Raw genomic sequence first — 68,368 nt, forward strand, 5'->3', positions numbered from 1 at the left:
CCTGTCCGTCCCTGTCCAGTCCAGTTCAGTAACAGGCTCTCGGGTGCAGCCCGGCACACTGGTTCTTACAACAGAACAACCTGTGGAATACTGACACACACACTGCCTCATTTAAAAGTCAGAGCTTTGTCCGGTGGGCAGGACAAACTGTATTTATTCCCCATTCGCAGACGAAGACACTGAGGCTCAGAGAGGTGAGACCTCTTGCGCAAGATCACTCAGCCCGTCAGTGGCGGAGGTAGGATTTGAACCAGTCCCTTAAAAAGTTACATTTTGGGGTCTTTGCTCAGGCTGCCCCTCAGCCCAGATGACCTTCTGTAGTCAGGCCTGTGGCTCTTTCTCATCCTTTCCTGTCCAGGTCAAATACTCTGTACACAGCAATAATGATAAGAGCTTACATTCATTAAGTACTTGCGCCACTCCAGATGGGGTGCTTGAGGCTTTCCTTTCCCCATAATCTTATAAGGTAAGTATTACTCTGTTACAGAGGGAGAAACTGAGGCTCCGAGAGGTTAAGTAAGCTGCCCGAGGTCACTCAGTAGGTGCAGCAGGAGTCGAACTCATAAAGCACTCTGCTTCCAGAGCAGGCCTTTCTTGCCCTCTGGATGTGGCTCCTGAGCCCAAGGATGGGCACAAACTCCTTCTCCCTAGTGAGTCTGAAGTCTGGGCTTCTGCCCCTGCCTGGCTCCCTTGGAGCTATTTGCTCCTCTCCTTCCAGTAGTCTGAGAGCTCCCTACAGGCAGGAACCTGAGTCCTTCACCTCTGTAGCCCTGCACAGAGAGGTGCGCCGTGTGCCAGATTAATTCATTTGTTCCCCATGAGGCAGCCAGGCTGATGTCCCCCTAGATGAAGACATGAGAACTGGGAGGTTAAGTGACTCTCTCAAGGCCACCCATTTGTACATGTAGGAGACTGGACAAGACCAGGGATCTTCTGGGCGCAGGCTGGCACAGGACTCTCCCTCCTCCTCATCTGGTCCTCCACTCTGTTCCCTGCCTCTGTGGGGAGAGAAGGCAGCACAGCCTTAGCTGGGAGTGGGCGTGGGGGCCTCTACCAGGGCCAGCTGGGCCCGGTGCCAGGGAAAGGATGGCGAGTGGGCTGGGAGTAGACCGAAGGGGGAAAGAAGGAACAGAGTATTTTTGCATTTTGACATTAAAAAGTGAAGATTAGATTGTCAACGACTGGCCAGCGTCATCTGTTTTGGTTCGGAATTGGCAGCGTAGGGCACCGAGCTTCTGGAGGAGGGAGGGGAAGGAGGCTGCGGGCTGGTGGGGCGAGGCGGCGCCTCTGCGGAGGGAAGGGCTCTGTCCTTTAAGAGCTCCGCCCAAAGGGGCGCTGCCACGCCTAAGGAGGCGGGTGGCCGGGCTTCTCATTCATTGTCTTGACAAGAGCATCCTCAGCGGGCAGTCTCTGGTTCCTTCAGCGCCTTCCTCCACCTCCGCTTCCTCCTCCATTTAGGGGGCCTCAGCAGCAGGTAAGCCTGGGGTCCCGGGAAAAGGGACTAGGCATTGCTGTCCTGGGCCACCTGTGGGGCAGGCGCGAGCTTGGGAGGAGCCGGCTGTGGGGGTGGACAGGCTGTCAGAGGGCGCCAGTGCTGAGGTGAGGACAGAGCCCGCAAGCCCCTGCGTGGAGGGGACTCGCCTGGGCGTGGGTGAACGTGGGAGGGTCCATCAGTGTGTCCGAGAGCTCCGAGAAGAGGCGAGGGTGAAGGGCCAGGGCAGCCAAGATGTGTGTGCGGGGTGAGGATACGTGCGGGGCCGTGACTCTCCCCAGAACGGGAGTCTTTGGGGGTGGGGGTGGGGGTGGGGGCAGGGTGCGGTGGGCCGAGCAGCTGCCCTAAGCTTGGAGACAGGGAGGGGTTGAGAGCAAAACAAGAAAAGACCAAGTTCCCCTTTTCGTGGTTTCCGGGGCCTGGTACCTGCGGTGGGGGAGGAGGCAGGGTGGGGTGATGGCTTCCTGTCCTCCAACCTCCAGTTTGGGGCTCTCTGCTTCCCAAACCCAGGCTTTGCACCTGGGACTGACCCCCGGCCCCCAGACTGCTTCTCCGCATACACCCGAGCAGGCTCCTCACTGTGAGCCTCCTGGAGAGACTCATAGGGTGGGTGGGGGGAGGGTTGGAGCCCCCAGTGAGAAGGACCAGACCCTAAGGTGGGGCAAATGGGTGAAGCTGAGAAGGTAGAATAGAGGCCCTGGGGAGGGTGTCCCTCCAGCAGGCACCCCGATCCTGGCACCTGAGGAGCCAGAGGCCGCCCCTCTGCTTCGCTTGTTGTCTGCCAAGCCAGTGGGCGAAAACCATCCTAGCTGGACCTCAGAGAAGTCAGCCCAGACTCTCCCTTCCTGTGCAGAGCTCCAGTGGGGGTGGCAATGGCACTTAGGGCACCTGCTTAAGTGGAGGTGAGGGCAGAGGAGCACAGAGGAGGAGAAACCCGGACCTAGGCCATCTGCCCGCTTGTGGGGCCCAGAGACCTACTGAGGAAGCCATCCCGACACCCAATGGTGTGCCTCCTGGGCAGGCCCACGTGCTGTTTCCCTTTGTGTGCCTGGCACTGTGGCAGAGGCGAGGAGGCCAGCCCTGCCCGACTTTAGGAAATTACCCTGTAGGTGTGCGGGGCGTGAGGTCTGGACACTGAGGCTGAGAGAAGCCCCTCCACAGTGTGAGCCACCGGAGAGAGGCTCTGTGTGTCAGCCAGCTGGTTGACGACAGATCGCGCTAGGTGCCGCCCTGCACCAGGCTCTGCTACAGAGAGGCCTGGAGAACAGAAGCAAGGGCTGAGGGGTGTGGAGAAGGTGGGACTCACAGGTGAGCTGGGAGTGAAGAGGGAGTGGAAGGCGAGAGGAGTGTGAGGGGAGCAGGTTGTTAGCTACAGGGGAGAGTGAGCAATGGGGAGCCCTGGATGCTGCTGCTGGGGAAGTTAGCCGAGACCTTAAATGCCAGGCTGAGGGGTGTCCTGAGGGTGACAAGGTCAGAGTTGACCTGAAGGGAGAAAAGCTCTCAACCCCTGTGCCCCTCTACCCCCACCCCAGCATGAGCCGGCAGGTGGTGCGCTCCAGCAAGTTCCGGCACGTGTTTGGACAGCCGGCCAAGGCCGACCAGTGTTATGAGGATGTACGCGTCTCACAGACCACCTGGGACAGTGGCTTCTGTGCCGTCAACCCCAAGTTTGTGGCCCTGATCTGTGAGGCCAGTGGTGGAGGGGCCTTCCTGGTGCTGCCCCTGAGCAAGGTGAGCCTCTGGAGCCCTGGGGGCAGCAGTCTTCCACCTAAGGTAGCCTCTGGCCTCCCAATGGCCTCCAGGGGGCCTGATGAGGTGACCGTCACCAAGCCTTCCAGGGCCAGGGTGTTGTCATCTCTAAAATTGAGCCTTATATGGAAACTCAATCTCTGAGGGGAGCTGACACGAGAAGGATCACACAGTGAGTCCTGAGACCCTCCTGAGCATCTCTCAAGTGTCAGCCTGGGGCCTTCCCCTCTCAGGAGCACAGAGAAGGATGGGCTGGGGTCTGCACAGGCCCAGCAGTGCTCTCAGAATGGGAGGTACTCCGGGTCTGGGCCTGTCAGAGCCCTTGGGAACCCAGCAAGTTGGGGCCCCCATCTCACAGGCAGGGGTGATGGAAGAGGGCCTTCTCCTCTGCCCAGCCCTGCCCTCCTGCTCCTGTTCCCCGCCACTGCCATCTGCTGACCCCTACTCCCAGCATACTACTGTGCTCTTGGGGGGTGAGGCAGGAAGGGAAGATGGGCCCTAAGTTGTTACCTTAAAAGGGCCGATGGAAGCAAAGAGAAGAGGAAGTGGTTGTCAGGGTGAGAGCTGGGCCTGCTCTTCACACAGGAAGCCCTTCTGCAGTAGCTGTCCCAGGAAGTGGCCATTTCCAAACCTCTGCTCTGGTCTGGGGGCCAATTATGACAGACTTCCTGGTGCCTCTCCTTTTGAAAGGACCCATGCCCAGGTCCGCCCAGGTCCCCACCATTCACACACACTTGCTTGGGGAACACTTCCCCCAACACTACTGACCCCCTTTCCCTACCACCTGCCCTGGCCCTTGTCCTGTGTGCCATGGAAGCCTCACTCATGGAAGGTGGGTGGGGCTGGGGGCCCTCAGGGCAAAAATGAAAACCTGAGACAGAGATGGCAGGTACTTGGCCAAGATCTGACAGTGAGGCAGGATCAGGACCTGGGGTGAGGCTGGCCCCATGCCCCTGATCTTTGCTTCTTGTGGCCGGTCCCTCTGAGTAATTCTGACAACTCTGGCCTGGGGCAAACAGATGCCCAAACCCTCCCACCCTAGGCCCTGCTTGGCCTCCCAGCCTCCCTCTCTGTGCCTCTCTAAAGGGGTGTAGGGAGGTGGGATTGCATTTGGAGAGCACAAGCACCTCCCTCAGAGGCCCTCCTGTGCCCTCTAGACTGGACGTGTGGACAAGAATGTGCCCACAGTCTGCGGCCACACAGCCCCCGTGCTGGACATCGCCTGGTGCCCGCACAATGATAATGTCATCGCCAGTGGCTCTGAGGATTGCACAGTCATGGTGAGTGGTGGTGGGGACACAGGAGCAAGGAGGGGGCTCCGGGATGGGATCTGACATGTGTAACACCCAAGACTCACTTGCCCCTTCTCTGCAGGTATGGGAGATCCCTGATGGGGGCCTGACGCTGCCCCTGCGGGAGCCTGTTGTCACCCTGGAGGGCCACACCAAGCGTGTGGGCATCGTGGCCTGGCACCCCACAGCCCAGAACGTGCTGCTTAGTGCAGGTGCCTGGAGGGAGAAGAGGGGTGGGCTGTGGGCTGGTCGCCTGGCAGCAAGGGGGCAGGCTCATGGCTTCTGACACTGAGGGCATTGCCCAGGTTGTGACAACGTGATCCTGGTGTGGGACGTGGGCACTGGGGCGGCCGTGCTGACGCTGGGCACGGATGTGCACCCGGACACAATCTACAGCGTGGACTGGAGCCGAGACGGCGGCCTCATCTGCACCTCCTGCCGTGACAAGCGCGTGCGCATCATCGAGCCCCGCAAAGGCACTGTTGTGGCTGTGAGTTGCCAGGAGCCATAACCCTTGACCCAGAGACCTTCATCCCTCCTGCCCACCACCAACCGTGCCCCTAGTTGCTACCCTCTCCTGACCCTGACTGGGGTCCGACCACCTCCCTTTCCTTCCAGGAGAAGGACCGTCCTCACGAGGGGACCCGGCCTGTGCGCGCTGTGTTTGTGTCTGACGGAAAGATCCTGACCACAGGCTTCAGCCGAATGAGTGAGCGCCAGGTGGCACTATGGGACACGGTGAGTGCAGACAATCAGGGCTGGAGGCTCAGTTCCTGCCCTGCCACCTAAATGGCTGTATGCCCATGGGCCCATTTACCGACCCCTGGTTGGTCTGTATGGGGTTGCCCCTGCCCAGTGAAGAGCATCACCCTGAGGCCTGATGCAGCCCAGCCCACTGTTACCTCCCACCTGTCTCTGCAGAAGCACCTGGAGGAGCCACTGTCGCTGCAGGAGCTGGACACAAGCAGTGGTGTCCTGCTGCCCTTCTTTGACCCCGACACCAACATTGTCTACCTCTGTGGCAAGGTGGCCCAGTTGGGCGGGGGGTCAGGGAAGCAAGGTGGGCGGAGGCGCTTGGAAAGGACCACAGCTGCAGGCATCTGTCGGTATTGATCTTCCCTTGCACCCACTGCCTGCAGGGCGACAGCTCCATCCGGTACTTTGAGATCACTTCCGAGGCCCCGTTCCTGCACTATCTCTCCATGTTCAGTTCCAAGGAGTCCCAGCGTGGCATGGGCTACATGCCCAAACGTGGCCTGGAGGTGAACAAGTGTGAGATCGCCAGGTGACTGATCCCCGCCCTGAGCACGCTCTTAAGGCAGTGCCGACCTCATGCTGACTTTCAGTCCCAGCCCAACTACGCTGTGGACGCTGCTCACTTTCCTGTTTCCACAGATTCTACAAGCTGCACGAGCGGAGGTGTGAGCCCATTGCCATGACAGTGCCTAGAAAGGTGATGCTTCCCTGTCCCTCCTTGGGCTGTGGGCTGGGCACTGACCTTGCAGAGCTGCAGGGTGGTGGCGTGGCCTACGCATGCTCTTAACCAGCCTTGGCCTTGCCCACAGTCGGACCTGTTCCAGGAGGACCTGTACCCGCCCACTGCAGGGCCTGACGCTGCCCTCACGGCTGAGGAGTGGCTGGGGGGTCGGGATGCTGGGCCCCTCCTCATTTCCCTCAAGGATGGCTACGTGCCCCCAAAGAGCCGAGAGCTGAGGGTCAACCGGGGCCTGGACACTGGGCGCAGGAGGACAGCACCAGAGACCAGTGGCACTCCTAGCTCGGTGAGAGGCAGATGGGAGGCTGGAAATTAGGGTGGGAAGACAGAGCAGAGCAGGGGCTGCTATGGATGTCGTCACTGATGTGGTGAGAGAGGCTGGCCTTTGAGGTAGCCCAAACTTACAGGGGTCTGCGAGTGGGTAATCCCGAGGCCTCAGAAAACAGGCTTCAGGCTTATAGGCCTGCAGCTCTCTGGGTCACAACTGGCTGAGACAGAAGGGCCCAGGCCCTATGATTCTCGGGAGAAGACTTGGTGGATGCCAGGGTTAAGGGGAGCCCAGGATGGGGCTGGGCCTAATGCAGCCCTGGGTCCTCCAGGATGTCGTATCTCGGCTGGAGGAGGAGATGAGGAAGCTCCAGGCCACAGTGCAGGAGCTACAGAAGCGCTTGGATAGGCTGGAGGAGACAGTCCAAGCCAAGTAGAAGACTCCAGGGCCTTCAGCTGGGGCCCATGGCATCACCTGCTTCCCCTTCCATTCATACTTCCACTCCTCAGGCCACAACGGCAGATACAATAATAAAATGGCTTTATTTTCTGGTACCTCTCAGACTCTGATGACTGGCCACATGAATGCTGAGTCTGCTGAACTGACATGCCCTTGAGTTCCCCCTCAGTGTAACTGACTCATGGCGGGGACTGAGCGATGCCTCCAAACGCCCGAGACCACAGGAACAGGTGTTGGTGGCTGGCAGCCACCCCATTCTGGTGTGGTTTGGGGGCCTGCTGTTTTCCAGTGAGCAGGTCTGACTCTTTAAGGCCCCAGCCTGGAGCCTGGGGAACTCCCATGTCTACCCCAAATCCACCTTTTCTAGCCAACCACATCAGGGTACGTGCAACTGTGCTGACATTGCCTGTGGGGAAATGAGACATCTTTCAAACTGTACGTTTCAGGGGTCCTTTTTAAGGAGAAAGCTTACAAGCAAAGCAACAGCCCACCCCTAGTTTACAGGTGAGGAAACTGAGGCACCGAAGAGTTGAGGGGCTTGCTGAAGGGCAGGTCCCGTGTCACGACTTAAGTCTCCCCTTCCAGTTTAGAGCCTCCTTGGGCAGTGCTGCTGTCTCTCGAGCCCTCACTGTGGGTTCTGCCTGAGCCTGGCGTCTGTGAGAGAGGGACCAGAATAGACCTGCCAGGCCTTATCAAGCGGGGATTTGGAAGTGGGTTTCTGATACCCAACTTAGTGGGGGACCCTGAGCTGGGACACAGGGCTATCACGACTGGGTGTCCTGGCCACAGAAGGGTTTGGTTCACACAGGGACAGCAAGGACTTAATGCCCTGTCTGCTGATCCCTCTCCCTTCTTCAGCGTGCCAGAGAAAACCACCTGGGCAGAGAGCTGAGGCAGCTGTAAGACTGTCTCTGCCCGCTCATTTTGGTCTCACCCTCTACGCAAGCCACGTTACCCTGGGCAAGTCACTTCTTTCCAGGCTTCCGTTGCCCACCTATAAAATGGGGAAAGGACCACCACAACTCTGAGAACGCAGTGAGTGGATCCAATTAGGGGTGTGAGGAGAGAATCAGAAAATCTGTGGAGCCTGGGCCTGCTAAAGAGGTGAGGTCCCTGCTTGGACCCTCTCCTGTAGAATGCGGATGGGCCTGTCTGAATAGACTCAGCTGCTAGCTCTCCTCCTGGACCAGAACAGCGGGGAGAAAAGTTCAGGGAAGGATCCCTGGAACCTAGAAGGGTTAACCTGTCATCACCATGACTACCAGCTTTACCAACCCATTCTCCTTATGACAGAAACAAGAGGGAGGTGGGGATGGAGATAACTTAGGGGCCAAAAAACTGGCCTTGAAAACACAGGAGAACAGGATGGGTAGGATGGCTGAAACCTGTAATTCGTACTCCCAGAGAGCCCTGGCCCAAAACGCGTCTCAGGGACTTTATCTGTACAAGGCTTTACCAATCCTGGTACTTGTGCATAAGCTGCAGGTTGGCCTTACTTTCCTGTTCTACCCCTATTCCTATCCTCTGCCCACACCCCCATTCCTGAAAACCTCATGGTCTTCCCATGGGCCTCTGTGGCCATGTCAAGCCCAGGGCTAAAAAAGGCCATTGGACCTTCTCCGGTGGGCCAAAAAGCACCAGCATTCCTGCTGTTGGAGACCCACTGCTGGGGTACCATGTACCTGAGGGGACCTGAAGGGGAAATGCAGAATCCTCTATTATGCTTCTGACATTGGGGTGATGTTGGTGAGAGGGACAGGTTTGTTAAATTGGCCAGCACCCTGAAACCCTGAGCACTTTCCCGTCTGCACACCCTGAAGGCTAGCAGAGGGCAGTAACACCCAGCAAAGCTCCATAAATGGGCGGGTTCGTTGGGTAGTGGTGGTACGCCTAGGGGTTTACCAAGAATTACAGAAGGTACCTGTGAGGCCTGTCCTAGAAGAGATTTTAAGAACTGAACTTTCACTTTACAAGTGGGGACACACAGGCCTATGTGTGGAGAGGGACTTGCCCAAGGGAAAACAATGGAGAGTGGCAGGAAGAAGCCAGGCCCCAGACCCCCTCAGCATCCCTCCCACACACAACACACTAACACAGAAGCTGGCCCTGATTCATAATTTAATGGATGTGCAGGTCCTGGTCCCTTATTTCTGCCGCTCACGGGCCCACTGCTCTGGGGTCAGAGTTTTCTGTTCAAAGGCATGGATATGCGGAAGCTCTTCTGCTAGGCACGCGTTCACCAGCCTGGGGGAGAGATGGGGTTAGGAAATGGCAGGCGCCTGAAGTCACAGTCCCCGAAGCTAGGTTGACCCGGGAGACCGGAGGTGTCCCTAGGTTGTAGTCCCCAGGACCTGGGAACAAGAGAGGTGGAGGACCCTAAGTCTCACTACTCGATGCGGGGATGAGAAGGCGGGATCCTTGGGGTCGTAAGTCCACGGTGCTGGGCCGCATTGGCTGGGGTGAGGGCACTGGGTAGCGGGGATTGGCCGGGGTTGTGGTCCCGGAGCTGGGGCCGCGCTAAGCGAAGTGTTCCCCGGGCCTCACCGGTGTCTTTGAAGCAGCGGCTTCCCCTCAAACTTGGCCGACACCACCAGGACTCGGAAGCTGGACGCGCAACGGTTGGGAGTCGTGTCCTCCACTTCCTATGAGGCAGAATGGTGTGGATGATGACAAACCACCCACCTAGAAGCCCTTTTCCACTCCCCGGTGAATCCAGGCCATTCAACTCACCACGTGATCTGCCTCCAGGTTCCGCTGAAGCTTCTCCCGGAGGTACTCGGCACTGAATTCCATGGTGGAAGCCCAAAGAGGGCTGCAGCCCAAAGGGGGCGGTGACCCAGCGAGGGCAAAACCCCAGCACTGACGCAGATCACGCTATTTTCACCCTTACTGGAGTCTCTTCCGCTGAGGCCTCTACTTCCGCCCTTACTAAGGAGTCCGTAAACTCAGCCTTTCCGCCCTCACGCACACCCAGCTTTCCAACCTTCCTAGGTTTCCGCGCTTACTGCCAGTCAGCCAATCAGAGTCTGAACACGGACCGACTCCGCCCCAGCCGAAGCTAATTGGTGTCCACTGCCTGCACAGAAATCTGGGTTCTGTGGGCGGCTTTGGGCTCCCTAACTCCAGCCAGGAAAGGGTGCACGAACCCGCCTTGCTGCAGCCTCTAGGATACCTCGGAATCGCCCCCAAGCGCCTTTTCCTAGATAGCACATTGCGGCCCTGGCAACCCAAGCCACTCCGAGGTCAGAGGCCACAGCAATCAACCCACAAGTCTTGATGGGCCCCGCGGGAGGTGCGACGAGGCCCGGGCGCTTCTTCGGCGTCTACCTGCTCTATTGCCTGAACCCTCGGCACCGGGGCCGCGTGTACGTGGGGTTCACTGTCAACCCTGCTCGTAGGGTGCAGCAGCACAACGGGGGCCGCAAAAAAGGCGGGGCTTGGCGGACCAGCGGGCGCGGGCCCTGGTAAGAAGGGGCGGGCCACTTTGGAGGAGGGCGTCAAGGAGGAGGTGGGGCCCGCAGGGTGTAGGCCAGTGGCAGTGGGCAGGGGCGGAGAGACGGGCCTGGTGGGGCTAGAGATGTAGATGGACCTGTCTCGGGGGAGGAGCCTGTGAGAGGTGGAGCACCGTGACACAAGGCTATGGGACCCAGAGGCGGGGCTGGGTAGGAAGGGGATTAGTGATTTAGGTTAGTTTTCGCAATAGGGGGTTGGTGAACTGGCTTGGAGGGAAGATAGAGACCCTAGAAGGGAGAGAACTGAGGAGGGCAGTTAAGTCCTGTTGACCGGAGGCGGATCCCGAAGCTGGCAGGAGCGAGGGTCGGACCTCTAAGAAGTGGGCAGCGCCTCATGGGCGAGGCTTGATCCTGTGAGGATTCCTCTCTGGTAGGACTGACGGAGAACCGTGATGAGGGGATTAGGCAGGACACAGAATGGGGCAGGGGGCTCACAGGCCGCGCCCTCATTCTCTTCCCCAGGGAGATGGTGCTCATTGTGCACGGCTTCCCTTCCTCCGTGGCCGCCCTTCGGGTAAGGCAGGAGACTGGGCTGGCGGGAAGATGGGTGGGACTTGGGTTCCTCCCTGGACCGTCCTTACGCCTTCACTTCTGCCCGCAGTTTGAGTGGGCCTGGCAGCATCCGCATGCCTCGCGGCGCCTGGCACACGTGGCTCCACGCCTGCGCAGTGAGGGAGCCTTCGCTTTCCACCTGCGCGTGCTGGCGCACATGCTGCGCGCGCCGCCCTGGGCGCGCCTCCCACTCACCCTGCGCTGGCTGCGCGCTGACTTCCGCCAGGACCTCTGCCCACCACCGCCACCGCACGTGCCGCTGGCCTTCGGGCCTCTGTCACCCCGAGTTTTGGCCTCCAAGCTCCGGACCAATCTCTTTGCTGACACTGAGCCCCAGCCAGACCAGGTTACTGAGGCCCCCTGCAGTCTTTGCGCGTGTGCGCTCCAGGTGAGAGGCCCCACATGGTCTCCAGGTTGTGGCAGGTCTGCACTTAAGATGACTTAGGATCAAGCTGTTTATTGAGGGATCACGAGCCCACTGACACCCTTTTTGGCAGCTCTGCTTCCATCTGAAAAATGGGGAAGATAGTACTTGTGGTCATTCCTCGACATTAGTACTCTCCAACTTGGGGCCTTTGCCCTTTCCTTTTCACTGGGAAGTTCTTCTGTAGACCTTCAGTCTTGATAAAATGCCACTTCTTCTCCGTGAAGTGTTCCTTGGCTTTCTATCTAAAATTGCAACATTCTTGGTACTTCCCTGCTATCTTTTTCTCTTCTTTTAAAGCCTTACCACTTCTTGTCCGACATATCATGTACAGTTGGCTCTTGAACAACATGGAGGTTAGGGGCGCTGACCCCGAGCAGTCGAGAAGCCACGTGTAACTTTTTACTCCCCCCAAACAGCCCTCCCTCGGTATCCATAGAGGATTGGTTCCAGTACCCCTCCACCCCCTCGGATTTTCCAGTCCCTTATACAAAATGCTATAGAACAGTGCATACAGGTGGCCCTCTGCATCTGTGGGTTCCCAGCTCTGGCTCAAAAATACCATTTTCAATCTGTGGTTGGTTGAATCAGCAGATGCAGAACCCCGGTGGGATACGGAGGGTCCACTGTATATTTATTGGAAAAAAGATCGTGTGTAAGTGGACCCCTGCAGTTCAAACCTGTGTTCTTCAAGGGTCAACTGTATTTTATTTTATTATGGGTTTCTCCCACCCCCCATACTAACCTCCACAAGAGCAGTTCTTATTCAGTACTGTAGAGTAGGGTCTAGTACACAGCAGGTGGCAGATAAATATTTAGTATGTTAACTGAGATGTAGGCCTGAGTTCCACTCATAGTAAATGTAGGTAAACTGAGTACAGTCGCAAGCTGCTTAACTAGGGGAATATACCCTGAGAAATGCGTCCTTGGGTGATTCTGTGGTGCGAACGTCATAGAGGGCACTTATGCACACCTGGATGGTACAGTCCATTACACATAGGCTCTACAACATACCTCCGTCATATGTGCGCTTCCTCGCCGACCAAAATGTTATGCGGTGCGTGACTGTACTTGCCATTCAGAGATTTAGTGACCTGCTTGCGATCACTTAGCCTGTAAGGAACTCTAATCTAGGTCTGGCTGCAGGGGCCATGCTGTTTTAGAATCACTGCCAATACTCAAGAGAAAACTGGCCAGCTTAGTCCCTATAGGTATTTTAACCCCTCTGTGCCTGTTTCCTCATCTCTAATACGCAAATAAGAGTAACACGTGCCTCACAGGGTTGTTTTATGCAAAGCCCTTGAAAAAGTGGTCCATGGAAATTCTTTGTTATTGCTACATCACTACTCCCCCATTTTCTTTACTTGCCTGCTGCCTCTGACAGGATGAAGAAGGCCCCCTGTGTTGCCCTCACCCTGGCTGTTCCCTAAGGGCCCACATGATCTGCCTGGCACAGGAGTTCTTGCAGGAGGAGCCAGGGCAGCTTCTGCCCCTAGAGGGCCAGTGCCCTGGGTGAGTCCAGCATCCCTACCCCAGCCTGGTGTACCTCTGGGAAGACAGTGCCCAGTTGTCTACGTCTAAGCCCAGGGTATCTGAGTCCTCGTCTTGGCACCCAGGGCCTAGCCTGGAGGCGGCTTGTGACCCTGACTCCATATCTCCTGCCAACTGTACCCCTTGGTAGCTGTAAGAATTCACTGCTGTGGGGAGACCTGGTCTGGCTGTGCCGAATGGGCACCGAGGAGGAAGAGGAGGACTTGGAATTAGAAGAGGTAAGAGGTGGTTTTGGAGCCTACCCATCCCCTAGACTGCCTTTGACCATCCTTCTTGTCTCCACAGGAACACTGGACAGACATGCTGGAGATCTGATCCTCAGCATCCCCACCCCTCCACCCATTCCTTTTCTGTGTCACTTCCTTTGGGTCTGGGCAGTTTTTACTTGAGTACAATAAAAAGTCTGAATTAAGCCCTGGCTGGTGTGGCTCAGTGGAGTGAGTGCTGGCCTGTGAACCAAAGGGTCGCCGGTTCGATTCCCAGTCAGGGCACATGCCTGGGTTGCAGGCAAGGTCCCCAGTAGGGGGGTGCGAGAGGCAACCACATATTGATGTTCCTTTCCCCTTCCCCTCTCTCTAAAAATAAACGTATAAAAATCTTTATTAAAAAATTAAAAAAAACACAAACACTGAGTTAAGGGTACCTTCTGGTGTGTACCAGGATGTGTGTGTGGAGCTAGCAGGCAGAGGCCTGTGGAAAACAGGGGAGGGGGAGGGGTCATCCCACAGCATGGACCAGCCTTTCCTCTGCTGGAGATCTCTCTGCCTCAGTGTTCCCCAGCCTTCCTCTGAGGTTACAGTTCTTGACGGTTTAGGTGACTCTCAGCCTTGACTCAGAGCTCACCCACCTCCAGTGCCCAGCTTGACTTTGGACCTTAATCTAAATATAAGGGTAAAGGCCAAGGCTCCTTCAAATCCAGGGAAAGAAAAGCAAGCATTTTCTGGGGGCCTGTTCTTCCACCATCTGAGTAAGGCCACATGGGAACCATGGAACTGGGCTCACTTCCAGGGTTATGAGACTGCAGCGTTCTTGGTCTTTCCCATTCTCTGCTGCCTCAAGAAGAGCCTGCTGAGCAATGCCCAGCACCCAACCCTGTCCCGGCCCGCCCACATCACTAGGGAATGTCTGGGCAGCCTGGGGACTGTGGGTTGCCCAGGACCTGAACATTTGGTGTCTTCAGACTGGCCTGTCACCACCTTTCCCTTCCACTCACTCTTGTGTCCTCTTTAGACCAGAGTTATTAGAAAAAGCTGACAAAACAGTAAGACAGCTGTCTGGTCAGGAGCCAGGATTATAGCTCAACTCCCTCCGCCCCCCACCCGCCCAATCAAACCAAACCAAACCAAACCTATTAAGCTCTATTGTCTAGATTCAGTCTTTTATTTTCTACACACTAAACCCACAGGTTGGGTTTTCAGCCCAGTCTAATGCTGGCTCCCGCTGGGGTGCTAAGGAGGGTAGCAGAAAGGAGCCCTCCCAACCCAACTCCACCCTTTCCTTCTTGGAGGATAGCCAAGTTGGGGTGAGGCTCCAGATCCCTCCCACTTTGGATATAAAACTTTCAGTTCTGAGTTCTATACTGCACTCGCACTAAGCCACAGCAGGAGACAGTCACAAGGCCAAGGTCCAGAGAGGTCAGGTGAGTGCTAGGATGGGGGTGGAGTGGGCCAGACCTCCCTTACCCTGCACTGAGCTCCTATGGCTTGTTCTCTCTGTTCCTGGCTCTAACAACTCTGCCCTTTCCCCATGGAAATCTCAGCTCAGTCTACTACCAGCTCCAGCTTGGCCTTGAGCCCCCTCCCCTCTCCCGCTGCGTCATCAGTTTTGTTCATTCGCTCGCTAGGCTCTGGCCCCCAAACCAGCTCAGTTGCTCAATTGGCTGTGTTTATTTCTGAGTTAAGATGGAGTGAAGCTGAGCAAGTGGGGCCACAGGCCCAGCTGGCTTTTGGGAGGTTTCTTTATGTGAGGGGTCTAGGGAGCTCAAAGAGAGAAGGACTGGGAAGAGCCCATGGGGGTCAGGCCCAGAGTCCCAGCAGGAAGTAGTGAAAGAAAGAACACTTGGCAGGCCCTAGAGCAGGAGTTTTCTCAAGTAAACATTGGTATCTCCTGGAGCTTCCAAAAACAGGTATTTGAGTCCTACCACCAAGCGATTTAATGGGCTGGGGGTATAGCCCAGGCAGGGGATTTGTAAAAGCTCTGCAGGTAAATCCAAGGTGCAGTCAGAGTTGGGGCCCGCTGCGTTAGATCTGGCTGGGAATCGGCCCCAGCACTCACTTGCTCTGTGAGCGAGGGAAAGTTGCTCAGCCTCCGCCAGCCTGTCTTTATCTCAAAGCAAGAATTCCACAGATGGTAGTGTTGTGATGTTGTTAAGAGGTGAGCCCCACTCTGGCCCCTGACTTGGCAGCATGGAGCTGATCCAGAACACCTCCCGCCCGCCTCTGGAGTATGTGAAGGGGGTCCCTCTCATCAAGTACTTTGCAGAGGCTTTGGGACCACTGCAGAGCTTCCAAGCCAGGCCCGATGACCTGCTCATCAGCACCTACCCCAAATCTGGTAAGTGATGGAGGACCACCCACCCCTTTCTTGGCCCACCTTGGGCCAGCAAGGGCACACCCTCAGCCCCTGTTTACCTCCCATTTTCCTCTCCAGGTACCACCTGGGTGAGCGAGATCCTGGACATGATATACCAGGGTGGTGACTTGGAGAAGTGTCACAGGGCCCCCATCATCACGCGCGTGCCCTTCCTTGAGTTCAAGGGTCCAGGGTTTCCCACAGGTGTGTGGTGGGGTACTGGGGGCAAGTAAGGTGGAGGGAGGTAGGACCCAGGCTCCAGTTCGCTGGACCTTTCCCTATCCATGGATTAGGCATGGAGGTTCTGAGAGATACACCAATCCCACGGCTCCTCAAGACTCACTTGCCCCTGGCTCTGCTCCCCCAGTCCCTGCTGGATCAGAAGGTTAAGGTGAGTGGCAGGGGAAGCCAGAGAGAAAGGCTTGCTGGGGCTAACCCAGCTTTGGCCCTATCTTCTGATAAGGTCTCCTTACTTCCTCAAGCCAGGTGCCATCTTAAAGTGGGAGAGAGGTCCTGAATCTCATGCTCTGGTGGGGTCAGACGGCCAGTGAAAGTGAGACTCTTTGCAGGGCCTGGGTGCTCACAGGACTGTGCACAAGGGCTGGCAGGAACTCTGCACACCTTGTTCCAAATCTGGGTATAGTGGCATTGAGGGGATTGGGGTCATACAATAGTTCCCGGGGCCAGCCAAGATCTTGGCATCAGAGCAGGGTTCACATCCCAGTTCAGTCACACCCATACTGCGGGAACTCAAGCAAGTCAGCCTCTAAGCCTGTTTTCCTCCTGGCCAAACCAAGAGAACCTCCCTTTAGGGATGCTGTGAAGGGTGGAATGTTATACTTGAAAGAATGTCTAGTGCCTGTTGTGTGCTGTGTGGTGATTATGTGATGTGGGGGTGTGGGGGTGTGTCTTCTCCAGGTGGTCTACGTTGCCCGAAATGCAAAGGACGTGGCCGTCTCTTATTACCACTTCTACCGCATGGCCAAGGTGCACCCTGACCCTGGTACCTGGGACAGCTTCCTGGAGAAGTTCATGGCTGGAGAAGGTGGGCCTGACTCTGGAAGGAGCTGGGTAAAGCTGAGGGGCAGCCAGCTAAAACACTAACCTCTGTCTGTGCTCCCTGCCCTTTTCCCCAGTGTCCTATGGGTCCTGGTACCAGCATGTGCAGGAGTGGTGGGAGCTGAGTCGCACCCACCCTGTTCTCTACCTATTCTATGAGGACATGCTGGAGGTGAGACCACTTGCTACCACTTCCCTCCATGCTGCACGTGCGGTGGGAGGAGCCTCATGGGAATCTGCCAAGGTCGCCTAAGCCCCCCTCCCCTACAGCAGCCCCCACACTGGTCCTGCTCGATCCCCCAAGTCACCTTCCCTGCCCAGAGCTTCAGTGCCACCTGGGTAGCAGCACTCTGTACAGTTCTTAACTCCTAGGGTCTGAGTCACTGCCACGTGCAGTCTTCCGCCACCCATTTACCGCTACTGCTGCTTCTTGGGGCCACGGCTGTGACAGAGGGCTGTCCCTGCCCTCACCCATAAGAAACCAGACACAGTTATTGACAGATCATATGACAGAAGGCAGTTAATTCTGCCCCAGAGACAGAGTACCAGAGTCAAGGAGCGGGGTCGGAAGTGGCCATGAGGTGAGAGAGAGAAGCCTCCCTTTTGTTTGAAGAACCACCAGATCTTCACTGAAGAGCCATTCTGCTCCTCCAGAACCCCAAAAGGGAGATTCAGAAGATTCTGGAGTTTGTGGGACGCTCCCTGTCAGAGGAGATGGTGGATCACATTGTGAAACACACATCGTTCAAGGAAATGAAGAAGAACCCCATGGCTAACTACAGCACCGTGCCCATTGACTTCATGGACCACAACATTTCCGCCTTCATGAGGAAAGGTGAACGCTCGCCAGGATGGGTGTTTGGGAGGTGAGGGTGGGAACAACAGCTAGAGCTGGCCCTGAACCACTTGGGGCCTCCCCTGCAGCCAGGACCTTGAGCCTCCTTCCTTCTCTCCCCACCTCCCCAGGCATCATGGGGGACTGGAAAACCATGTTCACTGTGGCCCAGAATGAGCGCTTCGATGCCCACTACGCTGAGAAGATGGCAGGCTGCAACCTCAACTTCTGCTCAGAGCAGTGAGTAGTGTTCACTGCGGTCACTCCGCAGGGAATGGCGTGACACCAGCCTGGCAATGGCCTGGAGAATAAAATACAATTTGTGTTGCATGAAGTGCCTCTGTTGGAAGCAAAGCAAACCTGAACTAATGAGGCCCCCTGCAGCCTCCAGTTCCCCAACTTGCCCTATGTGGGGAAGGGTAAAAAAGTCTGAAAAGTAAAACCCAGGAGACATAGGCAAAGGGTAAGAATATTTATTTGATCACAATCTTTTGTTGCATTCCTCCTTGAGGGTGGCAGGAGACTGTGAGTCTGCCAGCCTGCTTCACTTTTTTTTGGGCTCCTTACAAGCCACCACATACCTCTGGGCCACATTGAGGGGAGGGGAGTAACCATCTGCATAGGAAGTGTCTTCAAACAGGACCGAATAGTCATCCTGGGGCTGTGGCAGGAAGCAGACAGGAGGGGCTGGTCAGAAACCCCCAGGCAAGGCCTCCCACCCCCAAGCCTAGGCTGATAGGAACCTCTGGGGCATGGGCTCCTAACCCTTCCTGTCCTCATCCTTACCCAAGAAGGCTAGATGTTTGAACCCAGTCCCTGCCACTACAGAGCTCCTCTCAGCATCAAAGGGCCAAGGACGGGATGAAGAGCAGGGAAAAGGGACTCACTACCTACACGGGCAGGCCACCACGGAAGGGACTGGTGCTTTTCAGGGACTCTATGTTAAAGGGAGCGAGGACAACTCAGAGGGCAGCAGGGAGGGATCCTGGAGGAAGAGTGGAGAAGAGCCTTTAGACTGCTATCTATGATAGGTGACGAGGGTGCCAGCAACCGCATCACAAGCTCCAGGAAAAGCAGCCTCGAGCAGAGAAAGGGCAGTGATGCAGGAGGGGGGAGGCCCTGGGCACGGCACTTCCAATGCGGGGCTCAGGCTTCCCATCTCAATGCAAAAGCGAGATTAGGCTACAGGACACATCAGGTCCACTCCACTCAGGACTTGCTAAGGCTCTGTAGGTTGGCTGGCACTGTCTAGAGGACAAGGCTGGAGGGGAGTCACAGGGCAGACTGTCAGGGAGAGAGAGGGGAGCGTACAGGACACTCCCGGCTCAGAGGCTGTGAGATGAGGACAAGCAGCGTAGGAAATGGAAAGATGACCCTAGGACCCATCTGGTCAGCCTGGTGGTACTGGTGTCACGGACAACCTCTCCCATGGTGGCTGCCTTACCCGTTGCGGGGGGGTGTGGATCAGGGCCCGGTAGAAGCAGGTGGTCTGGGGATACAGGGCCAGCACGAGCTGCTCCTTCTGGAATAAGGCTTCAGGGTCTGTCTCAGGGTTGGCCTTCCACTGAGGCAGCGGGATGATACGCCGCCGGCTCAGGGTGTGTCTCCTGGAGGGGTGTTTAGGTCAATCCACGGCTAGGCAGGGGCTCCTTCCCAGCAGTGTGGCTGTCCCCCAGGCTTCCCTTGCCCCTCCCCGGCCACACACTCACTCTTTGCCTTCCTCATCAATGTCGTCTACCTCATACCTGCGGGCAAACGAAAGGGGAACAGTGGATACAGGGAGGTACACAGTCCAGGTAGAGGACCCAGGAGGAGGGTGGAGAGAGAAAGTAACCCAAGGAGCCGGCTGTTCACACACCAGTTCCCACAGGAGTGGGTGTCCACTCACTTGTTGGTGGTGTGGCTGTAACTGACCACCTCGGCCAGGATCCACTGCTCATCCCCATCCACGGCCTTTACCCGGGCAGCCACCTTGTCTCCAGGCTTGGCCACGTAGTCCCCAGAGGCTGGAATGGCCCCACAGAGCGGGGGCGGCCTGAGAGTGGACCAGAGTGTTAGTCCCAGCCCCTCCCTTGCCCGTTTCCCGCCCCGAGCCTGCCCTCACTTGTCACCAGGCTTCCCGATCCATAACGGCAGGGTCATGGCTGACTGCTGCAGCAGAGTCATCAGCACCCCCCTGCGCATGGTCTTCCGAGGAGGCTCCGAGTCATTGTACAGGCCCGCAATCTTGGCAGCTGTGGGAAGGAAGTGAGCCCCTGAGGCACCAGGGATAGGGTGCCTGCCCCAGGCCCACCCTAACACTGAGCTGTGAGAGGAGCTCAGCTCTACCTCTCAAGTTAGCACCAAGGGCCCAGATGTGACCCCTGACCCTTCTACTAGATGGCCATGGCAGAGCCTGCCAGGCTACCCTAACGGGTGGGTGAGAGCGCAGCTTAGTGGATACCCTTTGGGGGAAGGAACCAGAAAGGACAAAAGGGGGCTTCTGAGGTGCTAGTCAAGTTCTGTTTCTTGGCCTGAGTGCTGATTACATCCATTTGTTCAATTAGTGAAAATTTTATTGAGCTGTATGTACACTTGTGTGTATGTTCTTTTCATATATTGTACTTAAACAAAAAGTTAAAAGAACTATCAAATGTGGACAGACTCAGACATGCCTCAAAACACCCAACTTCAAACCCAGCTGGAAATGTGACATTTTCAATGGGTGAGGAGGGTGCCCACTGTGGGTTCATTGGAAGGGGAAGGAAGAGGTGGGAAAACAGTATGAAGGGATTGGAAGCCAGCGCCCTGTGTACACTCCATCTGAAAGGCTGGCTTCAAGACATACTGCTGTGATTCTCAAACAGACACTGAATGACACAGACATGCGAATTACACTGAAAATACACTGAAAATTATACAAATTACTCTGAAGGTAGGTGGGAACTGCTGTAGGCAGTAGGGGAGGGAGAGAAACCGGAGGGATTAGGGCAAATCACCGTGCTGTGCAGAGGGAGGGTAGGAGGCCCTGCCTATGAGCCCTGGGAACAATGTCCCTTCCCTTCCCAGTGCCAGGCTGCCCCGGTGTGCCTCTGTCAAAAACCCATGGACCGACCGTCACACTGGGCTGAGGTCACATACAGCACCCCCCACCCCCCACCCCCCGCAGGAAGACATGACTGCCGCTCTGAGGAGCCCTCATGCTGCCTGGCCAAGGAACCCAAACAAACTTGTGTCTTAACTCACCGATCCGCCTCTCTTCCAACAGAGACTTGATTTCCGCAATCTTATCTAGGGCTTTCCGGAGGATGCTGAGGGTGGGGAGAAGGGAAAGAAGAGGTCTGGATGAAGCACAAAGCGTAGACTTCCTTTTCTGGTTAATAATTCAGATCAACCTTCTTGCCACAAACTACGAACCTGACAGAGGTGGTTTGTAATCTTAAAAGCATAAAAAACCATGACAACACAGGAGGAAGTTACAGGCCAAGAAACCTAAGAGGATCCTAGATAGGTAAGCAAATCAGAGAGCAGCCTGTGCCCGAGTGCACTTGACAAATCCCAAAGAAATGTCCCTGAGCGTGGGCAGCCTCTAACCACCTCTTGAGATTTGGAAGACAGAAAAAAAACTTGGGGTCTGCCCGAGGTGGGACATGTGAAAGGAGGCTCTCCAGAGGACTGGGCAGGGGGCGGGGGCGCTGCTGGCTCAGGGGAGTTCCTGTGGGGGGAACTCATTCCTGAAAGGCTGCAGCCCCAGGAACCTGTGGAGTTGGTTTATGGGGGTTCTGGACTGACTGGAGCCCAAGCTACCCAGCAAGAACAAACACACATCCTTGCCAGAGAAAGACTTCATTCTAGACCAGGGTATCAAACTCATTTTCACCGGGGGCCACATCAGCCTCGTGGTTGCCTTCAAAGGGCCGCATGTAATTTTAGGGCTGTATAAATGTAACTTAACTAGGGGCAAGGAGCTCGGTGCTGCCACCGGGTAGAAACAAGGTGCGGGGCAAAACAAGGTGGAGGGCCGGACTCAGCCCCAGGGCCTTGTGTTTGCCACCTGTGCTCTAGACCTTGGGGAATCTTCCTCCCTACAGTATCTACCAACAGCAATAGGCAGCACAGGCTCCGCGCGCTTATTTGGGTCATTCTCCAGTGCATGCCTCAGTAAGCCTTCAGTAAAGGCCCACATGGTTCTGAGGGCCTTCGTTCAGTAGGAGGGAGACGTGAGAACACTGCACAATACGGTTTTACAGAAGGTGTCCCAATGGGTGTCCCACAGGGTGTGATTTGTAGAGTTCACCACACAGAGGCCAGAAGATGGGGTAGGGGATGACGGGTTAAAGAAATATTAAGAATCCTCCCTGTTTATGCCTGAGCTGTGACCTTTTATTGTAAGAATGAAATATAGGTGTGCTGTCTCCCGGGGAGAACTAGCCCTGCTCTGTGGAAGACTAAGCACCATTTTTAACTCAGTACCTGTGAACACTGATTGTTTCCTGGGGGAAGAACTCGCTATTCTCCCAGAGGGAATGGTTATTTAGTCAATGGAGTCACGAAAGGCCCTTGGTGTGTAGCCACTTCGGTCTAAAACATAGTGAATTAGAACCCCCAAAGTGAGACTTTGGAATCCCACCTGAGGGAAGGACGCTTCGCGCGAACTGTTCCCAGATGAACCTCGGATCTGGCTGCCTCCGGGATTCCCCAGAGTCTGTGTTTGGGTGTTGGTGTTTTTCCTGCCTGGTGATGTAAGCTCTTAATTCTTGCTTTCTCTTTGCTCTTGCTTAACAAGTTGCTTAACTATTCAGCTTTGACTTGGGGGTTTTATTGTTTGCGAATCCAAACCTCCAAGTTAAGTGGCCACAATCTCATACATGCCCCTTCATGGTACAGGGGAGCAGCAAATGCCTACCCAGTATACACAGAGCCTCTGTGAAGTGTGGCTGGTGTAGGATGCAGAAGCACTCAGCCAGAGCCACCGCAGGTTTGTGAGCACTGGGACATGGGGCAACCAGGCATCCAGGAAAGCAGATGAGGAGTAAAACCCAGGAGGCCAAAGGGAACTCCCAAAGTCTGATCACTGGTGCGGAGCCTGTCTGGAGGACAAGGGTTTATGCAGGGCGTCCTGGCTGTGTTCTGTGAGACATTAATGGAGTGGTTCTCAATCCGAGCTGGATATCAGAATCCCCTGAAAAGCTTTAAAAAACCCCACCCAATTGTTTTAAGTAAGAATCATAAACAGATACCAAAACTAGTGCGTCTGATGGGAAATGGGATGTTTACACAGTCTCAGAGTATCTCCCATAAGATCCTTATTATTATTGGCACAATGGAAAATAGCAGTAACGACACAAGAGAAACCTGGAAAAGACCATTTTAACCAATGGGACAGCGTCTTCTCATATGATGCACCGAGGACATCACTTCCATGCTATTACTGCCCAAAGTGTAAAACCCCAATCTAATCGTGAGGGTACAAGTCTGCACGGAGGGGCTTTCAACAACACCTCTGGCCTATGATCTGCAGAATGTCAGGGTCATGAAAGGAAAAGGTAGCCTGGAACCGTTTCAGATGGAAGGAGACTAAAGAAATATGATAACTAAATGCAACAGTAATCTGTACTAGAAAACACTTCTTTTGCTACAAAGGACATCAGTGGAGAGAGATGAAATTTGAGTAAGATCTGTAGATTAGTTAATATTTTTATATGAGTCCTGATTTTGAGAAATGTACCATGGTTATGTAAAAATGTCCTTGGACACTTTGTAGAACCTCCATCATACCGCCTACAATTTTTCAGTGACTCAGAACTCTTGACAAATGGTGACAGCAAAAGAAAGAGCCTAACAGACTAAACAAAGACACCGGCAGAAGTGGAGGAAACCCTAAAGAGGGTAGAGAGCTGTAAAGGGGTCACCGGGGCAATGGGTGTAAATGCAGAAGACATTCCAACCCAAACCACCTGGGACAACTCAACAGTTCAACATGCAGGTCTTCCTCGTCAGCCGACAATGAAGGCCAAGGGCACAGTCTGTGAGACTGACCCTCAGAATGACCTGGCCTTTCTTAGGATCAGGTCACGAAATGTGAGACCCGGCATCGCCAGGTAAGGACTGTCTTTTGACTGTCTTTCATGTCAACAGGTCTGCTACAGCCAAGTCCTTCCTGGGACACCGGGTTGAACACAATACTCTTACTGTTTTGTAAAAAAACGTGATCTTTTAAAAAAAAATTATTGATTGATTATAAAGAAGAAGGAAGGGTGGCAGAGGGAGAGACACAGAGAATCAATCCATTTTATGTGCCCTGACTGGAGATCAAACCCACACACCCTTGGCTCTAACCAACTGAGCTACCTGGCCAGGGTGAGCACACTACCTTTAATGATTACTAAGATTCTATTCCAACAGAATTGATTCTGGACGTTCTTGCCCATTTCTATATTTAAACTATTCTACATGTTTCACTTACTTCCTCTTGAATGTAAAGTTGTGATTCAGCTATATAATAAACAAATTCTGGTAAAAAATAAACAAAAAAACAATGCCCTTGTTTTTAGGAAATACTGATTGAAAAATTTAGAAGTCAAGGGGCATCACATCTGCAATGTAAACAGTTCAGAAAAATATGTACGTGTAAATACAGAATGGTGAAGATGTGGCAAATTCTACATTTATGTAACTCTGAAATTACATACAAATAAAAAGTTAAATCAGTATCAGTGTCTGAGCTCCACCCCAAATAAATCATTCTGTTGAATGCAGTTAAGAGCCCCAAGCTCTAACCTCCCTCCTCCCAACCTCAGCACCTCCTCTCTGTGGGCCCTTTAAAATACTCCCAATAATGCTGCATACAAATTCACAGTATAATTATTTGATTAGGATGACATTTAAAAAATATAAAAGGGAAAAAAATAATTCCTTTTAGGCCTTCTTCTCTTGCTGAGATAGCTGGAGTTGTGCCTGCAAAGCTAAATGCAAAGCAGCCAAGCCCAGGTGGGGCCGATGGGAGCTGCCTGCCCACACCCCTCCTCTGCCCAGGCCGCAGCTGGGGAGAAGCTGCAACAGGAGGATAAAGGCAGTAAATGTCAGCTTCTCAGGCACACAGTTTCTGTGCCCAACTCCAAGTGGTCTGTGTTCGGGGTGAGGAGGGAGAGCTGATGCGGCCTGTGACTGTGAAGACTAGGGCACTCCTCTGGTCGGTAACACGGGACAATATCCACGGAGCAAGGTGCCCACGAGCGGGTGGTCGCTGTCCAGGCCCCAGGGCTAGGCATTCATTCAGTCCTCTAGGCACTTGACACTTGGCCCATGAGCCATTCAGCTCTTAGAAAGCTAAACAGTACCTCTGCCGGCCCTGGCTTTGCCACTCTTACAACTACCTACCTTCCCTAGCTGGCACTGAGTGAGTGAGGCTGAGAACCACTTGCTATCTGTAGTCAAAGTGTTACACACCATCCCTCCTGCTCTGTTCACTGCACCCTCACGGAGCTGCGTCTGACAAATACCTTTTGAAGTAAGGTTAGTACATAACTTGTTCCCACCTGGGAATGGCTACCTGCCTTTCACTGGCATATGGAAAGTGAGATTTTTTATCTTGCTTCCCTGTGACTCCTGCTGCCAGTGTGGTACCCGAGGCCTTTTGAAAAAAGAGATGATTGTTAAATGAAGACACAGGGGTTCCTTTCCATTTTCTGTAAAGCAGGGGGAGGAAAACCGGCTGGGAGACAGCGCAGTACACACAGCAACGCCTCTCAGGACTTGGGCTAGTCCCTGAAGGCCTCACTTGGCGCCTCTTCAGTTCCAGATGGTCTTAACTCACCTCTTTAGTAAGTGAGCTGAGGCGTGTCGTAGCACCTGGATCAGTGCTACAAGATAATGAGTATTCCCTGCCCAGCCTTGGAGCTCCCTGCAGGCAGGGCTGGCGTCTTTGCTGCCCCACCTGCTCTCCTGTACCCAGCATGGCATTTGGTGCCAAGGAAGCCCTGCTCAGGGTTTAGCTAACGAATACATGCACGTTTGAGAGTCTATAAAAGTAAAACGGCAGCAGAACTGCAAGAAGTTGGGACCTGGAGTTATGAAAGAAGCTTAACTCTGGTAAGTCAATGCCAGAAAAGAGCCCACACCAAACTGATTTCACAAGCTGTCACCTCACTTTGTTAGCAGTTAAGCTGGGAAGGAGAGTTTGCCTTCTACTCTCAAATAAGCATGAGTCACTCTGACTTATGCAAGCCAAACACCAGCCCAGGTGACTGGGAAGAGGGGCCTGACTGTGGCCAGATGAGAAATCTGTAAATCAGGGAGAAGACAGGGGTGGGGACTGGTGGGCTAGAGAGCTAAGAAGGCAATACTTTCGGTCAAAATTCACTGTCTCCTCCCCCCAAGTCAGCCCCACCCTTTTGTTCTGCTCCCCAAACTGTCACAGGGAATCCCACCAAATCCATTTGTCCAAGCTAAAAACCTTGGAGTCTTCAACTTCTCCGCTCCCAACTGGTCCCCAATTTGATCTCAGAAACCGCCACTCTCGCTTCTCCACCCCCACTCCCACCGTCTCGTCTCAACTCCATCAGGATCTCTTGCCTGGTCTCCTAACTAGCCTTTGACTCACCCAGTCTACTCTGCATGTGGCAACCAGGGTTTTTTCTCCTGCTTTACATCTTCATTGGCTCCCTGTCATGTCACTCTGGGATAAAGTCCAGGTATTGGAGGCCCTCCACATTCCTGCTCCCCTCCCCCAGCCACACAGGACTAGTTCTCATTCCCCAAATACACAAGTCCTATAGGCCCTCCTCCCTGGCCTTTGCACTCTATCCTCTCTGCCTTGTCTGCCTACTGATCCCCAACTCGAGCCTCTCCTCCTCTGAGGCCATCCCAGATCGCCAGGCACAGTGAGGCCCAACTCTGCAGGCCCACCAACTACACAGTCCACTAAACTTTCTTTTTTGGACTGCCTGCCCTTGAGGGCAGGACCCATACTATCCTTATGTCTCTGTAAGGGGACGGCCCAGTGCCAGAGGCAGGGTAGCACCAGCGGAGGTTTGCAGAGTGACTAACAGCAGGCAAAGAAGTTGTGGGCCCATGAGAACCTGGGAAGAGTCCTGGAGCCACCTGTAACGCTCAGTTTGCTGACCCCGAGCATGTTTGCCACCACCCACACGTGCAAGGCAGCGCTATGTAAACTGTAAGCTATGACTCATCAGTGAGTCATGTAATAATTTCTTGGGTAACGTCCAGTATTTTAAAAAAATCAAACAGAATAGACCATGCAACAGTAACTGTTAAAACTGTACTTCTTGTTCGGACTCTGTGCTATATGTACACATAAAATAGGTGTGTGCGCTGTGGGAAGGCACCATTCTGCCGTTCCAGCATGGGACTAAAGAACAGGGACTTCGGGTTTAAAATCGGGCTCCTGCACTTAACTAGTTGTGACTTCTGGCAGATTACACAACCCCTTGTTGTTTCGATTTCCTCATCTGTTAAAGGCAACCCCCATTCCAGGGTGGCTCAAAGGATTAAATGAGGTAAACAGATGAAGTATTTGGAATAGTACCCGGCACAGTGTAAGGCCACAGGGTTGTTATTGCTATTACTATTGCCATGATACAGGATATATTTGCTAATGTGAGTTATGGTCAAAAGAGTTTGAAAAACACTAGTCTTAGGCACTTTTTATGCATTATCTCATTTTATGTTGACAATTCTACAGGTAGTTGTTATCCCTATTTTAATGATGGCACAACTAAGTCTCCACTGCAGTGACTGCCCAAGGTCACGTGACTAGTAAATGGCACCGCTGGGACCTGACTCCTGCCTGCTGCCATCTGTAAGACAGCAGGGCTGGGGGAGAGGGGGCCTAGAAGTAGGCTCTAGGGAAGGCACGCCCCACGGGAGAGGCTCGCATACAGCATGAACGACAGGCTGCGCCCCGGTCCACAGATTCCTGCAGTCCAGCGTCTGGGCAAGGAAGGGGAGGCGCCGGCAGGCGGTGGGGCGGTACTCACTTGCACTCCGCCTCTGCATCGGCTTTGGCGGTTGTATAGAGGCCACGCAGCTTCGTCCGGTAATAGGGAGAGACTGCAGAGAAAGCACAGGGAGAGAGATGTGGGTGAGGCGCAGCTGGCAGGAACGTGGCACTGCTTCTAGTACACCAGGATCAGACCTTGAGAGACACTGAGAAGCCGCAGGCCAAGGCATGAGCTTTACTGGCTCAGAAGTGCTCCCCGAGGCACTTGAACTCCATGTCCTTTGAGTTTGCATTTTCATACGGTACAAATGTCATCGCTACATCTAAGGGAGGACTTTCTTACCTCTGTCATAGCATGATGCACACAGAAAATACTTCTCAGCACGGGAAAACAGAGAACAATTCTCAAAGGTGCTGGAGAGTTGGAAAGCACAAGGCCGAGCCGACCTTCCGAGGGCCTCAGGCACACGGGGAGGGGCTCTCTAGAAACACCAGTAACTAGCTGCTCGTGTGCTCTGAGGCGTTTCCCTAGATGCAGCCTCATTTCACTGACTTTCCAGTCCCTAGAGTTGGGGGATTTTAAGGTTCCTTAGTGCTAGGCAGTCTGTTATCTGCCTACTAGGTCACCTTAGGTTACCCAGCCTAAGGGACAACTGTCCCTCTAGCTTAAGAAGTAGCTCATTTTGGATTATGCAGATACATGCAAAAGTCCCTTTAGAAAAAGACAGTAGCCATTTCCCAGTCTTGGCCCACACCCCCTTCTAGTCCCTTCTCTCCTGGGCCCAGCCACTCACTCTTGTTCTCTGTCTGCATCCGCTCGTGGGTCTTCTGGATGTTCACTAAGTTGTGTTCACTCCGCGAACGCTCTTCCTGCAAGGATGAGGTCGACAGGACGTGAGGGAGGCCCGTCATCCCGCTGTGGCCCCTGCACCCCAGGCCGGAGGCCCCAGAAATGTGGCCCTCATCTTTCAGATCCAAACTCAGGACCAGTTCAAAAGGATTCCCCCCCACCCCCGACTAATGCAAAAGTATTATAAAAGGCATTAAAATTAAATCACAAGTTATAGATTTAATAACTTTCTGTCAGAAAAGACAAATAGATCTACAGATTCAATACAATCCCCATAAAAATTCCAGCTGACTCCTTTGTAGAAATCGACAAGCTTATTCTAAAATTTATATGGGCATTCAAGTAACCCAGAACAGTCAAAATGATTATGACAAAGAAAAAAACATTGAAGGACTCACATTTCCCAATCTCCAAATTTACTACACAGCTATAGTAGTCAAATGGTGTGATATTGGCATATAGAGCAATGGACTAGAATTGAAAGTCCAGGAATTAACACATACACCTATGATCAATTCACCTGGGGAAAAAGGGATGGGGAAGGATGCTGGTACAATCGTTCCCCACATCAGTGGTCCTGGGATCAGGGCTGCGACTAAAGATGCCACAAGCAGAGGTGATTCTCAGTCAAAATTTCTAAGTGCCTGGCAAAATGGAGTCAATGGTGAATGCAGCCACTCGGCCCAGTTGTGGCAATAGCCCACCAGTTCCGTGCCTGTGTGAGCCAGCCCTGCACGAAGGGGAAAGACGGAGGGGGGGATGGGAAGGAGGCAGAACAGGACTCTTGCTAGACTAGTGGTGCTGCGTCAATGTGGGCCAGCACAGTGGGTGATCCTAACGTTCTTTCAAGGACAGTGAAGTCTGGGTAAAAATGAATGACAAATGGAGAAAAGGAGAACAGTAGCTGAGGGTAAAAGAATGAATGGGTTATGCAATGCTGTAAATTCACTATTACATTAATACCACAAGATAGGTTCAGAGTACGAGAATACTATTGGCTCTTAACTCAGTTACACCAGATGCACGGAAGGGAAAGCCATGTATCCGCCGAGAGCACCCCTGCTTTTAGAGCCTGACCAAGTCAAACGGGAGCCTGCAATCCCGAACGGCGTCCCTCTGACAGACATATGGTTATACAGTACGACGATAATCAGGACGCACTGCAGATGACTGAATGGAATTCTAGCAATGTGCCAGTATCCTCTTTTTCTTTAGCTTTAAAATTTTATTAATGAACTATTTTTAGAGCACTGTCAGGTTTAGAGAAAAACCAAGCAGACAGTCGAGTTCGTTCCCATGTACCTGCTTTCCCCTGCAGACTCCCCTCACTGCCATCACGCTTTAGTGGTACATTTGTCACAACTGGTTAACCAGCACTTCCCGAACTCGGACAATTCGGTTCCCTCACAAGTTGTTCATGGAAAAAATGTTTTCGTTATCAAACAAAACTTTGGTTTTGGACCCGACAACCCTTTCATCCTGTATGATCAGTCACCTGTATGATTTGGTTTTCGAACAAACTGTTTCCCGAACAGCCTTCCAGAACGAATTAAGTTCGAGAACTGAGGTTCCCCTGTACTGATAATTGTTAACTAAAGCCCCAGATTACATTAAGCTTCCCTTTCTGTGTTGTACATCCCATGGGTTTTGACAAATGCATAATGTCACGTACCCACCATTATAGTACCATACAGAATTGTTTCCCTGCCCTAAAAATCCTGTGTTCCCTCCATTCACCTCTCCGTCCTTCTAGCCCCTTATCTTTGTACGCTCTCGTTTTGCCTTTTCCAGAATGCTATATAGGCGGAATCATACAGGATATAACCTTTCAGACTGGGTTCTTTCACTTAGGAATATGTGTGCCAGTATCTTTTTGTTTTATCCTCACCTGAGGACATTATTTCATTGCTTTTTAGAGAGAGAGGAGAGAGGGATGGAAGGAGGGAGGGGGAGGCAGGGAGGGAGAGAGAAACGTTGGTTGCCTCCTGTATGTGCCCTGATGGGGAATCGAACCTGCAACCTTTTGGTACATGGGATGATGCTTCAACCAACTGAGCCACCTGGCCAGGGGTGTGTGCCAGTACTCTTTGACTTTCAGGTTTTGGGTTACAGCCCACCACAAAGGATATCATCTGGGAAGGAATTTCTGGGAACTGTTCCATCCTGGATCAACAGACAATGCAGTGTATGGCTCTCAGCACACAGATCATTGTACCACTATCAACCTGGGTGACGGAGCACCGAGAAAGAAGGGACGAAGTAATGGTAGTGTATACCCGAGGCGCTGCAGCACGCTGTGCACAATCACACATCACTGTTGTCTTCGTGAACAAAAAGCTACTTAAAAGAAGAGGAGGGAAATGGGTTTCTGATAGGATTAAAGAACTAGGCACCACATGCTAAGTCCAAATTCACCTGGGGAACACCCCACCCTGACACACGGAAGGTTTTGAAGGGCTGTACGGTATACTCAGGCTAAGTTGCACCCAGGTTCAACTACTACTCATCTGGTCCTAGTAGAGGGTACCCAACAGTTGGGAGTACAAACTATGTATCCTAACTGCACCCAGGCCACAGAATGCACTGTGGAGTAAGCAACACTAGCCTACAGAAAGGAAAGGGTATGTGTGTGGTGGGGTGAGCTAAATGCATTAAAAAAAAAGATCTTATTTATTTATTTTTAGAGATGGAGGAAGGGAAGGAAAAAGAGAGGGAGAGAAACATCTATGTCTGAGAGGAATATAGATCAGTTGCCTCTCGCATGCTCCCAAATGGGAACCTGGCCCACAACCCAGACATGTGCCCTGACTGGGAATCAAACCGGCAACCTTCTGGCTTGCAGTCAGTACTCAACCCACTGAGCCACATCTGCCAGGGCTACATGCATTTTTAATGAGAAGCAGCATTCAAGGGGGAAAGATGTGTTAATCAGAAAAAAAGACTGAAGTGATGTCTCTCGTCAGCCTGGAAAGATGATGAAGCTTTAGTGAAGTGGTTTAGGCCAACTCAACAAAAAATGCTGGATGATTCTAGGACCCATCTGTTGCTGGGAAAACGCTTGCACCCTTCCCCACCTGGGCTTCCTGATTATTTTAATATAGATAGAGGCTGAGTAGCCATAGGGCAATGGCTCTCTATACTATTTGCTGAGCCTGAAGGGACACAACTAGGGGATGTTATGGACCTCCAGAACTATGGAAGCCCTCTAGGGGCACTTGTAAGTCACAGTGATGCACCATGATTATGCCTAACCCAAGAACTGATCAAAATAAGAATATCCTGAAGTACAGGTGGCAGAGATAGGACTTTCACTCTACCACCTGTCCTCTCCTTAGGAGGGAGGTAGGCCCTGATACACAACAGCACGCAATAGAAACCAGTCTCAGTACAAGCCTTCGAGCCGAGACAGGGTGATTGGCTTTATCCCCAGCTGACCTGGAACCCAGAAATGACTGAATTGTGGCCAGCTCTAATAAAGCCTGTCCATAACAATACCTGGTAAATGGGCGGGGCCGACTCTGTTGGGAAGACATAACAGATAGCTCTGTAATTCTTACTGATTTGTTCTATAATGAAACTGGGTTTTCCCATGATCATACTTCAGTATGGTGTACACACTGGCATTATTGGTAAGATTCAACTACCTTACATAAATAAGTGAGATGAAAATGCTGACACTGATAACCGAATGTATCGGGAGACTGAGTCCAAGCCTTCTCAGAAGGTAACACTCATTGAAAATGAGTGTCCTGAGGAAGAACTGGACTTCGCTAACCATCAGCTAATTTCTATGCTAGGTATTTCTTTTTTTTCTTTTTATTTTTTATTTTTTAAAAAAGATTTTATTTATTTTTAGAGAGAGGGGAAAGGAGGGAGAAAAATATCAATGTGTAGTTGCCTCTTGTGCACCCCCTACTTGGGACCTGACCCACAACCCAGGCGTGTGCCCTGCCTGGGAATGTAACTGGCGACCCTCTGGTTTGCAGGCCCGCACTCAATCTGCTGAGCCGCACCAGCCAGGGCTCTACACTGGATATTTCCATACACATTTATCACAATGTACAGACAGTGGTAGATGAAGGAGGGAAATGAGTAATCAAATTAGTTCAATAATATGGAAATGTAGGCAACAGCTCTAAGTACAGATTAGTGGTTTCTTTAAGTCTATTTCTACCCCTGCACTGGCTCCTCCAAATGTTAGGCATATTCGTACTGATATTATTGCTGTATGTAGGATACATATGGTACATTAAAAGTAGAGACATGGAAGTAAAGAACAAACTGACAGTGACCAGAGAGGAGTGGGGAGGGGGAAAATGGGGGAAAGAAGGGGAAGATTCATCAAGGAACATGTATAAGGACCCATGGACAAAGACAACGGGGTGGAGAGAAGTGAATGTGGGAGGTGGGGGTGGGTAGGGCAGGGGAGAGTAATGGAGGGAAAATGGGGACAACTGTAATTGAACAACAATTAAAATTAAAAAAATTTTAGATAATATTAAAAAAAGTAAATGCTCAAATATGATCATTTTGCTATAAGAGAGCCTAGGCCAAGGGCCAGAGGGCGGCTTGCACACTAGAAGATTAACTCATGCCCCGACTGCTGTGGCTCAGTTGGTTAGGGGGAGGGGTATTCCCGAAAAGCAAAAGGTCACCAGTTCAATTGCCAGTCAGGGCACATGCTTGGGTAGTGGGCTTAGTCCCCCATCAGGGTGCGTGCGAGAGGCAAATGACTGATGTTTCTCTCCCTCTCTTTCTCTCTTCCTTCCCCTATCTCTACAAATAAATAAATAAAATTAAAAAAAAAAAAAAAGATTAACTCAGCAGGCCTGGGTTTTCAAACCCTGCACATTCCAAAAAAGGCGTGGCCCCTGACCAACTTCTGAGAGAGAATCTCTAAACCCTTGTGTTATATTACCTGATAAGACTTCCTTTGTCTGGGAAAGGGGTGTAAGGAAAAGGAGTAACTATTATAGGGTATAGTGCACATTTGTCAAGCAACGAAATGTTTTGAAATTGATCATAGTGATAGTTGCACAACTCTTTGAATATACTAAAAACCGCTGAATTATATACTTTAAATGGGTTAACTGTATAGTTGTTATTAAACAAAGAATCATGAGATCCTCCACATGATAAATAATCCAACGGAAATGGTAGTCATACCCCCCACCCCTCCTCTCCCCTTCAGACATCATCTTGGTTCCTGCATGTCCAATCTCTTGAACCCGACCCCACCCAACTCTCCATACGTCAGCATCACGGCCATGTTCCCCTCCAGGAGTGGAGGGCAGCAGCCTTTTACCTGCGTTTGTTTGATCAGCTGATGGAGCTCTGTGAGAAGTTCTGCAATGCGGGAGTCAGCAGACACAAGGGCCATGGTATACAGGGTGCCTGGGATGGAGGGGGAACAGAAGAGAACCTCGTTGGTTGCTGTTATGGGTTAAACTGTGACCTCAAAAAAGATATGTCTAAGTCCTAACCCCTGGTATCGTGAATGTGACCTGACTTGGCAATAGGGTCTTTGCAGATGTAACTAAGATGCACGTCATACTAGAGTAGGGGTGGGCCTTAATCCAACATGCCTGGTGTCCTTGTAAGAGGAGAAAAGACAGACACAGACACACACAGAGCAGGCCAGGTGGAGAGACGCAAATAGAGGGAAGACAGCCATGACACAGAGGCAGAGACTGGAGTTAGGCAGCTGCAAACCAAGGACTGCCAAGGACTGCTGGCCACCACTAGAAGCTGGGAGAGAGGCACGCACAGAGTCTCCTTCTGAGCGCCCAGGAAGGAACTCACCCTCGATTTTGGAACCAAGCCCATCCCTTGATTTGGGAATTCTAGAACTGTGAGAGAACACATTTCTGCTGTTTTAAGCTACCCAGTTTGGGATAATTGTTACAGGTGCCCCAGGAAACTAATGTAGTGACCAGTGGTCCTGAAATTCTACCCAATCCAATGATGTTTGTATTCAACATGTTCAACCAAATCAAGGAGCACTTACTAGGTCACTTAGAAAAGCGGCATGCCCTAGCCCCAGCTCTGCCGACAAACGATTTAAGCAGTCTGGTCTCCATTTTTAAAAATCTGTAAAATGGGGATTCAAATAAAATTTTATATAAGGACACTTTCTATGTCACAAAGCACTGTTACTTTTTTATGATAGAGGGAAGAGAAATTAACCAGCAAAAAATAAAATCTGACTTAAGGAAAGATAAATGTATTGATGAAAGTAAAATGCAATAAAAAGAATAAAGAAAAAGAATAAAATAAGAGATAATAAAAGAGTAATTACGATAACTAGGTAAAAATGGACATATGCCTAAAAATAAAGGTAGGTTGAAAAACATAAGAGGAAAATTTTTAGGGTGCTGAAATTTTGAATGATACCTTATCTTCTTAGACAGGTTATTCAGTTGATACATCTCCTTACCCACAAAGGTCAGATTCATACCGAACAGAGTAAGCCCCTCCACAATAATAAACTGTGAACTCCATGTATTTAAATATTCATATCTTAAAATCTATGCTCCTGTTTATTAAGAAAGTAATATTCAAACCAAGAACAGAGGGGGATTTCCTCGATCAGATACAGGGCATCTATGAACACCCACAACTAACATCATACTTAATCGTGAAAGACGAAATCTCCCCGCCCCTCCACCCTGCTAAGATCAGGAACAAGGCAACACTGTTCTGGAGGTTCTATCAGGGCAAATATGCAATAAAATGAAATGAAATAACACAGAAGGGAAGGGAAGAAGTAAAACTGTATTTGCAGATGACACGACCTTGAAATAGAAAACCCTAACCCACTGAATCCTACTGGACAACTACTGGAACTAATAAAAAGGTTAGAGGTTGCAGGACGCATGATGGGGCTTCCGCTCCCGTCTCTCCTGTGACCCCATCAACTCTGCCTCACATTTTATATTCCGGCAATACTGAACTGCTCTGCCTTTGACCACACACCATATAATTTCATATCTCCGCGCCTTATGTTCATGCTGTTCCCTCTACCTTCCCACAGCCTGATCACCCCCAATACTCTGCCTGATTTAATTACTTATTCTCTAAGACCTGCCTTACTACTGAGTCACCTACTCCACTAGTCCTAGTCTGGATTAAATTACCTGTGTTCCCATAATACCCTGTGCATCTCTCTACCTCTGTGCCTACCAAATGACATTAAAATTCTTTGTGCGTATTTGTTTCCTCCCGTATCTCATCCAACCTCTGAGGGTAAGGATCCCTTTATCTTCCGTACTTAGCACAGAGCTGGCACATGGTACCCTCTTTCAGCTGTTGCTCAAGAGAGTAGCATGAAAGCCTGGAACTGACAGAGGCCTTTGCCTGCCTGAGAGAGACACCAACATGGAGGAAAGCAGAGCTGAAAGACAGAAAATACTGGTGACATAGTTTAGTCCTCTGGAGACAGCCATGTCTGAAGGTGGTACGCCCAGGACTCTTCAGATGGAGTTAATAAATACCTCTTTTTGTTTAGGCTGGTGTTTGGGTCAGCTTTTTCACACCTACAACTGAGAAGTCTGACTACTACTTAGGAACCAAAGTTGCAGAATGAAAGCATATATTAATTGCTAAACACCCAGCCTAAAACAGCACTCTGGGCCCTACTAGCAGCCTAGGTCTCATACAAATCCATGCATCCTACACTTAACAGTCTAAAATTAATTCCATGGGGCTTAAGACAACACGAGCTTTGTTCTGAATCAAAGGGAAGCAAGGCGTCTAAAACCCTACACTCAGATCCCATACCCTCAATCCAGCCACCATCAATAAGCATCTACACTCATCACTCGGGTTTTTAAAAACTAAAGGAGAAAATGACATTTGTTTTCCCTAGTACCTACCATGCTTCTTACTGGAGCTTACACAGGTGATTCCCATTTAAACCTTATAGCAATTCCGCCCTGACCAGGTAGCTCAGTTAGAGTGTGGTCCCAAAATGCCAAGGTTGCAGGTTTGATCCCCAGTCAGGGCATACACAAGAATCAACCACTGAATGAATAAAAGAATGGAACAACAAATCAATGTCTCTCTCTCTCTCTCTCTCTCAAATAAATAAATAAATAAAATTTTAAAACCTTATAGCAATCCTATACGCACAGCTTTTTGGTATCTGGGAAAACTGAAGTTCAGATAGGTTAAGTTATGCTGGGTAACTCATGAAATACTGGTACTTAAGCTGGGATTCCATGACTGAAAATTCTAAAATCTACGCTCTTCCTTTCAATTCCCAGTTTGTTTGTTGGTTGTTTTGAAAAAGATTTTATTTATTTATTTTAGAAAGAGGGGAAGAGAGGGAGAGAAACATCAATGTGTGGTGGCCTCTCACGTTCCCCGTACTAGAGACCTGACAGGGGGCCTACGACCCAGGCTGCACCCTGACCAGGAATGGAACTGGTGACCCTTTGGTTTGCAGGCCAGCGCTTAATCCACTGAGTCACACCAGTCAGGGCCAATTTCAATTTTGCCACAACTTCACATATTCAATAGCAAAAGAGATCACGGAAATAGAAGCATTTGTCTCCAGTAAACTGTCAATGATCTGTTATTAGAGTACACTGATGGTCATTTACTGCGGCACCTGAAAAGAGAAATAAAGGTAGTAATGACAGCTATTCCTTACTAAGTATCTACCAATGCTAAGCACTTTTATGTGGATTATCCTATGTAACCCTCCTAACAATCCTGCAAAGTGAGTACTATTCATTTAGTACTACGGAAGCTTGCATCTTGGAGACATGAATGACTTTATCAAGGTCATGCAAGTAAAAAGTGGCAGAAGTGGGATTCAAACCCAGATCTGTCTGACTGTAGGATCTCAGTCTCGAGGACTCAAACTGCCCTTATTGTCATCAACACCCAGCTCCCCTGGTTTATGTTCACCACACTACCTTCCACTCCATGGATACAGTGAACACAAATCCTGACTGACGTAAAATACTTTTTTCCAACGCAGATGATTCATCAAAAATCTAAATGAGATTCACTTTTTAAACCTTTGTATGAATCTTCGTATACAAATTTGGAAATCAGGGAAAAAAATAAGGCCCGTGACTACCACATGTCTCAGCTGCCAGCTCCAGAAAGTTGGTCACTAAAAAACCTGTGGACTGAGCCCTGGCTGGTGTGGCTCAGTGGACTGAGCGCTGGCCTATGAACCAAAGGTTCCTGGTTTGATTCCCGGTCAGGGCATGGGCCTGCGTTGCAGGCCAGGTCCCCAGTGTGGGTGTGTGCAAAAGGCAACCACACATTGATGTTTCTCTCCCTCTCTTTCTCCTTCCCTTCCCTTCTCTCAGAAAACAAATAAATAAAATCTTAAAAACAAACAAACAAAAAACTAATGCCTGAAATGCCCTTTAATCCTTCCTCTTCTTCCCCTCTGGATTTTGCAAATTTACTCATCTTTCAGGGTCCAAATCAAATGGCAACAACGTTAACGCTTTTACAGCAGTATCTGCCAACTTTTTTCACACCATGGCACACAGAGAACATGATAATATTTGTATGGTACACTAGGGTAAAGAACAAAGCTGCTTACAGCCACCCAGGCCCCTCTCATCTGCCCCAATGCCAAGGGCAATCAAAACTTCCAAAGCAGCCCTGGCTCATGTGGCTCAGAGGATTGAGCTCCAGCCTGCGAACCAAAAGGTTGCTGGTTCGATTCCCAGTCAGGGCACATGCCTGGGTTGCGGGCCAGGTCCCAAGCTGGGGGCGTGCATGAGGCAACTGATATATCTCCTGCACATCCAATGTTTCTCTCCCTCTCTTTCTCCCTCCCTTCCCCTCTCTCTAAAAATAAATAAAATACTTCAAACAAACAAACTTCCAAAGCACCATACACAAACTTTCATTCTTGCACTTGTCACCTATATACAGAAAGACTTTAACTTGTTTGGCTCTCCTGCCAGACTGTGAGCTCTCAGCAGAGTGGGATGCAGTTTTACTCATTTTCTATTTCCAGCAACTAGCACAGGACCTGGCACCCACTAAGTCCTCAAAACAGAGTGCTGAACCGAATCCTGCAAACCTCCTAAAAGAGTCTTCAAAATTATAAACACAGCAACAATTCTGAAGCTGGGCTATTCAATATCTTCTCCCTAAATCCAGAAAAAAAAATTAGCTGCTACCAAAATATTCTAAGAGGGATTGCCTACTTCCACCTCTGGAGAAGAGGTGCTTCCCCTTTATAAATTCACTCATTTAACAGTATTTATCAAGCACCTACTCCATGGCAGGTATGTGGGATAGCAGTGAGAGAGACGGTCTCTGCCTTGCTTTTAGGAAACTAGAAAGATACACAGACATTAAACAGTTCTATACTTACCTGTAGGCGAAATAAACACTCTAAAAGGGCCATATAGGACAGAATACAGATAAATAGATAAATCTCAATAATGACAGAGTGTCAAAGAACTGAAAACACAAATTCTCAGGCAAAAAAGACCAAGCAAGTGCCAAAGAGAATATCTGTAATTAAACACCAAGTAGTGAAACTTCAAAGCTTCAGGGATAAATATGTGCTAACAGACTGATGGAGGATGAGGAGAGAGAAGCAAAAGACACCAAGGATAACTCCGGGTGTCTGGCCTGAGAAACAGGAAGAACGAGAAGACTGGGGAAGGTGAAGGGTAAAACTCAAAATGTCAGTCATTTAAGAGATGCGCCCGTGAGAGCTGGATATACAATAAAAGCCTGGAGTTCAAGAAAGAGCACTAGGTTTGAAAATGGGAACTTGAGAGTTGTCACAACAGAGGGTATTTGTATTTAAAACCTTGAAATAGACAACTCCTGGGAAGTGAAAGCAGGGAAGAGATTAGTATGAGGCCATTAAAGGAAGAGGGGCAAGAACCGGCAGAGGAGAGGCCAGAGAGCTGAGGCTAAAGGCGAGAATGTTCTCCACGGCAAATGAACACCGTGTTTCAAGAAGGAGCAGTGATCAGCTGCATCAAACAGTGAATTTGGCGACCTGGACTTCACTGGGTGTTCTGACAAAGACCTATTTCAGTGGAGTGGTGTGGGCCAAGGCTTGACTGGACTGGGGCCGAGAGACTCGTTGGAGAAAAGGTACTGATGAGTAGACTGAATGAAGCTTTGGCTGCAAACGGGGGCAGAGTAGAGAAAAGGCTATTGGAGGTATAATGACGGAGGATGAGGCTGTTTTGTTAAGAGGGGCACATCTCGAGAATAAAAACTGTCAGAGTCCAGAGCCCATCCTCAGCCCTCGTCTTCTCGCACCTGCGCCGAGTACCCCGCCTTCGTCGGCCTCCTCACTAAACTCCGCCTGCGGCTGCTATCCAAGTTTGCAAAACCTGCGGCGCACGCGTAGACCCTAAAGGCCCGCGGGGGCCCTCCTTCCCCGCGCCCCGCCTCTCCTCAGGGAGACGGGCGCGCGCGTACCATCTTTGGAAGAACGGAGGAGTGGGAACGCAGTGGGAGGGCCCCAGTCCTCCGCTCGCGCCATTCCCCCAGGGTGTCACAAAGCGACCCGTCCCCACATACCGATCCACCAGATGAACAAGCACGTCGCGCTGGAAACTGCGAGGGCGGGCGTCGGCGCGGCCCTCGAATGCTTTTTAAAGCCTGTGGATAATAACGCGCTTGCTTTCGAACATTCGCGGCACGTCGAGGCCCGCGCTTTTTCTCCTTTACGAGACGAGTCGCAGAGCGCAGGACCCCACTACGCGCGCGCCGTTCAACCTCTGTGACGTGCCGCGCTGCCCCTTGGGAAATGTAGTTTTTGCTTTACACACTTTACAAATCAAAAGCTGAACTTTATTTTAACAACCCAGGGTCCTTGTAGATTTTCCTGTTTCTCAAAGTTTCTGTAAAAGAATAATTTTTCTTTGTTATTAGATTTCTTGGGGTAACACTGCTTAAAAAGAATATATATTTTTTAAACTAAAGAACAATATTGTTGATCGAGGCGAGCAGTGGGTGTATGAGAACTCTGTTTTCTGCTTCAACTTTGCTGCGAACCTAAAGCTGCTCTAAAAAGAAATCCATTTATTAAATTTTAAAAATAATAATAATTAAAAAAAGCAAATCCGTAGACCCAGAAATTGTGCTTTTAGCGAACCTCCGCAGGAACATATTAAAGATATGAGCAATCATTTAATTATAATGGTTTGTGTGATATATCTTATAGTTTCTTACATAACCCCTACCAAAGGTATGATTGTATATTTATTAGTTTGGCTATTTGATACACTGGCCAACTCAGTGAGGTTAGGATCATCTGTTTTGTTCACCCGTGTATTCCTAGTACCTAGTATAGTGTCCGGCACATAATATCCACTCAATATTGTTGTATTTATTAGAAGAATCTGAGACTTCAACACAAACTGTTTCAGCACAAAACTTCACACATCATTTTCATCGATCAAACTTTCTTTTCCTTCTGTGGTGTCTATCTCAATGAATGGGGTGACCATTTACTTAGTCTCAGCTCTATGTCCTGCATTTTATGAGACTTATGCCACCAGGAATTTCAGGAGCTATTTCTCCTCAATGTCAAATATGATCCTTAGTTGCTCCACAGGAGATATTTGGGGCTCAAAATAATTTGTTTGAATCTTTCTGTAATTTCGGTTGTTTCTACAATAAAACTGTCTTACTTACTTACTTAATTAATTAATTAAATTGTTGTTCTATTACAATTGCCCCAATTTTCCCCCCGTTGCTCTGCCCTGCCCTGCCCACTCCTCCCACCCCTGCTCCCACAGTTAATCCCCACCCTGTTGTCCATATCCATGGGTCATGTATACTTGTTCTTTAACTAGGCCCTCCCCCTTCTTTCCTCCCTTACTCCTTCCCCCTCCCCTCTGGTCCCTGTCAGTCTGTTCCTTGTTTCCATGCCTCTGGTTCTATTAAAAATATGGAAGCTCCTCGAATTTGCGTGTTATCCTTGTGCAGGGGCCATGCTAATCTTCTCTGTATCATTCCAATTTCAGTATGTGTGCTGCCAAAGCAAGCACTACTTGATTAGTTTTTTAAAAAGTGTTCTAGAGTATTGTCCGTATGTAAGGGATAGCTCTGTCTTCACCTTCACATCCAAATTCCTCAAAAAGAATTGTGGGTCCTCACTTTTCATTTTCTCACCTCCCACTTGGCAACAATGACCCAGTCCAGTACCTGGGAGTTAATCCTTGAAAATGCCCTTTCCCTCCCCTTACATGTTCAATTCATCACTGTCTGCAATATAAAAAATAAGAACAGCTTGAGTTTGTTGGGCACTTACTATGTACGTATCAGGCACTGCTGAAATGCATTACATGTATTCATTTGTATACCATAGCAGATCCACTTTTCATCTCTACCACATCCACCCTAGGCTAAGGTGCCTTTGCTCTTGGCAGAAGTGCAGAATCTTTTTATTTTTTAAAATCCTGGATGCAGAGGTTGAATTACTCATTTTTAAAGAGACCCTCACCCAAGGATATTTATTTCAGAGAGAGAGAGAGAGAGAGAGAGAGAGAGAGAGAGAGAGAGAGAGAGAGAGATCAACTGGTTGCCTCCTGTATGCGCACGAACCGGGCGTCAAACCCATGGCTTAGGTCCTAGGTATGTGCCCTGACTGGGTAGGGAATCAAACCTGCAACCTTTTAGTGTATGGGACGACGCTCCAACCAACTCCCCCTGGCTCCCCCTGAGCCACCTGGCCAGGGATCACTTCTCACTTTATGGCACACTATCATCATTGGGTTCTGCAGTGGCTTCTCTGTTGATTTATATGTTTATGGTCTTTTATCTCTTTTCTTCTACTCCTGCCAGCTTCCCCAGCGGTATGTGGGAGTGTCTTTGGAAAACATGTGTGTTGTTTAGTGTGCATGTATTTTTAATACACCTAAGTGGTATTGTGCTATAAACCTCACTCTATTTCTTACTCTTTCTACTCAGTACCATGCTTTTAAGACCTGTCCTTGTTGCTGTGTGTATACTTAGTCTGTTACTTGGAACAACTGTGCAATATTTCATAGTGGGCACCCACATTTCAGTTATTAAGACCTGTGATGATGGACTTGTGGCAGCAAACACCCCATGCATGCTCCCTTGTGGCCTGTGTGGAGATTTTTCTGGGATGTATTGCAATATATCCACTAAGAAGACTGAATAATAGCCTCTTAAATTGTCTCCCCTCATCCATCCTGGCTAGGGAAATCTTAAAATGCAAGTGTGTTCATGTTCATGTCTTGCCCCAAGGCCTCCTCTTACAATCCATTTCCCCTTTCCAGTCTTCAGGTCTCTCCTACCTGCCACGTCTCTCCTCTCCTAATGGCCTCTGCAAAGGCAGCCTGGAGCACACTTCCCTGCACTTTCCCTCCATATCTCCTTCTCATCTTCAGATCCCCCTGCCTGGACCAAATCCCACTGTTATAATCTTTCAAAGGAAGTGTAGATTTCCTACAATTGTGACAATTTTATATTTGTGACATAATCTGATTTATGTCTGTCCTACCTCTCATCTATTACATTATAAACTCCATGAAGTATCTTTAGTACTTTAGTATCTTTTAGTAGTTTTGTACCTTCATCACTTAGCCTAGTGCCTGGCAGATAATATAAATATTTGTTCATGAAAGAGTAAATGAAGATGTAATCTTTGCCCAGGGATGGCTATTGAGGGGAGAGCATCTCGGTAGAGTGACTTCTCTAGAATTTGGTCCACAGCTCTGCAGGACCAGAAATTCCATTTTGTCAGCAATATCTCAGGATGGATGACTCCTGATGCAGCTCACCAGAGACTGAGGTATAAACCAGGAGCCTGTTGAGTCATATGGGAAGAGTTAGAACTATAGTGCTGACCAGAACTTCCTTGGTCTGGGCAACACAGTCCTTTCCTGTGAGAGAGCCACAGCATGGAAAAGAAATCTGGGACTTTCTGGTACTAAGTCTCATTGCTTCAGCTCATCACACTTGAAATGCTTTTCTTGAAAAGTCACAGGGATCTCCACTGAAGTTTTTTTCAGAATATGAGGAGGAAGTTACATAACTTCCTAAGAATCCTTTACAAATCCTTCCCTTCACAGAGTTCCACTGCTGAGGGCAATGCTCACACCACTCCCTCCTCTTTGCCTTCTCTCCCTTCAGAACTGGCTTTTTGCACAGTGGCTTCTGGCACCATCTACATAAAGCCAGCTACCCTTCTCTCAGCCTGTCCCTGTTCATGCCCACCCATCATCCACTGGAGGAAAACAAAGAAGGCTCTCTTTTAGGATCTGACCTTCCATGGAAGGCAGGTGGGGAAAATTGTAACTATTTACATTTAATGGTATTTGTCCCTAACACATACAACAGAAGCCACATCAGAAGGTGGCATAGTATGCATGGAACCCAGTGGAGGAAGGGGATGAAATAAATGAACTCTTAAAAATTGCAGCTTCTGGCCAAGATGGAGGCATTGGTAGATATGCTTTGCTTCTTTGCACAACCAAAAGAAGGATAACCAATCTAAAAGTAAAAAACAACCAGATTGCCAAAAAACCAAACTGTATGGAAGTCTGACAACCAAGGAGTTAAAGAAACATTCATCCAGACTGGCAGGAGGGGCAGAGATGGGAACCTGGAGTGGTGAGGATATGCGACAAGGCAGTGGCTGGCACACTGGGATATCCCACGTTTGTGTATGAATAAGCTGGAAGGAACAACTGGGGAGCAAGACAGCCCACGTAACTCAGGGTTCCAGCATGGGAAACTAAAGCCTCAAAACCTCTGGCTGTAAAAACCTCAGGGGGTTGCAGTGGTGGGAGAAACTCCCAATCACAGGAGAATTCTATTGGAAGTGCCCATAGTATCCTAGAATGTACACAAAGCCACCCACTCGGGAATCAGCACCTGAAAGGGCACAATCTGCTTGTGGGAAGCAAGGGAGGTGACTGAAAATGGGGCAAGAGCCAAGCAAGTGGCATTGTTCCCTCTCTGACCCCTCCCCCATATATAGCCCCACAACACAGTGGAGTGGGTTGCCCACCTTGGCCAATATCTAAGGCTCTGCCCCTGACAATGTAACAGGTGCACTAAGACAAAGAAATATGGCCCAAATGAAAGAACAGATCAAAACTCCAGAAAAAACCAAGAGACCAGGAGATAGCCAACCTATGAGATGCAAAGTTCAAAATGCTGGTAATCAGGATGCTCACAGAAATTATTGAGTACAGTCGCAAAATAAAGGAAGAAGTGAAGGCTATGCAAAGTGAAATAAAGCAAAATATACAGGGAACGAACAGTGAAAGGAAGGAAATTGGGACTCAGATCAACTATTTGGAACAGAAGGAAGAAATAAACATTCATCCGGAATAAAATGAAGAAACAAGAATTCAAAAAAATGAGGAGAGTCTTAGGAACCTCTGGGGCAACTTTAAATGTTCCAATATCTGAATCATAGGGATACCAGAAGGAGAAGAGAAGAGGAAGAGCAAGAAATTGAAAACTTATTTGAAAAAATAATGAGGGAAGACTTCCTCAGTTTTGTAAAGGAACTAGACAGGCAAGTCCAGGAAGCTCAGAGTCCCAAAGAAGTTGGATTCAAGTAGAACACACCAAGATACATCATAATTAAATGACCCAAGATTAAAGATTAGAGAATCTTAAAAGCAGCAAGAGAAAAGGAGACAGTTACCTACAAAGGAATGCCCATAAGACTATGAGCTGATTTCTCAAAAGAAACCTTACAGGCAAGAAGGGGCTGGAAAGAAGTATTTGAAGTCATGAAAAGCAAGGACCTACAACCTAGATTATTCTATCCAGCAAAGCTATCATTTAGAATGGAAGGGCAGATAAAGTGCTTCTCAGATAAGGTAAAGTTAAAGGAGTTCATCACTGCCAACCCATTATTACATGAAATGTTAAAGGGACTTATCTAAGAAAAAGAAGACCAAAACTATGAACAGTAAAATGACAACAAATTCACAACTATCAAGAACTGAACCTAAAAACAAACTAAGCAAACAACTAGAACAGGAACAGAATCAGAGAAATGGAGATCACATGGAGGGTTATCAGCAGGGAGGTGGAGGAGGGATAATGGGGGAAAAGGTACAGGGAATAAGAAGCATACTTGCTAGGCACAAAATAGACAGGTGGAGGTTACGAATAGTATAGGAAATGGAGAAGCCAAAGAACTCATATATGTATGACCCATGGACATGAACTAAAGGGAGGAGGGGAATGCTGGAGGGAGGGAGAATGCAGGGTGGAGGGGGATAAAGGGAAGAAAAAGTGGGACAATTGTAATAGCATAATCAATAAAATATACTTAAAAATTGCCTTTTCCACCTACTTCTAAAATAGGTATATACTGTGAAAAAGTCAAACATTGCAGAGATCTAACATCTGTAATGGAGAAAGTAAAAGTTCTTTACAACCCTAGTCTAGGATATAACCAGAGATCTCCACATATGTTTAGTGAGAGTTCTGGTACACATTCCATTGCCCTCCCCTCACAGCTGTGCCCCACTCTCCCACAACCCACTCAACCTGCAAGGAGCTAGTCATCCCTACCAAGAGATTATTTGAATGGATTTTCCTCAGTAAGGATGGAGTAATTTTCAGATTGAACAAGCCATGAAGAAGCACTCAAACATCACACTGACAGATCCCAACGATTCTCTTGACATTCCTTAGGATGCCACCTTTAAAGACCAGTCCTCCATTGGGAGCTCCAGGAGCATATCACCATCCAGGTGTGGCCTACTGAAAATCAACTAGAGCATATGAAACCTGGATTGGCATTTATACAGTCAAAGATTATCCAGGAAACCTTCATCAAAAATTAGTGATAAAAAAGCCCTGGCCTGATAGCTCAGTTGGTTAGAGCATTATCCTGATACTCCAAGGTTGCGGGTTTGATCCCCAGTCAAGAATCAAGTAAGTGGAACAACAAATTGATGTTTCTTTCTCTCTCTCTTCCCCCTTCCCCTCTCTCTAAAATCAATAAATTAAATAATTAGTGAGCAAAAGGTGAATGGATGAAGGAAAGAAAGAAAGAAAGAAAGAAAGAAAGAAAGAAAGAAAGAAAGAAAGAAAACCTCATAGACACAGACATCAGTGTGGTTATTACCAGAGGGCAAGAGGATGGGGGGAGGTAGAAGAGGGTAAAGGGGGGATAAATGGTGATGGAAGGAGACTTGACTTGGGGTGGTGACCACACAATACAAAGTACAGGTGACGTACTATAGAACAGTATGCCTGAAACATTGTAATTTTATCAACCTATGTTGAGCCAGTACAGTAAGAAGCTAGGGAATTTTCTTGACAAGTGGAATAAGCAAAACAGACAAAATAATCAAACAAGGCCAAACAATTTGAACAATTTACATCCAGCTAATGGACTGCAAGCTTTTATCTTCCCTCCCTAAGCAAGGACACTTAGGAGCGAATGGTTTACAAATTCCAGACTGTCCTTGGGCAGACTGCCCTCTGTCTGGTCCCTCTTTGATGACATTCCTTAAAAATAAAACTAACCAGAAAATAACCCTGACCCCTCAATACCCACATTTTGATTAATCAACATAATGAAGGACACACCTGGAAAGCTAATGAGTGTTCTGTTAAGACCCTCCCCTGAGACCTCCCCTAGGATTCCTGGCGGCCAGAAAAAGATAAAAAACCTCAAGACACAGGACTCACAGTGCTCTTTCTAGAGCACACCCACACCTTGTATCTCTGCTCTTTTCCCCCTAAACTCTAAGGGTCCCTGTGAGACTTGCAACCAAGGGGGCAGCAGGTGGCAGCAGCTTGTCCCAGGCTAACCCCAAACCTGTCTCCAAGGCTCCCTTTTTTCTCTGACTTTCCAGTGAGCTAAAAGCAGCCCCACCTAGGCTCTTCCACCTTAAGTACTTCCTTAATTTCACTGTCCCCAGCTTTAATAGATGTACTCTCAAAATCACCTAGACTCATGTTGTGAAATCCTTCCTACATGAAGTTAAGAACCCAAAAAATACTGAGTGGCCAAGGGCTGACCCACTCCAGGCCCAGACCCCATCTGGCAATAATGTCACCCCAATAAACTCAATTTAAAAATTTAAAAATTAATGAGATGTTGTCTACTCATTTTTTTGACATACAGCAGGGCATCAACAACCTCTTCGTGTTTACTCCACTGAGCACATGCCGGACTGCCCAGCAGGGAAGGTGAGTGAGGACTGCCCCTGGTGATCCTATAAACACAGAAGTGACAGCATCAGGCATCCAGATGCCAGTGGCACAAGCTGGAGACAGATTCAAGATTTGAGAAGATGAGACTCTTAATTGGTATATGTGCTGAATCATCACATACTGGTCTATAGACCTAGAGAGACAGGTAGTATTTTAATAATAGCACTGAACTGGGGGACTATTGCCTTAAACCCAGGACCAGAATTCCCTTGTCTTCCAACTTTCTTTTTAAAAATATTTTATTTATTTAATTTTAGAGAGAGGGGAAGAGAGGGAGAAAGACAGGGAGAGAAACATCAATGTGTGGTTGCCTCTCGCTCGCCCCCTCCTGGAGACCTGGCCTGCAACCCAGGCATGTGCCCTGACTGGGAATTGAACTGGTGACCCTTTGGTTTGCAGGCCGGCACTCAATGGACTGAACAACACCAGCCAGGGTATCCTCCAACTCTTTTGGTTAACTACAGGCACTATGCTTTCCCCACCTTTGGCCCTCTTGGAACACTGTTCTGTGACCTTCTGGTCTACCTGACTTCTGCTCATCCTTCTCAGGACAGCTCACACATGACCTTCTCTGGGAATTACTCACAAGCCTGCATTAGGTGCACTTTGCAACTTGAACGTGCACTATCAACCACTAACCTGTCAGTGAGCCCTTGAGTACATGTACCACATTCTGCTAACTTTTATATCCCAGCACCAAGCAAGTGTCTGCCTTATGGTTAGTGCCCTAAACATTTGTAGAGTGGAAAATGTTAGCCTCTGTAGTTCTTATTTCCTGGTTTGTTAAATGGGAGTGGGTTTTCTGATCTCTAGGGAGACTTCTAGTAATAAAATTTAGTATTCCAGATTCTTCTACTATTGTTTTATCTGGCCATCTATCTTCTTTAGTGAACAAGAGAAATATGTGACCTTTATATTATGCTGAAAACAATGTGTTGCTCACAATCTATTTTAGTTCAATAATTTTAATGCAAAAATTAGGACTGTAGTGTAATGTTTTACAATCTGCTTTTAAAAAATTCTGATATGTATCATGGATGACTTTCTCATCAGAGCTAGAGACATAGCTTATTCTTTTTAATGGCTATAGAGTATTTCACAGAAGGATGCTGATCATTAGTCACCTATTGACAGATACCTAGGTTGTTTTGTTTTTCTCAGCTACAACAGGCAGGGAGCATTTCTGTAGGAGATTCCTATAAGTGGAACCACAATATCAGAGGGTATGTGCATTGAACATTCTTACCAGTATTGCCAAATCATCTACTGAAAGACTGTATTCATTTATATTCAAGGTGATGATATCACACCAAGAATAATTGTAAGTGCTACTGCCAGACTTGAGCGTTTCTCTGGACTGGGGGTCATGCTGACACATCTTGCTTCACCTCATTTAGGCTTCTTGAGTCTGCTAGTCCTGCAGTCAGGAATACGTCTTGGTTATGTGTTCTGCCTTCAGGTGGTAAGCTCCTGACCCTTTGGGCCAAAGACTTCTGCATATCACTCAGGCTACCAGGCTGTCCTGACTTGGATGGTTTAACCCCTGGAGTTGGGCATGTCTTGCTGTCCTTCTTACTGTCATTCTTGTTCAAATTTCATAGGCTTCAGCAAGTCTGCCCTGACCCTTCCCCCAGCTCTTCCCCCATCCCAATTCTCCTGCAGGGTAAGTTGCCCTCCTGAGACCTGCTCCAGCCCCTGAGTTTACTCCAGGCTGACCATACTGGGTGTGTCTAGCAATCCTGGAATGACACAAAAGTAGTCATTAGCAGAAAGAAATAAAATTCCTCATGGCTGATTATACACACACCTGGAGGTCTCTTACGTGTGGTTCTCGGTTCTTCTCCCTCTTCGTTGCCACTCTTTTACCCTACTCCTCCCATGGCTAACGTCCCCGGTCCCCTGCAGAGCTCCAGGGAGGGCTCATGGCAGCGCTGTGCCATGGAGGGCGTGGCAAATGTGGGGGAGGGCAATGCAGTCCTGGCAGGGGTCCAGCCTTTCAGAGGGAGCCTTGTTTAGAAAATGCTTCTTTGGACACCAGCATCTCTGTAGGAGAATTTATTTCAGGATTCAAGCAGGACTGGCCCTCTTATGGGAGGTAATTTAATTCCACATTGATTTAAAGGACTTTTGGTGTCTATGGTAACTTAGGAAAGTATGGTTCCCCTTAAAAAGTCTATAATGTGGTTGTTAGTTCCTTTTTCCTGGGGAGTAGTCAATCAGATTGCTTTCCAAACAATTTAGTGTAACACATCGGATGGGGGTTACAGTAAAGGGGAGAGAGCCCAGGAAAGGGGAGGAAGGGAACCATCAAATGTGAGCCATCTTCAGACTGTGTCAGCATGTGCTCTGCTGAATTTTTTTCCTGTGACCTCATAACCCTCCTGAAGTTTGCCCATCTGTCTACTGCTTCCCACAGGGACTCAAGTGCAGAGTTTCCAAGACAATGAAAGTCAAGCCTGGCTGCCTGGGGACTGTGATTCCCCATTACGATGTGCAGGTTTGTGTGGTGCACTCAGGAGGGAGGGAGAAGGGGGAAAACACAAATTTTTCAGTAACTTATTTATTACATTCTTAATTGAGAAAAAATAATGAAAAGTAAAGATACTAAAATAATATGAAAAAGGAGGGAGGAAGGAAAGAAGAGGAAGAAGGAAGAAAAGGGACATTTTTATATTCTTATCACGCAAAGAAAACTACTTTAAATAGCTAGCAAATTGGCTGGCTAGTTTATTTATATACATACATTTTTAAAACAAAAATAGGGGTAAATTTTGACATATCATTTTGTTACTTAACTTTATTGTTGAAAAATCTTGGGTGACCATCTTCCTGGGTCAATGAGTGCTGACATATGCCATGATTTTTAATGACTATATAGTAGTGGATAGTATGCTTCCACACCTCTTTACTCCTTTTGTTAATCAATAGATGATTTCTAAAATTTTCATTGGTAAAAACAACACTACAATGAATACGTTGTAGCTAAAATTTTGCTCCTTTCCTTTATTATTTCTTCGGGCTACATTCCAAGAAATAGAATTGTGTATATAAGTATGCAGAGTTAGAATATAAGAATTTATATTCTATTTAGTGTTACATGTAATTGCCTGCTCCAACTATGGTAACCAACTGTGGTAACCATTTATGGAGCTCTTTTTTTAGTATCCTCTTTCATTTTGATAACAATCCTGTGAAATAGGCAGATATTATCTCTGTTTTAAACATGGAGGCACTGAAACATAGAGCTTAAGTAGCTCACAGACAATGAGTAAGATAGCAGAGTCATGATTTGAGTTTGATCTGTCTGATGTCCAAGTCCATGGGCCTCATGGACAAGGGGAGGCTGCTATATTTCCTGAGCTCCTAAAGACAGAAGCTTCCCAAGCTCATCTGGTACAGACTCAACAAGGGCTTCACCTACACCATTCCAGGCAGATGGATTAGAGATCTGGGTTTCAAACTCTTGGCTTCCCTTGGTGTCTGGCTCTTGTTTTCAGTCACCACTAGAGCAAGAGGGTCTCTACTTGACCACCTCAGCTCTTACATGTTGCTATTCAAAGCACCTCCTGTTATCCAGATCATTCTTCCAGTCTGCTTCCTCCTCCAGGTCATAGATGACAAGGGCCATGACCTGCCCCCTGGTGCAGAAGGAGACTTGGGCATCAGGATCAAACCCATCAGGCCCATAGGTATCTTCTCTGGCTACATGGTAAGGAATGAGTGCTCTGTCCCCTGGAGGGAATATGGGGCTCTGAGAGAGGTGAGGCGGGGTCCCATAATTATGAAATTCCCAAGACGCATTGGCAAGGAGTATCCAGTGTCTAAGAATGGGCTTTGCCAAGAGAAAAGACTGGCAATTCACTCCTGCCATCCTTAACCTATCACTAAGATCTCATCTGAAGAATTATCATTATTTGGATATACCTTTTAACCCACAAGAAATGTTTCATGGCAGAAAGCTTATTGCCCATGAACTACACATGGCAGCATTCTCCCAAGGACCCCCCTGCCCCTCACCCAAGTATCGTGTCCCTATTCCATGCCATTGATCCTCTTTAGAGCCATGTTAGACACATCACATTGGGACTTCACCATACACTTGGAGGCATTCTTGTCTTCAAAGTTTGGAATGTTAGGGATAGATGATTTTTGAGACCAGCTGCCTCACTTTAGAGGTGAGGATGAGAGACTACAAGACTCATGCAAGCCCACTGCTGTTGAAAATATTTGAGGAAAACCTAAAATATTAAGTCAAATAATAAATTCAGTAATAATAGTTGCTTCCATTTGCTGTGTGTATACTACATGATACATTCCTAAAGCACTTTGCATACATTACACTCATTTAATCCTCCCAGTGACCTTATGGATCCTTGGAGCCAAATTGTTTGAGTTCAAAACCCTACTCCACAGTTTCAGGCGCTTCGAGAGCCGTGGGCTTGGGTGCAGAGATGGCCAAGTCCAAGAACCACACCACGCACAACCAGCCCCGAAAATGGCACAGAAATGGCATCAAGAAGCCCCAATCGCAAAGATATGAGTCTCTCAAGGCGGTAGACCCCAAGTTCCTGAGGAACATGTGTTTTGCCAAGAAGCACAACAAGAAGGGCCTGAAGAAGATGCAGGCCAACAACGCCAAGGCCATGAGTGCACGTGCTGAGGCTATCAAGGCCCTGGTCAAGTCCAAGGAGGTCAAGCCCAAGATCCCAAAGGGCAGCGGCCGCAAGCTCAGTCGACTTGCTTACATTGCTCACCCCAAGCTCGGGAAACGTGCTCGTGCCAGCATTGCCAAGGGTCTCCGGCTCTGCCGGCCAAAGGCCAAGGCCAAGGCCCAAACCAAGCCCCAGGCTGCAGATGCAGCCGCAGCTCAGGCTCCAGCTCAGGCTCAGTCTCAGGCTCCCAAAGGTGCCCAGGCCCCTGTGAAGGCTCCACAGTAGAGGCCTCTGTCTGCCGACGTGAGGACAGAAGGACTGGTGTGCCCCGGGGCTGGGGTCCTCCTGTGGCGTTTGTGCAAATAAACCTGAGGCAGGGTCTGTCAAAAAAACCCCACAAAAACACAAAAACCAAAAAACAAAAAAAACAAAACCCTACTCCACTGTTTACTGTGTAAACAAGTGACTGATCTCTCACACCTCAGGTTCCTAACCTGTAAAATGTGTATCATAATATCTCATAGCTTTCCTATGGCTATCAAAAGGCATTAATGTTTGTGAAACACTTAGAACAGTGCTATACAAGAGTATGTAAAAGAAAAGAGTAGCTGGAGATCTAAATTATCACTCCTATTATCCAGATGAGAAAAAATGAGCCCAAGAGATGAGGGCACAGCCACACCACGCACTTCTGCAGGTATTTCCTGGGTGCTGTCCCATTCCACTTTCACATGCCAGTGAGGAAGCTAAGGCATGGGATTCTCCCCGTTTGACAGTGCAGGAAACAGAGTGACTTATGGCCCACAGAGATAATGCCAGCAGGGGCTGAATGGTGACCAGGAGAAAGAGTCAAAGTGAGGATCAAGAAATTTGACTTTAGGTCACAACTCTGTCATTTGCAATGGCTATTTGACTTTGGACATGCCTCTTGATCTCTCTGGGCTTTAATACCCTTATTTTCCAAATGAAGAAGCTAGCCAATGAACTCCCTATGCCGCCTTCGAACCCAGTGACTGAGCATCCAACAGGGAGCCCACACTCCTGTACTTGAACAAGATACAGGGATGCGCTAACAAGGGGTGAACCCCCATCCTTCTCACTGTTCAAGAACAAGTGCCTCAGCTGAAAGGAGGGGTCCAGCCATTGCAGAAATATGCACACTGGAGGGGCCCTAGGGGCTTGCTGGTATGTTCTAGAACTTTCAATCCAACAAAGAAGCCAAGAAAAATGTCTAATAAACCTTTGTCCCTTTAAATGGTGTCATGGAATAGAGGAGGGGCTGGGCTGACCATTGAAGGGAAGGTGGAATCAGTTAGGAAAAATGCCCTAGAGCATGGATGAATGAATGCATTAAAATTATCCTATATCCCATTTTATCCTTTAATTGTATTGCTTAATGTCCACTTTTACATTTTTCTTTTATGCTGCCTAATAAACATTTAAAAAAAAATATCCCTTAGACTGGACTCAGGGAGCAGGGAGGAAACTCTGGGAGGAATAACTGAAATAAAGGGGGGAGATGCAGTTCCGCCTGGGGGCTGAGGGGGACAGGTGCAGGGCAAGCCCACCATAATAGTTGTTCAAGTTGTAAAATGCGCACCCTGCACATCTGTTTATGGAAGCCCTGGACCAGGATTTAGGCTTTGCAGGCACAGTGACTGTCTTTCTGTGGTCACCAGGACAATCTGGAGAAGACAGCAGCCAACATACGAGGAGATGTTTGGCTCAGAGAAGACCAGGCTGTTAGGATCAAGATGGATATTTCCAGTTCATGGGGCAGGCAGATGATAACATTAACTCCAGGGGTTGAGCTTGGTTTCTGGAATGGGAAGGGTAATCTGGATCTTTATCCTGACTGATTCTAGACTTTGGGGTTGGTCTCAAGGTTGTATCATCTTCTCTGAAGGGCAGGTTCTTCTACAGGTACTGGATTGGACCCACAGAGGTGGAGAATGCACTGATGGAGCATCCTGCTGTGGTGGAGACAGCTGTTATCAGCAGTCCAGACCCCATCTGAGGAGAGGTGATGGGGAGCAGTAGCCTGGGGGAGGGCAGATTTGGAAAACAAGGGCATTTAGTATGATGGTTAAGAGCATATACTTGGGGCTGGCCAGCCTGGGTCAAAATTTTGGACCTACTGCTTCCTAGCTATGTGACCTTAGGCAAGTTACCTCACCTCTCTGAACCTCAGTCTCTCATCTGTAAGATGAGGGGTTGTTGTGATGATTAAATGTGTTGTTAATATTTGTAAAGTGCCTGTAATAAGATCTGGTACATAGCAAGCATCTCACAGGGTCTACTATTATAGGCACTTGAATTAGAATCTGATCCCTGACCAGAAGAACAGAGAAGGGATTTGAGCCAAAAGATAGAGTTCCTGAGTCATGGGATTTACAGTGAGAATATAGGGAAGGTGAAAGACCCCTCATAATGCCAGGGCTATAGAAAAAAAAATCCAGATGGAGTGTAATGGAGCTTGGTGTATGTGTGGAGTACAGTTAGGGTGCAGAGGTGTGGGTCAATGTCCAAGTACATTTCTGCAGGGTGCAAGTTGATAATATCATTGTATCTCTGGCAGATATGGGACATATCACCATAGAAATCACAGGAGCCACTAGGAATGGGGCCCAAAGAGGATGCTGTACTGAGAAAAGTCCATGTGCCAAGCAAAAAGCTAAACGAGGCCATATATGGTTTCACTGTGCTTCCCATGAATTAAGTATCACAATTGGATCTCCATTTTATAGATGTGCAAACTGTGGTTTGGAGAGGTTAAACAGATCATTCAGGTTTATGGTCCTCAGTCTTTTTCTTCTTCTCTTCACTTATATCTAGTTTCTTCTTATTACTCTCTATTGTCCCTGGGATATGAGGTCAGCCATGTCTCAACCTGCAGTCATAACTACCTATTCAATAAACTATTTGAGAGAGAATTGGACTCTTGGCCATTATTATCCCCAGTCCCCTCCTTTCCTTGGCCCCAAATATCTGGAGGTACAACTGAGAGGATATGAAGGTGATGGCTGTGGTGGAAGTCCACAGGCACTGACTTTGTATTATCCCAGGAGATGGCAATGTGCTTGACCCCTCTTCCCTTGGCCCCCATCCTCACTGCAAGTGGTCCTGGCACCACAGTTGCTGTCCCATGACCCAGACCAGCTCACTAGGGGCTGCAGCAGCACCTGAGGTCAGTGACAGCCCTGTACAAATATGCGAGAAAAGTGAGACTCTGGGCTCACCAAACTTGAGGAAGCAGAGATGACCTCCTCTCATATATCCCTTCCTCCAGCTGTGGATAAGGACTCTAAATTCAAAGTTCTGCCTGACTATGACCAAGAAAGCCCCAAAAGGCCATCCAGCAACTATTATAGAGACCTGAAAGTTGGCCTCAGCATTTAGCTTACTCTGCTTGCAAATCAGATGCTCCCATAAGAACAAGTTCTACCCAATATCCAGCCTATATTCCCACTCTCTGCACCAAGGTCTTCCTATATTACATAGGATTCTCTCAGCTGCAAGTGACAGAAATCCAACTTGAAGTTCATTGCTCACACAATCGATAAGTTCAGGGTGAATGAAGCCTTAGTCATGGTTGGTAAAAGGCATTCAGATGATGTGGTCAGGGATGTCTGTTTTTGCTGTGGCTATTTGGAGTCTTTTGTAATTCTATATAAATTTTTGGAATATTTGTTATAGTTCTGTGAAATAAGCTATTGGTATCTTGATAAGAATTGCATTGAATCTATAGATTGCTTTGGGTAGTATGGACATTTTAATGATGTTAATTCTTCCTATCCATGAACACAGTATATGCTTCTACTTATTCATATCTTCTTCAATCTTTTTTTTCAGTGTCTTATAATTTTCCAAGTACGGGTCTTTTAGATCCTTGGCAGAAAAAAGTTTGAGGAATTATGATACCTGATATCAAACTATACTACAAAGCTACAGTAATCAAAATAACATGGTACAAGCATAGGAATTCTGGCCAAGATGGAGGCATAGATAGACACACTGTGCCTCCTCACACAATCAAAAGGACAACAAAAAATTTAAAAACAACCAGAACTGACAGAAAACTGAACTGTATAGAAGTCCAACAACCAAGGAGTTAAAGAAGAAACATTCATCCAGACCGGTAGGAGGGATGGAGACAGGTATCCAGGCAGAGGACTTGCGGCAAGGTGGTGGCTGGTGGGCCCAGTGAGGCAGCTGATAGCGGACTGGGAGGTCCCATATTCCCATGCAGATAAACTGAGAGGAACAACTGGGGAACCAGACAGACCGAGCAACTCAGAGTTCCAGTGTGGGTAAATAAAGCCTCAAACCTCTGATTGAAAACTTCTGTAGGGGTTGCAATGGCAGCGGGAGAAACTCCCAGCCTCACAGGAGAGTTCCTAGGAGAGACCCACAGGGGCCTAGCATGTACACAAACCCACCCACCTGGGAATCAGCACCAGAAGGTCCCAATTTGACAGAGGAAGTGACTGAAAGCCGTCAGAGAGCGGAGCAAGCACTATTGTTCCCTCTCGGACCCCTCCCCTACATTCAGTGTCACAATGCAGTGACGTGGATTGCCTTTCCCTGGGGAACACCTAAGGCTCCGCCCCTTACTAGGTAACAGGTGTGCCAAGACAAAAAAAATGACCCACATGAAAGAAGAGATCGAAGCTCCAGAAAAAATACAACTAAGCAATGAAGAGATAGCCAACTTATCAGATGCACTGGTTGAAAGCACTGGTAATCAGGATGTTCACAGAATTGGTTGAATATAACAGTGAATTAGATGAAAAAATGAAGGCTATGCTAAGTGAAATAACATTTGAAAATGTACAGGGAACCAACAGTGATGGAAAGCAAACTGGGACTCAAATCAATGGTGTGGACCAGAAGGAAGAAAGAAACATCCAACCAGAAAAGAATGAAGAAACAAGAATTCAAAAAATGAGGACAGGCTTAGGATCCTCCAGGACATCTTTAAACGTTCCAACATCTGAATCATAGGGGTACTAGAAGGAGAAGAGGAAGAGCAACAAATCGAAAACTTATTTGAACAAATAATGAAGGAGAACTTCCCTAATCTGGCAAAGGAAATAGACTTCCAGGAAGTCCAGGAAGCTCAGAGAGTCCCAAATAAGTTGGACCCAAGGAAGCACACACCAGGGCACATGATAATTACATTAGCCAAGATTAAAGATAAGGAAAGAATCTTAAAAGCAGCAAGAGAAAAGGAGAGAGTTACCTACAAAGGAGTGCCCATAGGGCTATCAGCTGATTTCTGAAAAGAAACCTTGCAGGCAAGAAAGGGCTGGAAAGAAGTATTCCAAGTCATGAAAGGCAAGGGCCTACCTCCAAGATTACTCTATCCAGCAAAGCTATCATTTAGAATGGAAGGGCAGATAAAGTGCTTCCCAGATAAGGTCAAGTTCAAGGATTTCATCATCATCAAACCTTTATTATATGAAATGTTAAAGGGACTTATCTAAGAAAAAGAAGATAAAAAATATGAACAGTAAAATGACAACAAACTCAGTTATTAACAACCGAACCTAAAACAAAAACAAAAACAAAAGCAAACTAAGCAAACAACTAAAACAGGAACAGAATCACAGAAATGGAGATCACATGGAGGGTTATCAGTGGGGGAGTGGGAGGATGAGAGAGGGGGAAAAGGTACAGAGAATAAGTAGCATAAATGGTATGTAGAAAATAGACAGGGGGAGGGTAAGAATAGTATAGGAAATGTAGAAGCCAAAGAACTTATGTGTACGACCCATGGGCATGAACTAAAGGGGAGGGAATGTGGGTAGGAGGGGGTGTGCAGGGCGGAGGGGAATAGAGGGGGGAAAATGGGACAACTATAATAGCATAATCAATAAAATAGATTTAAAAAATAACATGGTATAGGCATGACACATGGATCAATGGAACAGAATAGAGTGCCCAGAAATAAACCCACACCTTTAATGGTCAATTAATATTCAACAAAGGAAACAAGGACATACAATGGGGTAAAGATAGTGTATATTCAATAAATGGTGAGGGGAAAATTGAACAGATATATGCAAAAAAATGAAATTAGACCACTTTGTTACACCATATGCAAAAATAAACTCAAATGGATTAAAGACTTAAATGTAAGACTCAGAACCATAAAAATCGTAGAAGAAAACATAAACAGTAAAATTTTTGGTATTTCTTGTAACAATATTATTTTCTCATATATTGTTTTGGGCAAGAGAAACAAAAGAAAAAGTAAACAAATGGGACTACACCAAACTAACAAAATTTTGCGTAGCAAAGTTAACCATCTAAAATAAAGAGACAAGCCACTGAATGGGAGAACATATTCACTAATAATATATCTAAAAAAGGGTCAATATCCAAAATTTATAAAGAACTTATACAACTGAACACCAAAAAACAAATAATCCAATTTTAAAAAATGGGCAACGGAGCCCTGTCTGGCGTGGCTCAGTGGATTGAGTGCCAGCCTGTGGACTGAAAAGTTGCTGGTTTGATTCCCAGTCAGGACACATGCCTGGGTTGTAGGCCAGGTCCCTAGTTGGGGGTGTGAGAGAGGCAACCTATCACTATTTTTCTCACATATCATGTTTCTCTCCCTCCTTTCCCCTCTCTCTAAAAATAAATAAATAAATAAATAAATAAATAAATAAATAAGTAAGTAAGTAAAATCTTTTTTTAAAAAATGAGCAAAAGACCTGAATAAACACTTCTCCAAAGAGAACATACAGAGGGCCAATAGACATGAAAAGATGCTCAACATCATTAATCATCAGAGAACTGAAAATTAAAAGCACAATAAGGTATCACCTCCCACATGTCAAAATGGCTATTATCAATAAATCAACAAACAACAAATGCTGGTGAAAATGCAGAGAAAAAGGAACCCTTGTGCACTGTTGGTGGGAATGCAGATTGGTGCAGCCACTGTGAAAAAACAGTATGGAATTTCCTAAAAAAATTAAAAATTGAATTGCCTTATGACCCAGTGATTCCACTTCTGGTAATATATCTGAAAAAAACCAAAACACTGATTCAAAAGAATATATGCACCCCTAGATTTGGAAGCAGCTCAAGTGCCCAAGAGTAGATGAGTGGGTAAAAAAGCAGTGGTAATTTACACAATGGAATATTACTTGGCTGTAAAAAAAGAAGGAAATCTTATCTTTTGTGACAGCATGGATGGACCTGAAGAGAATTGTGCTAAGTGAAAGAAGCCAGTCAGAGGAAGACAAACATCTTATGATTTCACTTATACATGGAATCTAATGAATAAAATTAATAAATAAGCAAAATAGAACCAAACTCAGAGAACAGACTGACAGCTGTTAGAGGGGAGGGGGGCTGGGTGAAAAAGCTGAAAAGATTAAGCAAAAAACCAAAAACCTCGAAACTCCCAAACACAGCCAATAGTGATTACCAGAGGAAAAGGGGGTGAAGGGAGTAGGGAGGCTAAAGGAGGATAAATGGTGATGGGCGGAGACTTGACTTTGGGTGGCGAATGCACAATACAATTTACAGATGATGTGTTATAGAATTGTACACTCAAATCCTATATAATTTTATTAATAAATGTGACCCCAAAAAATTCAATAGAAATTTTAAGAAAATGGGAACAACAGGAAGAAAAAAAGAAAAGGCAAAGAGCATCTTCTTCACCAGAGCCACCAGCAAAGTCTTCAAGGTGATTCTCATTGGACCAGTTCATGTGTCCATTGTTAAAGCAATCCCCATAACCAGGGGATGAAACACTCTGATTGGCCAGTTCTGGGTATGCGATCACCCCTGGAGAGAGTGCAGGGAAGTGGCGGGGGTAGGGCTGCCCTACACCCGTGGACATGGACTGAGTGGCTCCCCACAGGAAAATAGAAGTACTGTTACCAGAAAAAGCAAAAAGCATAGAATGTATTATATCTGCTTTCACCTGTTTTCACTGTGGGGCAGGGAACTGTGGGATAGAGGTGAACATGAAGAGGGACTTGGTTTTTGGAATTGGGTGCAAGATAGGATTTTGCCCCAGGGAAAGATATTGTTTTTTCATTTTTTGAGTATGAGGTAGAAGGTGAGACCAACCATATCAAGCCTAAAGGTCCTCAGATTCTTAGGTAACAGAGATTATCACTGACAGTCAGCACAGGCTACTTGTCACTGGTGGGCTTTCTGAGGCACAGATTGGGAAGGAGATTAACCTTCGAGAAGTTTATTAGGGAGTTCTTTGGGTTGGAAGGGAAAAGGAAGGGGAGGGGAAGGGGAAGAAAGCAAGCAGCATTGGACAGGAGGTAAAATTTCACTGTGATGTAGTTCAGTTAGGGCCTCAGCCAACCTGATGGTGAGGTTTTTTTAAAAAATATATTCCTTGATTATGCTATTACAGTTGTCCCATTCCCCCCCCTACTCCACTCCATCCTGCCCACCCCCTCCCTCCCACATTCCCCCCTATAGTTCATGTCCATGGGTCATACTTGTAAGTTCTTTGGCTTCTACATTTCCTACACTATTTTTACGCTCCCCCTGTCTATTTTCCACCTATCATCTATGCTACTTATTCTCTGTACCTTTACCCCCCTCTCCCCCTCCCACTCCCCTATTGAAAACCTTTCATCTATGATCTCCATCTCTATGGTTCTGTTCCTGTTCTAGTTGTTTGCCTAGTTTGCTCTTGTTTTTGTTTTAGGTGTGGTCATTAATAACTGTGAGTTTGCTGTCATTTTTACTGTTCTTATTTTTTATCTTCTTTTTCTTAGGTAACTCCCTTTAACATTTCATATAATAAGGGCTTGGTGATGATGAACTTCTTTAACTTGACCTTATCTGAAAGGCACTTTATCTTCCCTTCCATTCTAAGTGATAGCTTTGCTGGATACAGTAATCTTGGATGTAGGTCCTTGCGTTTAATCTTGGGTAATGTAATTATGATGTGCCTTGGTGTGTTCCTCCTTGGGTCCAGCTTCTTTGGGACTCTCTGAGCCTCCTGGACTTCCCAGAAGTCTATTTCCTTTCCAGATGAGGGAAGTTCTCCTTCATTATTTGTTCAGATAAGTTTTCAACTTGTTGTTCTTCCTCTTCTCCTTCTGGCACCCCTATAATTCGGATGTTGGAATGTTTCAAGGTGTCCTGGAGGTTCCTAAGCCTTTCCTCATTTTTCCAAGTTCTTGTTTCTTCATTCTTCTCTGGTTGGATGTTTCTTTCTTCCTTCTGGTCCACACCGTTGATTTGAGTCCCAGTTTCCTTCGCATCACTATTGGTTCCCTGTACATTTTCCTTTGTTTCGCTTGGCATAGGCTTCATTTTTTCATCTGTTTTTCGAACAGATTCAACCAAGTCTGTGAGCATCTTGATAACCAGTGTTTTGAACTGTGCATCCGATAGGTTGGCTATCTCTTCCTCACTTAGTTGTATTTTTTCTGGAGCTTTGAAGTGTTCTGTCATTTGGGCCATTTTTTTTTTTTTTGTCTTGGCGTGTCTGTTACTTTAAGGGGCGTAGCCTTAGGTGTTCACCAGGGAGGGGTGATGCTGTACATGGGGGAGGGGCCAAGAGGGAGCAATGGCACCCGCGCCCCTCTCCAATGGACTCCAATCTTTCACTCAGCTACCCACAATCAAACTGGGCCCCTCTGGTGCTGGTTCCCGAGTGGGTGGGCCTGTGCACACTCTAGGCCCCTGTGGGTCTCTCCAACGACCTCTCCTGTGAGGCTGGGAGTCTCTCCTGCTGCCGCCCCAATCCCCACGGGCGTTTTCAATCAGAGGTTTGAGGCTTTATTTCCCTGCGCTGGAGCCCTGGGTTGCGCGGTCTTCGTTGCCCGCCGTTCGTCCAGGTTTATCTGTGTGCAAACGTGGTGCTGCGGGGTGCTACCCGCGCTCTGCCTGCCCCGTTCTCCGCCACTCTGAGTCCGGCCCTCTCGGTTTATCTGCGCGAATGTGGGGCCGCAGGGTCTGCTAGTGGTCAGACTGCCTGCCCTGTTGGTCCCACACTCCACCAGTCTCGGTCCCGCCACGGCCACACGAGTCCTCTCTGCCCCAGTGCCCGTCTCCGCCCCTCCTACCGGTCTGGATGAACGGTTATTTTCTATTTCCTTGGTGTCGGTCCCCCTTGCGGTTCAATTCTCTGTCAGTTCTGGTTGTGTGAGGAGGCGCAGTGTGTCTACCTACGCCACCATCTTGGTTCTCTGATGGCGAGTTTTGAAGCGAGGACAACCTTTCAGAGTTTCCTGAGTAGCAGCAAGGGGAAGGGCCTTTAGAGCCCATGTAGGTCAGGCATGGATGCGCCTGCCCTGGGATGGGATGTGGCCCTGGGAGAGACAGCTCCCCATAGCTGCTGCACTCCCTGAAGGGGTCTGGCATTGGGAGAGTGAGTCTTTCATTCCTGCAGGGGCATCTGGGCAGTACATCAAAGGGTCCACCACACAGACTTTCAGTCTCAAACGGAGAGTGAGGCAGTCTAGAGGTCTCTGGAAAGAGACTGTCGCCTTCACCTCCATCACTTACTCAGCAATCTCTCTGTGCCTCAGTTTTCTTATCTGTAAAATGAGGATTATGGTGTTACCCATTCACAGGTTGTTAAAAAGAACAAGTAATATTTGTAAAGCATAAGGTGCCTTAATAATAATGTAATAATTATTTTAGAAAGAGACTAGAAATTCAATCACACCAAGCATATTATGAAGCTTGAATTTTAACTGAATATTTCTGAGGATCCAGTGGAGAGGTCCTATCACACAGTCTAACAGTGTATTATTACTCAGAAGATCATCAGTAGATATATTATGATTATTACAAGTCTCCCCTCTAGAACATCCTGGGAAGCAGGCTCTCCCATACCTCTCTCCTCCCAGTGACCATACCTTTCTGCTCCCTTCTTCAGGAAGTGCGGGGTCGCTCTCTTCTTAGCATTAAACCTAGATCTCCTCTGTGGTTTCCTTCTACTCTCCACCTATACCCTGGGGCCAAATAGTAAATATTTTAGGTCATACTGCTTTTGTGGCAACTACTCAACTCTGCCCTTGTAGTGAGAAAGCAGCCAACGACAATCGTACATGAATAGGTATGGCTTTATTTACAAATAAAACTTTAATTTTCAATAAAACTTTATTTACAAAAACAGGAGAAGGGTCAGATTTTGCCCACAAGCTATAGTTTTCCAACCTCCCTGCTATACCCCACAGTGATTTTAACAAACTCTTTCCTTAACAAAGTTAGTCTTGCCTTATGGCAAGTCAGCTGCCAAGAAAAATTTTCCTTATCGATATCCCTATTGTTATTACTTTTCCTAAACCCAAAACCACCTAACTTCTAGACCAATGCTCTGGCAAGCTGAAATATATAACCAGAAGCCTCAGTGAATTCTCTTCATCACCTATATTTTAGGATTCAGGAATATTAGTGATGGAAGTGTCCTCAACATCAAATATTCCTTCCCACAGGCGAGAAAGGTGAAATTGGAGAGGTTTCTTAGTTCTGCCAAGGACACACCAACAGGAAATAATGGAGATGAAATTCAAAACCAGGTCTCCTAACTCTTAGATGTCTACTGTGTCTAGTCCAGATTCACAACCATGGCTGATTTTTGGAGTGTTTACCCATGCCATTAACTCAGCCTGTGTAACCTCATTCTATCCTCACAACAACTCAACAAAGTTGCTGTTATTTTCCTGTTTCCTCAGTGGGAAAATTGAGTCTCAGAAAAGCCTGGTGACCTTTTCAAAGCCAGGTGAATTCTGGAGAAGAGACCCGAGCTTGGAGTCTGAGGTCAAAGCTCAGGTGTCTGACTACTGTGTCAGGTCAGTTCACTGCACTGCTTCTCCCTGTCCTCGAGTGTGTCAGAGACCAGGTGACTGATTTTTATGTCCTGTTCTGGTCGTTTTCTTCTTTTCCTGTCCCAGAGCACTTTCTGAACCTTCTTTTTGCACAGGCGGCTGCCGGCGAGTTTTCCAGGCTCAGTAGTCAGTCACCTGGAGTCTCCAGCCTCAAAAGCTTCCCCTCACCTTACAGCAATTCCTCAACCCTGTTGAGGTCATGGATGGCCAACCCTGGACTGATTTGTCCCAGCTGATGGAGTTTGTCTTGGGACTGCCTGGAGCTGTCTCAGGGAAAACCCTGTGGAAGAAGCTTTGAGATAAGGAGTGGAAGAGGTCTGGGCCAGCCAGGATCCAATGAGACATGCAGGAGGCTTTTCTTTTGGGTCCTTCCTTTATTTCCCTTTGGGTCATCTGCCTTCCTATGGAGATATAAGATTCTTTGTGACAACATCTGATTTTCGTCTTTCCCTGGTTATTAGCTCAAAATCTTGCCATGTTAGATGTTGAAGGAAGAAAGGGAGGGCAGGAATGGGAGTGAGGAAAGGAGAGGGGAATAGAGGAAAAGGAAAGAAAAGTGAGAAAGAGAAAGATTAACGCAGCAATTGAGAAAGAAAAAGGGGAGAAAAGGAAGTTGGGATGGAGGTAGGGGAGAAAGATAGAAAGAATTAGAGGAGAGAAAATAGAGAAAAGGAGAAAGGAAAGAGGGCAGGAGGGAAGGAGAAGAAAAGAAAGAGATCAATGAAAATAGAAACTGATAAGGAAAAATGATGGAAGATAGGGAGGATGAAAGAGAAGGAGGAGGCGGGAAACTTATTATTATTCCCACAGGTGGACAGATAGATAGTAACAAAATTAAGCAGAAAATTGGATTTTAGGAAGGAAATAAAAGGTCATGGCTCCCCATCTCACACCTTGAACAGGACCTCCATACAAGCTCAAGAATGATTGATGATGGGAACCCACACCTTTAGGGGAAATCTATGACCTACTCAAAGTACAGATTCTGCCTCTCCTCTCTCCACTCAATCCCTTTTCTTTATGGCTTATATAAAGCAATCATAATATTCAGCCAATATATTTCGACTGAATAAACAATGCTTTACTATGACTACAATGAAATCATCAACTCTTGTCTTTTTCAGGATGAGATAAAGCTAGATAACTTGACATTTTCCCTGTCCTTGTCTAGTGAAAGCCTTTAAATACCCTAGTAACCCTTAGAATCAAGAAGTAATGTTTGCCAAGTATCTTTGCATCACTTCCCTGGACAATCTAGAGGAGGCCCAGACTAACTTAGGTATATGTTGATGGCATGCAGTGTCCCAGAATTACTGCTATTATTCACAGATAGATGGTGGAACTTACTCTGGAGAAGGGCAGTCTCCTCACTTACTCACAATATTATTTCAACATCAGATTCAAGTTGTGAAATGACAGAAGTGAGGGTCACTATATCACATGATAGAGTCCTGACTTTATCTGGAGAGTAAAGAACTCAGTGAATGATTAACTTTTCTTTTAATCCTCACCCAATGACATGTTTATTTATTTTAGAGGGAGAGGGAGGGGGGAGAGAGAGAGAGAGAGAGAAACATAGACATCAATGTGATAGAGAAACATCGATTGGTTGTTATAGCAGCCCTAGCAGACAAATACATCTTCCCACTGGCTATTTCTCAGCCCCTTCTGCACACCACATTGCTCCTTGCTAAAAAAGAACCCTGATTTTGTTCAGAACCAGAGTGAGCTTACCACTAGGACATGAATTACGATGAGATTAAGCCGATCCTTTTCCATTTCTCTTAAATTAAGTCAATTAAAAAGGTTCAGTTTGCTATTTCTACATCTTCTATTCATTCATGGTAGAGTATATTTCTTTTTATTAAAAATTTTTTATTTGCTTATTCTTAGAGAGAGGAGGAGGAGGAAGAGAGAAAGAGAGGGAGAGAAACATCAATTGTTTGCCTAACCAGGGACCAGCCGCAGCCCAGGCGTGTGTGCTGACCTGGGAATCGAACCAGTGACGTTTGGCTTTGCAGAACAGCACCAAACCAACTGAACTACACTGGTCAAGCCTAGAGTATATTTCTTATTCAGCAAATATTCACACTCTGCTCACCTGCCTGCTCCCTACCCCTACTCAAGGCAGGAATATAGTTCTTCACTCCGTGAAGTCGAACTTGGTCCTTTAACTTGCTTTGGCCAATAGAACATTAACAAGAATGATGCAAACAGAGGTTTTAAACGTGCTTATGTGGTTTGACTTGCTTTTTGGTGCTTTTGCCATTCATCACGAGAAGAACATGGTCTAGAGAACTGCTGGACCTAGAATAAAAGGCCCATGAAGCAGACATAACCCCAACCCACAGTCTGAAGTGAGCCTCCCAGACAACGTGCAGACGTGTGAGAGAGAATGAAATGTGTGCTGGTGTAAGCCATTGAGAAAGAGGATTGTTTGTTATGCAACATTATTATAGCAAAAAGGAACTGACAAAAGCTTAATTCCCCTTTTTAACAAAACAAGACCAAGACTAGTCTCAAATAATTGTCAGGCAACCAGATCCTAATGGGATTTAAACAAATAACAATGTGTGCTTTCATTGTATTCATTTTTTGGTTTTTCCATTGTAGCTATTAAAATTACTTTTTAAATTATACTAGTGGTACAGTTTCATTTGGATGATTAATATTTTTTGTTTTATTTAATTTTTCAGGGAATCAAAGTTAAGAAAAATATTGAGTAAATAAGACTATAGGTAACAGTTGGTTATAGCAAACAAATGAAAAAAAGACAAGAAAATGAAGGTGAAGCACGCATGGCTGGAATTTGAGAAACACCAGAGAAGAATGGGGCAAAATTATAGAAGAGAAGGGAAGGGTTGGGACCAAAATGAGAATCTGAAAGAAAAGACAAGCAGTGTCATTTCCACTAAGAGGGAGTAGCCAAGGATCGAGGAGGAAAGTAGTTACTAACCTTGGGAGTCGAAGGCTGCGAGTTTGAGTGCTAGTGCTGTTACTCCAGGTGAGTACCCAACTCACTCTGCACCCTGGTTTCCTCATCTGGCAAATGAGAGTGTCATTGTCACAGGATGTTGTAGCAACTCATAGAGATTAAGCCTGTGGAAGCAGCTCTCAGGGTTCAGGTAGACAATTAGGAAGAAATGAACATTGGAGAAGCACAGGTGTGAGAGCCAGAGATGGGGACAAAAGAGTAAACGCTGCCTCCACGAGCAGAGGTACATTCAGGGTGGGCACAGCAGAGTGGTGCATGCACTCTGAGCAGAAATAACCTCTGATGTAATTTTCGGTACCTTTACTAAAACTTCAGTATACCAAGAGAGCCAGTCTGACCACAGAAGGAGAGATAGAAGGGAGGAATGAGCAGAGAAGGAGCAATTGTTCAGAAGAGCAGGGGTGTTTGTAGAAACGAAGATCTGGTTGTTACCAAGCTAGGGCTGGCTTCCCAGAGCTCATGAAAGCCAATGCCATGGCACTAGCTTTTGAGAAAAGACAAAAGCTTTATTGTGAAGTTGACCGGCAAAGAGCAGGAGACAATCCTGGGTTCAATGTCCCTCATCCAGGCTTTGGGGCATGATTTACGAGGTCAGCACTGGATCTTCCTGGATGATGGACCCTGAAAGGGCTCTGGCGTTCAGGTTCTGGTCATGTCCCTGTCCTTTGGTTCTGTGTTGGGGGGGTGGGGAGGGGATGTGGACTTTTGTTCCAGATATCATTGGCGACATGTTTTCCTCTCCTACATGATTTGCAGTTTTGTTTTGTTGTCTTTGAAAAATAACTATATCTGTTAAGAAATAGGATAGGGCCAGTTTGAGCTGGTTCTGTGGTTACAGAGTCGTGACTTTTTTTTATGTCATTCTTTTCTACCCACTGATGGGTACCATTCCATCTCCCACATCTGCCCAGGGTCTTGGTACTCTAAAAAGGAGAGGGTTCTAGGACAAGAGCCCTTTGGGGCTGTGAGGTGAATAAAGAGTCCACACCCTGCAATTGGTTTGGGAGGTTCAGATTCCCCAACAAGCCTCATAGATGATATTAAAGAATGTGGGGAACCAAGATGGCGGCGTAGGTGGACACACTGCGCCTCCTCGCACAACCAGAACTGACAGAAAATCGAACGGCAAGGAAGTCCGACACCAAGGAAATAAAAAATAAACATTCATCCAGACCGGTAGGCGGGGTGGAGACGGGCACCGGGGCAGAGAGGACTCGCGTGGCTGTGGCGGGACCAAGACTGGTGGAGTGTGGGACCAACAGGGCAGTCAGTCTGACCACTGGCAGACCCTGCGGCCCCACATTTGCGCAGATAAACCGAGAGGGCCGGACTCAGAGTGGCGGAGAACGGGGCAGGCAGAGCGCAGGTAGCACCCCGCAGCACCACGTTTGCGCACAGATAAACCAGACGAAGGGCGGGGAGCGAAGCAGACCACGCAACCCAGGGCTCCAGCGCAGGGAAATAAAGCCTCAAACCTCTGATTGAAAACGCCCGTGGGGGTTGGGGCGGCAGCAGGAGAGACTCCCAGCCTCACAGGAGAGGTCGTTGGAGAGACCCACAGGGGCCTAGAGTGTGCACAAGCCCACCTACTTGGGAACCAGCACCAGAGGGGCCCAATTTGATTGTGGGAAACGGAAGGAGTGGCTGAAACCC

General features: G+C 48.1%; 5 protein-coding genes, 1 non-coding gene and 1 pseudogene across 14 annotated transcripts; 4 read left to right on the forward strand and 3 right to left on the reverse strand.

The window, feature by feature from the left end:
- Positions 1–1,318: 1,318 nt before the first annotated feature.
- Positions 1,319–6,850, forward strand: CORO1A (coronin 1A). Of its 2 annotated transcripts, XM_045195458.2 has the most exons (12): positions 1,350–1,474; positions 2,602–2,800; positions 3,025–3,223; positions 4,399–4,521; positions 4,616–4,745; positions 4,839–5,023; positions 5,152–5,271; positions 5,455–5,559; positions 5,673–5,818; positions 5,929–5,986; positions 6,099–6,314; positions 6,628–6,850. In XM_045195458.2, exons 3-12 carry the CDS (start codon positions 3,026–3,028, stop codon positions 6,730–6,732), a joined length of 1,386 nt encoding a protein of 461 aa, XP_045051393.1. In that variant the 5' UTR covers positions 1,350–1,474; positions 2,602–2,800; position 3,025; the 3' UTR covers positions 6,733–6,850. The 2 variants fall into 2 exon arrangements, with proteins under 2 accessions (XP_024416210.1, XP_045051393.1); XM_024560442.3 differs by lacking the exon at positions 2,602–2,800 and having other exon boundaries at positions 1,319–1,474.
- Positions 6,851–8,856: 2,006 nt separating this feature from the next.
- Positions 8,857–9,826, reverse strand: BOLA2B (bolA family member 2B). The gene is made up of 3 exons (XM_024560448.4): positions 9,486–9,826; positions 9,300–9,397; positions 8,857–8,999 (listed from the first exon to the last, which is right to left on the reverse strand). The coding sequence occupies exons 1-3, from the start codon at positions 9,546–9,548 to the stop codon at positions 8,900–8,902; spliced, it is 261 nt and encodes an 86-aa protein (XP_024416216.1). The 5' UTR covers positions 9,549–9,826; the 3' UTR covers positions 8,857–8,899.
- A 24-nt stretch (positions 9,827–9,850) lies between these two features.
- Positions 9,851–13,206, forward strand: SLX1A (SLX1 homolog A, structure-specific endonuclease subunit). Of its 6 annotated transcripts, none has more exons than XM_024560444.4 (6): positions 9,854–10,219; positions 10,730–10,781; positions 10,869–11,207; positions 12,628–12,755; positions 12,925–13,012; positions 13,080–13,206. In XM_024560444.4, exons 1-6 carry the CDS (start codon positions 10,032–10,034, stop codon positions 13,107–13,109), a joined length of 825 nt encoding a protein of 274 aa, XP_024416212.1. In that variant the 5' UTR covers positions 9,854–10,031; the 3' UTR covers positions 13,110–13,206. The 6 variants fall into 6 exon arrangements, 5 of the variants coding, with proteins under 5 accessions (XP_024416211.1, XP_024416212.1, XP_024416215.1 ...); XR_006655455.3 differs by having other exon boundaries at positions 9,856–10,219; positions 12,860–13,012; XM_024560443.4 differs by having other exon boundaries at positions 9,851–10,219; positions 12,925–13,206.
- Positions 13,207–14,283: 1,077 nt separating this feature from the next.
- Positions 14,284–17,589, forward strand: LOC112304792 (sulfotransferase 1A1). 2 transcript variants are annotated; one of them, XM_024560453.3, is made up of 8 exons: positions 14,284–14,433; positions 15,199–15,347; positions 15,444–15,569; positions 15,659–15,756; positions 16,284–16,410; positions 16,502–16,596; positions 17,079–17,259; positions 17,391–17,589. In XM_024560453.3, the coding sequence occupies exons 2-8, from the start codon at positions 15,200–15,202 to the stop codon at positions 17,501–17,503; spliced, it is 888 nt and encodes a 295-aa protein (XP_024416221.1). In that variant the 5' UTR covers positions 14,284–14,433; position 15,199; the 3' UTR covers positions 17,504–17,589. The 2 variants fall into 2 exon arrangements, with proteins under 2 accessions (XP_024416221.1, XP_045051387.1); XM_045195452.1 differs by lacking the exon at positions 14,284–14,433 and having other exon boundaries at positions 15,180–15,347.
- Positions 17,590–17,716: 127 nt separating this feature from the next.
- Positions 17,717–39,785, reverse strand: SGF29 (SAGA complex associated factor 29). 2 transcript variants are annotated; one of them, XM_024560561.3, is made up of 11 exons: positions 39,579–39,785; positions 34,057–34,139; positions 33,355–33,443; positions 27,994–28,069; positions 27,237–27,309; positions 20,485–20,549; positions 19,364–19,493; positions 19,148–19,294; positions 18,969–19,004; positions 18,704–18,866; positions 17,717–17,920 (listed from the first exon to the last, which is right to left on the reverse strand). In XM_024560561.3, exons 3-11 carry the CDS (start codon positions 33,427–33,429, stop codon positions 17,804–17,806), a joined length of 882 nt encoding a protein of 293 aa, XP_024416329.1. In that variant the 5' UTR covers positions 33,430–33,443; positions 34,057–34,139; positions 39,579–39,785; the 3' UTR covers positions 17,717–17,803. The 2 variants fall into 2 exon arrangements, with proteins under 2 accessions (XP_024416329.1, XP_024416328.1); XM_024560560.3 differs by lacking the exon at positions 34,057–34,139 and having other exon boundaries at positions 39,579–39,784.
- A 1,162-nt stretch (positions 39,786–40,947) lies between these two features.
- Positions 40,948–41,053, reverse strand: LOC112304903 (U6 spliceosomal RNA). The gene has a single exon (XR_002974785.1). It is a non-coding gene; the product is annotated as a U6 spliceosomal RNA (small nuclear RNA).
- A 10,602-nt stretch (positions 41,054–51,655) lies between these two features.
- Positions 51,656–52,280, forward strand: LOC112304855 (large ribosomal subunit protein eL29 pseudogene; annotated as a pseudogene).
- The last annotated feature ends 16,088 nt before the right edge of the window (positions 52,281–68,368 follow it).

This window comes from Desmodus rotundus, chromosome 1 (genome assembly GCF_022682495.2).
Source record: "Desmodus rotundus isolate HL8 chromosome 1, HLdesRot8A.1, whole genome shotgun sequence".
In the NCBI taxonomy this organism is placed as follows: domain Eukaryota; kingdom Metazoa; phylum Chordata; class Mammalia; order Chiroptera; family Phyllostomidae; genus Desmodus; species Desmodus rotundus.

Bases quoted from the DNA above. Each gene is read 5' to 3' on its own strand.
- LOC112304792 (XM_024560453.3), top strand. From the start codon at position 15,200: ATGGAGCTGATCCAGAACACCTCCCGCCCGCCTCTGGAGTATGTGAAG. The intron at 15,570-15,658 runs GTGTGTGGTGGG...TCCATGGATTAG, and splicing joins GGGTCCAGGGTTTCCCACAG to GCATGGAGGTTCTGAGAGAT. The intron at 16,597-17,078 runs GTGAGACCACTT...CTGCTCCTCCAG, and splicing joins TCTATGAGGACATGCTGGAG to AACCCCAAAAGGGAGATTCA.
- SLX1A (XM_024560443.4), top strand. From the start codon at position 10,032: ATGGGCCCCGCGGGAGGTGCGACGAGGCCCGGGCGCTTCTTCGGCGTC. The intron at 10,220-10,729 runs GTAAGAAGGGGC...TCTCTTCCCCAG, and splicing joins ACCAGCGGGCGCGGGCCCTG to GGAGATGGTGCTCATTGTGC. The intron at 12,756-12,924 runs GTGAGTCCAGCA...ACCCCTTGGTAG, and splicing joins CTAGAGGGCCAGTGCCCTGG to CTGTAAGAATTCACTGCTGT.
- SGF29 (XM_024560561.3), bottom strand. From the start codon at position 33,429: ATGGCCCTTGTGTCTGCTGACTCCCGCATTGCAGAACTTCTCACAGAG. The intron at 19,005-19,147 runs GTGAGTGGACAC...GTTTGCCCGCAG, and splicing joins TACAGCCACACCACCAACAA to GTATGAGGTAGACGACATTG. The intron at 17,921-18,703 runs GTAAGGCAGCCA...TTCCTGCCACAG, and splicing joins TCCACACCCCCCCGCAACGG to CCCCAGGATGACTATTCGGT.
- BOLA2B (XM_024560448.4), bottom strand. From the start codon at position 9,548: ATGGAATTCAGTGCCGAGTACCTCCGGGAGAAGCTTCAGCGGAACCTG. The intron at 9,398-9,485 runs GTGAGTTGAATG...TCTGCCTCATAG, and splicing joins ACCTGGAGGCAGATCACGTG to GAAGTGGAGGACACGACTCC. The intron at 9,000-9,299 runs GTGAGGCCCGGG...TCTCTCCCCCAG, and splicing joins CCGCTGCTTCAAAGACACCG to GCTGGTGAACGCGTGCCTAG.
- CORO1A (XM_024560442.3), top strand. From the start codon at position 3,026: ATGAGCCGGCAGGTGGTGCGCTCCAGCAAGTTCCGGCACGTGTTTGGA. The intron at 3,224-4,398 runs GTGAGCCTCTGG...TGTGCCCTCTAG, and splicing joins TGGTGCTGCCCCTGAGCAAG to ACTGGACGTGTGGACAAGAA. The intron at 5,272-5,454 runs GTGAGTGCAGAC...CTGTCTCTGCAG, and splicing joins AGGTGGCACTATGGGACACG to AAGCACCTGGAGGAGCCACT.